Genomic DNA, 72,089 nt, shown 5'->3' on the forward strand with positions numbered 1-72,089 from the left:
GTGTGTGTGTGTGTGTGTGTGTGTGTGTGTGTGTGTGCGCGTGCGTGCGTGCGTGCGTGCGTGCGTGCGCGCGTGCGTGCGTGCGTGCGTGTGTGTGTTGGAGACACACATACTGTAGATACCAAGAAAGATGAGGGAGAGTAGATACCAAGAAAGATGAGGGAGAAAGTCATGTAATGTTTTTTAATGGAAAATCCTTGCATACTGTGTATTAAGGCTGGGCATTGTGGGCAATATATAAAAAATGTACCTTCATCGAGGTATCAACATGCGAGGTATACATACCGACGAAGACGGCTTGAAATTAGGTATTGGTGTATGTGTCAAATGAATTAACAGACACAATATGCATGCACGTAGCACATGCAAAAAAGCAGTCCATCTGTAACCAGGTGTGGTTATTTCAACAAAACCATTGTTGGAAAATGGAAATAAGGCATTTAATTTCTTTATTCTATGTGTACTGTGCAGTGTGCATGCATGGATAATATGCTATTCATTATCTGGGTTAGGCAGGCAGTGGACCTAAAGCAGAAAAACATAAAAAACGATATAATGCAATTGTTTTTACTAATATCGATATTGAGGTATTCAACAACGTTATCGGATATCGAAGGTTTTCCTAATATCGCCCAGCCTTACTGTGTATACCCCACTAGAACATGAACTACTTGGCTGTCTTTTGCCCTCATTAATTAGTCTTTTATGAAACTCCATTAGCTGATCTTCACTGGAGATCAGCTAAGCTCTGAACATTGTTTAGGTTTGATCGCAAGAATTACACAACTACTGTAAGGTATCAGAATAGCTGTCACAGCCAAAAATGTAATAAAATAAGAAAATCACCACCAGGAATTAAGATTTCTTTTTTTAACCCCCCCGCCCCCCTTCCCCCAGCTCCAGTTCCAAGCCAGTTATATTTGCTGCTCATCGGGTCTGAGGAACTGACAGGCCAGTGAGCTGACTTAAATCAATTCAAAGAATTCAGCAGTGGGGATTTACACTTTAAATCCGTTCTTTGAATGTAAAAAGAGTATAATGGAGAGTGTGTGTACGTGCCTATGTGGGAAGCACTGGGGTTAGAGGAGGCAATCCTATTACTGACCTCTGAAGCCTCCGCTTGATCCTATGGCACTATTAGCTGCATGGCACTACCGTCCATTGGTACGATTAGCAATGTGTGCAACCGCATGATCTTTCCTTGTGTGTTTGTACTAGGGGTGCCACAATACTGAACCGAACCGCTATACCGAACTGAATGGCCCTATACCGAACCGAACAGCCCATACCGAATGAACCGAATTTCTTTCTTTATTTGGGTGTGGCCACATAAAAACATAATTTTAACTCTTTTTGTACACTTTTTTGGAGAAAATCTTCCTCCTAGTATAATCATAATAACTGATTATCATGTTTTAGGGGGGGAACACATTATTGCACCTCATCTTTAAAATGAACGGAACATTTTGGATTCTTTATTTTTTCATTTTCAATTTTTTCTGTACCGAAACCGTACCGAAACCATGAGCCAAAAACCGAGATACGAACCGAACTGTGGGCTGACCGAACCGTGGCACCCCTAGTTTGTACCTGTGCAAAATGTGTGTTCTTGATTGGACTGTTTACTGGAAAGTCATTTGGCAACATGACCTTTGGCCCTGAGCGATCTTAGACCAAAGTGAATAAATGCCCTGGCCCCTAAAAACAACTTTATTGTTACATCTTATGTACACAGGCACATTAGAGTCAAACTTATTTTGGTTTGGCTTCCTTCAGATATAATATATATATCCAATATATTGCAAACGGCGACAGGAATAGTCCAATTGTCTGTTGTTTCTATTGGGCGATGTTATGGTCTGCCTCCTCGAGAATTCTTCTTAAAATATAGCCAAATTAATTGTAAAGCGCAATACAAAGTGTGCACAAAATGTGAATCAATTTGGGATATGATAACGGTAATAATGCACAATCAGTGAAACCCTTGTTGCACTGATTCTAACAAAACACAGTCCCTGTTAATGAATGGAGCGGAGGAGAGTGGAGGAGAAAGGGAATAGCTTTTGTCTTTCCTGTAATGTACTCTTGACAACAAAGACAAAACAGTAGCTGGTGTCTACATTAGAATGCAAAGCCTCGCTGCGAATTGCAAGCTGATGACGTAGGAACGATTGTTTCTCCTGTCTCATAATCCGATCCTGCACTTAATTCTTGCTGTCATTCAAAAGTTTCAAGTCTGGACTCTGGATATTAAAACAGACTTGAAGTCAGTAAGTCAGTCAGTCAGTCAGTCAGTCAGTCAGTCAGTCAGTCAAAGTGTGTGATGTAAGTTTGCTACAAGCGCATGTTGAGAGTCCTTTTAGTTACAGGAGAGAGAGAGAGAGATATTACCCTGCAGTGGCAGGATTTATTATTTTGTTCATCATATTAAAAAGGCTATGTAAAAACAAAACTTGGATGGGTGTGTTTTGCCACAACATACTGTAGTTGCTGTCAATGGTGCAGACTGATGGCTGCTCTTCTACGCTGCTTGTTCTTCAGCCTTCACATCATCTCTCATCATTGCTGTGATCTTAGCTACCCCAGAAAATAATATCTGGAAGTGATGTTTTACAATTCTTCCTTGTATGTATAACCAAGTTTTGGTCAGTGAGAGAGAGAGAGTATGCCACAAAAAGACATCTCAACTGTTTTTCTCCACCATGTTTTTAATGTTTAAAGGGCATGATCTCCCACCGCGTTGCGAGCTTGTAGATCGGCTATTTTCACAACTTAGATATTATCATTTATGGAATTTCTTAGATTTGTCTGTCTGTCTTAAAAGGTATAAATTCATATTTTTGTAATATAACATTTGAAAATATTAATATTTTTTTAAATGTAGGAAACAAAAAATGGATTTTTACTCAAGCCATGAAAATTGGTCCGTGACCCACAAATGGGTCCCGAGCAGTGGTGTGATATGGATTTTTGAAGTGGTGGCCCTCTAAATTCATGACGTCACGTGCACGTCACGCGCGCACGTGCATGTGTGCACTTATGCCTGCCGCTCTGTGCTAATACTGTATAACACAACATTTTTAATCTAATTATATTTCTTATTATTTTGTTACATTGTTAATTTGTTGTTTTTATTTTAGTTTCAATTAATGTATTTTCCTTTAGGTTTTATATAAAATAACTTTACATAGACTTTATAGACTCACCCACACACAGTAAAGTCTGCTAGCTCCTTTCGGAACCTCTCCCGAGTCCCTTCGCTATGCAGCTCTGACAAAATGAGTGATTTAAACTCATGACATGAAGAGTGAGGAGCTGCATAGCGGAGGGAGAGGTTCCGAAAGGAGCTAAAAGTCTGCAAAGAATGCTAGGCGAACGTATATGTTGGCCGCATATAAGTGTAAATGAGCCTGCCTATACCAGAGTATTGTTATGCAAAGCAGACAGGTAGGGGATTGAAGTAGCCTACAACTGCAGGTGACAACTGCAGGAGTTAAAGGAGTAGTTCAGAAACCGAGCCGTCGAGCCGTCACACAACTTGACGACGTGCGTGTATGTCGGGCGCGCGTGTGTACAGCTTGATAAGTGTGGGCTCGCCGAGCCCAACCAAGCCCACGGCATCTCACCCCTGGTCCCGAGTCCGACCCACTGTTTAAGAAACAGGGTTTAGCATGTATGATGTAGATGTTAACCACTTAAGCCCCCCCGACAACCTATCGAGAAATAGCTGATCTACAAGCTCACAACGCATCACACCGTAATGTGTTGTGAGCTTGTAGATCTTCTATTTTTGCTTATTTTTATGATTGTTTTATGCACATTTTGAAAAAGTGTTCAAAACATTTCACCTGACATTTATAAAATAGGTATTCCAGGGTTAAAGGACAACTTTAGTTTTTTACAACAAGGGTTCATATTTTAGATTGTAATTAAAGAATATAAAAGATGAGTGTTAAAATTATTTCATTTACTTCTTTCTATTGTTTTAGAGATTCTTATTTCAGTGGTTTGGGGCATGCGTACAAGTGGCTAAATATGTCATTTTACACAGAATAATCCCATTCCCAAGATACAACGCAACCTTTCATGGTTGGATGTGACTTATGGGGTCTAGAAGTGTTACTGTAAATAGCAATAAAGAAACTGCTGGCTTATTGTGTCTAAAAATACATATTTAGCCACTTGTACGCATGCCCCCATGCGTACGCATGCCCCACATTTTAGCACGGTAAACGCGATAAAACAATAGGACGAAGCAAATGAAAACATTTTAACACTCACTTTTTCTTTTCTCTAATTACAATCTAAAACATGAACCCTTGTTGTAAAAAACCAAAGTTGTCCTTTAATGTGGTTAAAGGGTTTTGATAGCAGTGCCTATCACAGCTGTTTCTCCCGTGAGTCCTACACTTTATCCTTGCACACAACTCTTCACTGAGACAGCACAATAACAAAAAGATGCAATATAAGGGCATTATATTGACTTCATGTTTCCAAAGCACCTAAGTCTGCATTTTGTTCCCTGTTGGCTTACTAAATAGCCCAACGTTTATTTTATTCTGCTGAATCTCTTGCTTACTTACAGATCAGGTTACCCATCATAGAAAATCTTTAACTGTTGTTTTAGATTAAGTGACCCTTAGCAGAAACAAAGTATGTCAATTCACCCTTTGTCAGCCTTCTGATTGGTCCCTGACTGACCAACCAGCAGGATTTTTCTGCCTTGTCCCGCCCTGGTTCCGCCTTTTTTGTTGAATTAGCAAAAACATAATCTTTGGAGAAATACAAATATATTATAACATGCTCAGCTCAGTCACTATACTGCACCCGAGAGGCTCCTTTTTACTGAAACCAAGTTTAAAATGAGAATTGAATACACAAAATAACAATAAGAAGCAACTGAATTTCAATGGTAGTGGATGGAGAGAAAGGGCTTTTGTCCCACCAAGACACAGCAACCAATGGGTGCGAAGAGGGGCGGGACAACGGGCGGGACTTGACAAAGGGTGAATTTACAAGGGATCCAGTGAGGATTTGTAGCAACTGATAATGTAATAACTTCAATAACAATCTATTTTTTTCTCCTTCAATTGTAATGATAGTCAATCTAGTAACTGATCAACATTTCTGAATCAATAACATGACCTTGTTTTGCATAACGTAACATGTTACCACCTCACCTAACACACTTCACTTTTCAAATGGTGAAGGAGTAGAAAAGGCAGGGCAGGAGATAAGTCCCAGCATCAAGAACTTTAGCCATTATATAACTTAAAGTTATACTATGTAACTTTTTTTATAAAACATATCTTAAAATTGTCCTAACTGTTAAATCGCTAAAGTTTTAGAACCCCCACTCCGTTAATTTCAGCCCCAAAAGCCTTTTCTTTATATGTTTTCTACTTAGCCGTGACAGGGGCGGGATTTCGCGGCAAAATGACGTCATCTGCATCATCCGTATACGTTGTGTATACGTTGGCCAATCACATTGCAGATCATACACACATGATACACTACCGGCCAATCACGTCTCTTCAGGAAATAGCTTGCTTCAACAACTTTGTTTAATCTGGTCTAGAAGTCTAGCCTGTAACTCCCCAACGCCGGTCCGCAGAGGGACAAGAGACACCTCCACGGATGCGTGGCGAGGCGGGCGAGCCGGCGAGGCGGACGCGGTGGTCTGAAGGCCCGGTCCGCGGCAAAAAACGGCCGAAAAAAGCAGACGCGACCGCGGTTTGCTATAACGCTACTGACCACTAGTTGAGCAACTTACACAGCATAACTTTAAGAATGGAGTTAAAAAACTATTGTTATAGGCAGTTACTTGTTACATTATTGGCAGTTATTAGATTATTGGCTACTTTTTACCCAGCCAATAATATAATAACCAGCCAGTAATGTAATAACTTACCACTGAGACTCCCTAATCGGGAGATAAGCGACCGCCACGTCGCATACACAAACGTAGGCAATCAGGAGGGAATATGGGAAATGGGACAGATCCATGTTGATGAGATGACTAACATCGGCCTGATGGTGGTGCTAGAAGAGGGCCATGTGAGAAATCAGGGGCGGAGGTTGTGATTTGCCATTCAAGGAGTGTGTGTGCCAACGGTGGCAGAGATAAGAGTAGGGCCAAAAGTGTGAGGTGACGTGAGGTGACGTGAGGTGACGTGAGGTGACGTGAGGTGACGTGACGTGACGTGACGTGACAGACAGACAGGTGGCCTGACTGATGGACAGACTGACTGACCGACTGATAGCCGGTGGCGGTTTAAGTTATGTTATTGATTCAAACATTTCAGTTACTCAGTTATTTATTAGATTATTGACTATTAGTACATCAAGAATTCTCTTTCTCTGGAGAAGGTTTTGAACAGCTGGCCATGAGCGAAAACTGAGGCAGGTAGTGATGGGAATGGGAATTATCGTTCAAGGTTCAAGGTTGTACTTTATGCATAATTTTCATTCAAATGATTCCTTCACCAGTTCGTTCAGTGCTTGGCTGGATTTCTGCCTGCATTGTGTTCAGTCAGTTTGGATCAGTCAGTGTACAAAACGTTTACCGAAGCTTCCTCTCGGGGTATGGGATCTAAACTCCTGCAGGCACCCATATGGCAGACACTCGCATGGCACATTGCATGTATGAAAATGTGCATCATAGTTCAATAATGTATTGTGTACATATACAGTATGTATTTGATTTATGAATGGGCCAAACTTCACAGTTTACTGAGAGGACCACTCCCCCCCACGTCTGATGACCATGTCAGCGGCCTGATATAATAGTTTATAAATTGTAATTAATATATATTAATAATTATTATAAGATTAAAATAAATGAAATTTCCCATATATGTCAGAAAGAAAAAAACAGTGTTCAATGCAGCCGAATAAGTTAATTCAACAACTGTATTAGAAGCCAAGTTGTACTGTAAGTGTCACTGCTTACACAAACATGTTGTTTTGTTGGTATGCCTATACAGTAGATGCAGTTATTGAAAGGCAGACTTGCTCTGGGATTAGATTAGCCTACCTACATTCAGTGAACTAATAGTCAGCACATGTGCAGTGGGTGGGCAGGCACCCTAGTGGCCAAAATCTGGAGCAAAAAGGACTACTGTTTATCGAAAATGTACACACTTTCCACAAATGTAAAGTCAAAACAAAAGTAGACAGTTCAAAACTCTGAGCGATAAAACTGAGCGATATTTGTCTCAAGTTTGGAGGCAACTGGACAACTGATCTGCTGGGGGAAGGAGCACACAAACACACATTTGCACGCACGCACACACACACACACACACACACACACACACACACACACACACACACACACACACACACAATGTGTGACATTGTAATTACTAGCAAATAATAAGGCTATAGAACAAATATTGCATAATGTCATGACATTAAGCAAACGTCATGCTTCTGCCATTGAACCTCAATCTGTCCACTCGGATACAAATGCAAAGTGTCCCTTGCAATCTTTCAACTGTCACCACCTCTCTTTGTGCAGGTGTCCTTCTGTCTATCCATAGCCTAACTGTCTCTTAGCAACACTAGTGCCACTAGCAGCCAGCAGGCAAATTGATTGGGTTGGTAAATAGCGGGTAGAGCGGAGAGAAGTCTGTGCTGGGGGAATTATAATAGGGAAGGGAAGGATTTAGAGAAGGAAATAAATGAAGACCAGTCAGTGGAACGAAGTGAGACACAGAGTAAGGAGAGAAAACACGAACTGGAGACATGGAAAGAGTGGAATTGGGAGTAACGAATGGTATAGGAGAAAGCAGGAGAGGATAAAAAAAGAAAGAGAGAATGGGGGGCATATAGCTATCAAAAATGGGCAGATGGTGCCGCGGACCCCCATTCGAAATGATGAGCCAGGGGCCCCATAAGAGAATATTTTTACCGCTCTAGCAGTGATTCTGAACCATTACCCCCAGTTTGACATGCATTATAGGCTACGTACCCCCATTTAAAGGAGTAGTTCACCCCCAAAATGACTTTTCTTCAATTGATTACTCACGCCATGGAGACTTGAGTTCAATAAGATTTTTTGTTTTTTGTCGCATTCTCAAGACAAAAAATCATTTTAGTAAATGTACCCCCATTGATTCCGGTTGGGGACCCGAATCGATTTGGGTCCCCATCCGGAACAAGTGGGGGTTCCATTATTTCTTTTCACATTTTTGTCTTAGGAATGCGACAAAAAACTACAAATATTATTGAACTCAAGTCTCCATGGCGTGAGTAATCAATAGGGAAAAAAAGTCATTTTGGGGGTGAACTACTCCTTTAATGGCATTTCTATCTCTGAGACCCCAATTTATAATGTAAAATCAGTGTTAATTTAACTCTGAGTGTAAAAATTGATCCATTTGGTTCCATTTGTAGCCTACACTCCCTGTGTTACAGACCCATAAGGGTCCATTTGGTTCATAACTATCATTTAGCTGGGGACCCCCTGGAACTCCCTGAAGGACCCCTGGGGAGGGTCCCCGGACCCCACTTTGAGAACCAATTAAATAAAGGACCGAGTAAAGGCCAGGGTGAATGAGTGGGTGAGAAGAAATTAAAGGGGTGGAAGAAAGAGAGAAAGCATGGTGAAAGAAAGCAGACTAATAATAGGGAATATTAGAGAGAACGTGTAAAGTGTAGCGAGTTGAGCCCATAGGTTGAGCCATGCAAACAGCCAAACCCCAGAAAAGAACACTCCACAAAACAAGAGATGGGGTTATTTCATCCTGTAATTCCTGTTTTAACTGTGAACAACTCTTGCATCAATAAAATCCTGCACATAGCCTACAACTCGTTTCGTTTCACTCACCTAGTTGAATCGGTATCTTGCCATCCTCGATGTGTGTGTGTGAGGTCCCGACTCACAACACTGCTGCTTGTTTCCACCAGATCCTGGTGTCCGTTTTGTACCCTTTACGTCTCTAGAGGTTCACGCCACCCTCCGGTTTGTACCGTAATCTATGATACATATCACTGATTGGTAAGATGGACCCACACAAGCGATGCGATGGTCAAGGAATAATATAACACACACGCTGTGTTTCGAATCGCTGCAGAGCTATCACATTCCAGATGTTAGAAGGCTAAACAACATGCAACCCGACATAAAATGACTGGCGATGAGGCTGTTTTCAATCGACAAAAAGCCGTATCCTCTCTAGGACGGCCCTAAACGAACCGCAGGTCGGGAGGAGAGGCGGGCGGCGTTGGTTGGTGGTGTCTTCGCAGGGAGGACAATCCTCGTTGGTTGACTGCGTATAGACCCCGACGGCAGCCCCCAGACAAGAGCGACCCCCGTGACAAAGATAATACGTGGTGTAGATCGAGAGAGTCGACTTGAATCAGAAGGCGTTGGGCGATTTGTAGTTCGGATTGAATCGCATGGCTGGTGCTGATGTGGTGCATGTATTTTTCTGCACGATATTTTCTTCATATATCCTATACATATTACATCTGCCTCCACGATGACTGTTCACAATGATATACAATAAATATATTTTGCCACTGAAAATGGGAGGGTGAATATTTTACGTCATATAATAATATTAAACGTTCTACATATTCATCTGACAGTCAGGAATTACAGTCAGAACAGATGGACAGATTAGTGGGTTCTCCCCTAGCCTGGCTCCAGCCAATAGACCCGCCCACTCTCTGAGTGAACTGCATCTCTTGGTCTGGATATGTCATATGACGAGTCTCTTGATTCGGTTCAAAGCCGTATCTTGGCGAACCGACCAATGAATTCAAAGCAAGACGGAAAAAAATCTACAGAAACAGTGGAGGGAGGGGTGGCTGCGTGGCTCGCCAGAGTTCTTAATTGCTCCCTTTGAACTTCAAAAGGACTCCGAACTGCAGGTATTGATTGAGCCATACAAGTGTCGAGTAGCTCGTTAGTGATTCTCTCTAATCAGTGAAACATCAAAGACACTGACCTGTTGGGTGCATGTCATTGAGGGGAGGGGGAGGAGGGATTGTTTTGTGTGCAAAAGTCAAACACAACCCTCCCACCAGATCGCTTGTGATTGGGAATTTCAAATTTTAAATCCCCTCCCCTTTGAAATGTCAACACAATGGCTCAGGCTCAGACTCTTAAGCTCCAGCGCAGAGTCTGAAATCAGGCTAGTTCTCCCCTCCCACCCCTTCAACCATCAGTCGGTCAAAGTCGACAATCTTTACCCTGGCTATCTTGAGTCCCCGCATTCCTGATGAGCTCAAAGAACTTTGGAACTTGTAGTCCAGAATACACCACGCATCGTCATCGGGAATGTCTGTTTTATTCTATTATTATTAGGGTAAACTGCTTATTAAACGATAGAATACAAATAAAAGTTCTAGACGCTGCAATGCAACCTTTACCACTTTGCCCGAAGACAAAATAAGTAGCTTATTTATAGGCTACCTCACTCTTATTGCATGATGCATCTCTTTGACTTTGATAGCCTATTAAAAACACATTGATATATGGACTTGTCCTTAATGGCTCATGGCTCTATAAATAAAATAAATAAAAGAAAGAGCGGGAATTGCTTTAATTAAGTCTGGTAGCCTTGCCATATCCTAATAATAAACATGGTATTAAACTATATTAAATAGGTTTATTATGGAGCAACATTTTAAGTGGCCTATAAGCTCATAATAAAAATTAAGATGAATGAAAAAAGTAACATAAAAAATACAAATATGAAACTTAGGCTACAATTCGTTTTAGTATTAAACTAGACTGCAGTCACTCACTGCACTCTGTCGAGGTGCCAAGTTGCGTCTTGTGCACTCGTGGGCGTGCCCATATATGGCCTACTTGTGCACCAGCAGAGCACGCAAGTAGCCTACTGCAATCTGTGCTGTTCGGTGCTGTGCTGTCTGTCTGTATGTATGTATGTGGGTGCAGTGCCTCAGGTGGCCCTATGCAAGATTATTGCCAGACCCATGAAATGGGTAGGCCTACATAAGCAAATGTCGGTCTGTCCGGGTTTTCTATATAAAGGGTATATATGATGATGACATGATGATGACATGCCTACAAAAGGCATGATGTCATAAATGATGATGACAGACAGGGGGTCTGGCACAACCAGGTTGACCTGGTCTAGTTTTAGGTGGCTTCACCCACTGACGATGCACATTTTCTTTTCTTTTTTTGAGCGGTGGTCACAACGCTCCTATACGTGGCCGTGTGTGTGGGTCTGTCTGTCTGTCTGTCTGTCTGTCTGTCTGTATGCGTGTCTGTCTGTATGTAGCCTGTAGCCTGTATGTAGTACCTTTTGTGACCACACATGTTAAGGGAGGGGCGCTGTTGTTCAGGCCAGGCCAGGCCAGACACCCACCCACCCACACACACACACACACACACACACACACACACACACACACACACACACACAATATATATATATTTGTTTTGCTGTTGCGCAGCCTCCACGACCACCGCTCAGTTCACACGGGTGTGATTTTTTCTTTATATGGGCGGATACACATGTCTTTGAATGACAGGTGTCGCAATGGGGCAACCACACTAGTTGGTTCGATTTTATTCCATCCATCGTTCTCTTCCTAGACAAACTTTATGTTGTCGCGCTACTCCTCCCACAGTTTTGGTGGCACGCCTAATCGACCGGCTTCATATTGGGAATCGATTCTTTGCATTTTGCTAAGAGATACGTTACATAGTTTAATTTATATACATTTATTTGTGAATTAATTTTCTCTGTTGACTTTAATTAAAAAACAATATATATAGGGTCTATATATATATATATATATATATATACCTATATATATATATATATATATGGAGATGACTGACATCATATATGTCTGACAATATGTCCATATATGGGCATTCTCTGATATGGGCTTAATATTGATGACATCAGTGATTCGGGTCATGGCAACCACACTTGCAATTTCCAATTAGGCTACATCAGATCGCACTTGGTAGTGACATCACTGACGGTGCTCCCTCATTGGCTAAAGCCCTGCCTTTGTACTGTTTGATGGAAACAGACAGCTCCAAACACAGACAGTAGCCTACTTTGCGTGCTCTGCTGGCGCAAGTAATAAAACAATAATAGGCTATAGCCTAAATACAAATGAGAATAAAATGAACAATAAAAAAAGAAGACTAAAACTCAGTAAAACCTCACAATTATGCAATCCTTTGCAAATGGAGATTAATTATTCAGCAAGATTGAGCAATAATTTGTGCAAACAGCCTTGGTCATTTGAATTGTATCGTGGATAATGCTAAAGAATAAAGATTGTTTGCGATCTGGTCTGGTTAAAACGTGTTTGTCTCCATCTACCGTACAATATGTGCTATCACAACACTTCGATTTTTGTCAGGCACTTCCTAGACTACCCCCAAGACTGAAGACTACAATGCGACGCTTTGTCGCCGGACGCAGGACCCGCAAACGGCGGCTCATCGTTCACTTACAAAGTAGTTTGAAAACTGGAAAATTCTTCATCTTCATCCAATCTTAATCCACTTGATATCGGAATCATCGTGTTTCCAAAAGTGGTAAAACGTTTTTTATTAGCACCTACACATCTCAGTGAACCACTGGGCCGTTATATGCACGCATCGATCTTTACCCGACAGTCGATAATATCGCTTGAAACTGCAGGATGTATCAATGAGAAGTGGCACTTCTTTGAATGAATGGAAACCTGCTGGCTAATAATGTTTTGACATAATTTAAACACTTCTTTGTGCGAAATTAGGTACAACATCAAGCCTAGAACTATAGCTATCTGCCTGCCCTCCCCTTATATGTCATATTTGGAATGGCTATTGACTATTATGTTGGTATGTTATGTAGCATTGCATGCTAGCTAAATTGACGAGGGCTAAGCTAACTGTTATTGTAGCCTGCTTACCAACACAGCTTGCTGGGAAGTTATACATTATAATAGGACATGTTAGTAAGTAAGAAACTAGAAAATAAACAATGCTAAATGTGTACATGTTGGCAGTCAAGAAGCCTTGAAACAGAATCCACTGGCCAGCCACTTGTTAATGCCTTTTAGTGCTAATGTTTACATTCATAAGTAGGTACTGTTGTGTCCACAAAGCAATTATTTTACATAGCAAATCATTCTCCCTCTACTCTGGCTATTTTATATCCATATCAAACATGAACTGTAGACTGGAGGCATTTTGTCACATTCATTATAGTATGTATATATTTCCCCCCCTTGTTTAGCTTTAGTTTGTGGGCTGAGGGCTCTCTAAACGGCACCTGAGGAACCTGTCGACAGGCAGCCATGTTTCTTTACAACCTCACCCTGCAGAGGGCCACTGGCATCACCCATGCCATCCATGGCAACTTCTCAGGTGAGATCACAGCTTGAGAGAATGTGTTTTCTTAATTTAGGCCATGTCTATGTTCATCGTTATTGTCAATTCTGTCTGCTCTGTGACACTGTTTATTAGTGTATCGTTTTGGTTAGTTCTACACTTCCACTGGCAATTTTTATGTGTCTAATTAGCTGTCTTATTGGGTATGCAATTAAAAGCTGTCAGTTGCTAAATTTCCGTTGTCAGCTGATGGTTTGCAGAAGACTGGGATCAGTTTGATTTGCTGTGTGTGTGAGAGAATTATTGCATACAGTAACTTCCCCTAGACGAAACCAAGCTTTAAAGCCTTGTGAGTGATAGAAAGCCAAGTGATATTAAATAGAAAACAAGCTTTAAAGCCTTGTGAGTGATACAAAGTTAGGTTTGCTGTAGTCTCGCTAGCCAGACTGTTGCCTCCCACAATCTTCAAATGCTTCCATATTAATACAGACCGTATGACGGAAGCTCTGAAAATGATCCGGGGATAAATTCGGATGTGACGTCTCTTCCCCGCTGATGAACAGATGACAGCATCCATTCTCAGCTTTCGAGATGTGTAATTCCAGACCCTATATTATATAGCATTCAGAGACATTGCAGTTATATGTCTGCTTCTTTTACATTGGTGTAAAGAGTCTTATAAAAAAGGTTGTCTTCATGACCCAATTTTCACCCTTACTTACACCTGACATAAACATGCATTTTTCCATATCCAGATAATATTTCAATGATGTGTGTGTGTGTGTGTCAATGGGATCTTCTCATTCTTAACATAGTCATTGTCCTGAACTGATGTTATCCAGATAATGAGAGCAATCTGAATACCGTACACACAGTTTGGTCTAACAAATTCTCCCATATCCAGAAAACGTATCCAAATACAGTTTGCGTGTTAGTACCGGTTCTACTGTAAATGGGGTACTTTTCGGTCTTCTTTTTATTCTTTTTTGCAACTTGCCTGCCTCATATTCTGTTTATAATTCTATTTGATCTACATTTTTCATTAAATGCATCCACAACCCTATGCGAATGGCACTGTTGTGTAAGGTAGGTATTGGTTGGCATCTGTTCTATGCTAATGCTTGTGTCTCTTGGTAGGAACCAAGATGCAGGAGATTGTCGTTTCCCGGGGGAAGATCTTGGAGCTGCTGCGTCCAGATGCCAACACTGGCAAGGTTCACACTCTGCTCACCATGGAGGTGTTTGGCATCATAAGGTCCCTGATGGCATTTAGACTCACTGGAGGAACCAAAGGTGTGTGGGAGCACATACTTGTGCATATTTTTGCTCATAAGTTTGTTCTTTCTATTATTGTTTTTGTAATCATAAAACAAGTGACATCCTGTGACCCAATTCAACAACAATTTAATGTAATCGTTGTTGAAAAAATATGTTTTATTTTGGTATATGGACTATGTTCCTAAATGATGAAGGACAGGGGTAATGTGCACCATGATAAGATCAGGTGCACTGGATACAGTTCATTGACATCAACTGACCTCTATAAGGTCCATGAATCTTCCCCACATGCATCTCCAAAAGATGAAACTGCAGTACACAAGTACAGCTGATTTTGAAAGGCAAGAGGCTTATCTTGAGAAAATGAGTCCTAAAATGTACTGTAATATGCTGGTGCTTTTCCTACAAAGGAATTACACATGGGAGAAGACGGCTGCAAAGGATTTCTGTCAGAAAGCCTCATTTGATTTCTCTTGCCCCTGACTGATAGATGGAAGGTCTGCTAAGAGGCCCAAGAAAGTCTCTATGGCTGGTTTCCATACATTGACACATTTAATGACAGACACATATACAATACTATGCAAATCAGAAAAGTTAACGCCACCCTTGTTTCTGACACAAAGTATCATGTTCCTTGTGCCTACCTATCGGAGGAAAAATGAAATCTTCAGCTTATTTTAAATAAACCGGAATTTAAGTATTTCTGTCAGAGTCCCAGATTTATTTCTGACTTACAATACCTCACAGTTTACAGTAAATACTAGTGTTATAATTGTATTTTGTTAAACCATTTTGATCAACAGCAAAGGTCTTTATCTCATACACTCTCTCTCACTCTGCTCTGCGCTATACACAGACTACATTGTGGTGGGCAGTGACAGTGGTCGAATTGTCATCCTGGAGTACCATTCCTCCAAGAACATGTTTGAGAAGATCCACCAGGAAACATTTGGGAAGAGTGGCTGCCGGCGCATTGTCCCTGGGCAGTTCCTCGCCGTTGATCCAAAAGGCAGAGCTGTCATGATAGGTACAACACTTTACCTACCTTTTTTATTTTATTAAGCCATTTAGGCCTAAACGCAAATCTTTAGATTTGAACCACTTTAACCATTATTTTATGTTTAACTATTTAAAAAATAACAGTTGGTGCCGCGCTGTGAGCTTGTAGATCTGCTATTTTTTTTAAATCGATAAATGTGTGCAAGTCTTTGAATATATTTACCCGATTCTATAAGTGTCTTCTAAATCCTTCTTTTTTTTTTTTTGAAAAACCTATGTTTCTATGTCAGTGGTGCCCAAACATTTTCATGTCAAGGACCTCCAAAATGATATGTATTTGGCCACAGACCCCCATCTCAAAATATTTTGTTCCAGGGACCACCCCAGAAGCAAAATCTGAGTTACAAATGTCCACTGTCCAAAATACACACATGTATATTCAAAGATTTGCACACAATTTTCGTGACTTTTCAAAAATAGCAGATCTACAAGCTCGCTGTGAGCTTGTATGTCTGCTATTTTTCAATAGTTAAAGCATTAAGCGATGAGAGGTTGAAAACAATTGGAAAGTGGATTGAAACATTCATGTTGTCTTTCTCCTTTCCCTCCATCACTCTGTCTTTCTGTCCAGGCGCCACGGAGAAACAGAAGTTGGTGTACATTCTGAACAGAGACGCAGCAGCCAGACTGACCATCTCGTCCCCACTGGAGGCCCATAAAGCAAACACACTGGTCTACCATGTGGTAGGAGTGGATGTAGGCTTTGAGAACCCCATGTTTGCCTGCCTGGAAATGGATTATGAGGTACGGTGTGTGTACACGAAATAATAGCAATGCGTAATCACCCTAAATGTAATTCGCAATTGATATTTGTCGCATCAAAATTTGTAAGGCTTTTGAAAGCCACCACAGTGGTGATTGCTGAGACCTCGACCTCCTATGTGACCTCTTCAGGAAGCAGACAATGATCCCACAGGAGAGGCAGCAGCCAACACTCAGCAGACGCTGACCTTTTACGAGCTGGACCTGGGATTGAACCACGTGGTCCGAAAGTACAGCGAGGCTCTGGAGGAGCATGGAAACTTCCTCATCACTGGTAAGCAGCTGGGCAGTGGCCATGAATGCATATTAAGTTGGTTTTCACCAAATGTGGGTTGCAGTTGCAGTCAATATGGAAGTGAAATCTTTCTATAATTTGCAATATACATATATAATATGGATGTATATAATATTGTCACTGTCAGGCAAAAATCTTGTATGTATTGTAAAACTAGAGAAAATGGCTGATCCACAAGGTCACAAATCCTCATGATGTGACAGAGATTTAACTAACTAAAATGATCAAAAGTCAGATTGACTTCAGCAAATGACATTTCGTTTTTTCCACATCTGTTAGGTTAAGAATATGTAAATATTTATTTGTTTTATGTGGGAGGCTCTCTCCATTCCGACATGTCGCCACTCCGAAATTGACTTCTTATTGTCGGAGTGGCGACACTCCCATAGCGGTTAGGGTTAGGGTTAGAGATGGGGTTAGTGTCGGAATGGAGACATGTCGGAAAGGAGACATGTCGGAGTGGAGAGATGCACCTGTTTTATGTAAATGATATGGAGGCCATCAGGGCTTTTGTTGCCAAAGCGGTCTGATCCGCATATCCCTTTCAACTACAGAAAGATGAAATTAGCTTGGAAACATAGGTCATATGAACCCTCTTTCTTCTCCACTCTAGTCCCTGGTGGTTCTGATGGGCCCAGTGGAGTTCTGATCTGCTCTGAAAACTACATCACCTACAAGAACTTTGGAGACCAGCCTGACATCCGTTGTCCCATCCCACGTCGTAGGGTGAGGCTGGACTACAAACCCATAACACCTTCACTGAATGACCGATAAAATACATGGCACAATGTAGCTTTGTGTGCCCCCAAATGTGCAGAAAAAAATAAGACTAAATGCCATTTGTGGCTGGTTTTCCATGATTAGCCTGTTCAATTCCTGTTCACATTTTTTCTGGGTAGACTGACTCTGCCTTTTCCCCCCCCTCCTTTACTTTTCTGCTCCACAGAATGATCTGGATGACCCAGAGCGTGGGATGATATTTGTCTGCTCGGCCACCCACAAGACCAAGACCATGTTCTTTTTCTTGGCTCAGACTGAGCAAGGAGACATCTTTAAGGTTACCCTGGAAACGGACGAAGAGATGGTGAGGGAGGGAGGGGGGGATAAATGATACAGACCAGTGTTGGCACATTAGATAATCAGTGCTCCCATCGTCATGTCAAACTGACATTGTGAACTGTCTATATTTGTGGAACTGAATGGACGGCGTAATTCTAAATTGTACTGCATTTATCTAAACCATTATGTGGTGTTGTTTCGTAGGTAACAGAAATCAGGATGAAGTACTTTGACACAATTCCTGTGGCAACAGCCATGTGTGTTTTGAAGACTGGCTTCCTGTTTGTGTCATCTGAGTTTGGTAACCAGTAAGTGTCTGTTTGTTTTTGATTCCTACTCCATTGCTTTCGGACACATTATGTATGTTTACATGCATGCAATTCCCTCGTTTCTGTGATTAGGTGGTTCTAGTAATTTGAGCAAGTTTGGTCTATTCAGAAAGAGATTTTAACATTTCTGTTCTTGCGCTCCATCCCAAAATAACTTTCCTACACGCTCTTCACTATGTATCTTTTGCTCTCCATCTCACACGTTATCACTGCCCTTCCTTTTTTTGTTTCTATAGTTACCTATACCAGATCGCCCACCTGGGTGACGACGATGAGGAACCAGAGTTCTCGTCTGCAATGCCACTGGAGGAGGGAGACACCTTCTTTTTCCAGCCCCGTCCCCTGAAGAACTTGGTACTGGTGGACGAACAGGAGAACCTGTCTCCCATCATGTCCTGTCAGGTGCGTCTCACTTGTTCATTTTGCTCTCCACAGTACCAGGATTTTGACCACTCTCGTCTTTGTTTTGCTACGATCTCTTCTGTCTGTCTGTTTGTCAAAAGTCGTGCAACCCATTTAGGCCTGAACGCAAATCTGTGTCACTTAAAATTTGAACCACTTTAACCATTATTTTATGCTTTAACTATTAAAAAATAGCAGGTATACAAGCTCACAGCGCGGCTGCGAGCTTGTAGATATGCTTGAAAAATCGTGAACATTTGTGCAAGTCTTTGAATATTTTTGACCCGATTCTATAAATGTCTTCTAAATCCTTCTTCTAAATCAGTGGTTCTCAAACTTTTTCATGTCAAGGACCCACAAAATTGCATGTTTTTGGCCGCGGACCCCCATCTCAAAAGATGTTGTTCCAGTGACCCCCGAGAAGCAAATATTTGAGTTACAAATGTTCGCTTTTAAAAAGATATATTCAAAGACTTATAGCAGATCTACAAGCTTGCAGCGCAGCACTTAGTGCCCCGCTGTGAGCTTGTATATCTGCTATTTTTCTGTAGTTTAAGCATTAAATAATTCTAAGCCTAAATGGATTAATACAGACTGTATAAGGTGCCTGAATACTAACACATATAAGTACTGTATGGACCTTTTATTAGAGTGGTGTTCATTCACTTAGATTTCCCTCTATTCCTCCCATTGTGTTTGACAGATAGCTGATCTGGCCAATGAGGACACCCCTCAGCTGTACGTGGCTTGCGGAAGAGGACCCAAGTCTACTCTCAGGGTTCTTAGGCACGGTCTAGAGGTACAGTTCAACTTCAAGTTCTCTTTAGGGCTGTCACGATTATGACATTTTACATGACAATTAATTGTCACTCAAATAATTGCGATTAACGATTTAATTGTGTTTTTGTCATTGACAATTATATTTCTGTTTGGCTTTTAGGCTTTGAAGTTGCACATGGTAGATATGACACATGACCTAAATATACAAAGAAATTACTGACATATTTGACAAGTTTATACTTAGTGGAAATAGCCGATCTACAAGCTTACAACGCGTTGCGATGCGAACGCGTTGTGAGCTTGTAGAGCTGCTATTTCCACTATTTTTGACTTTTTTTTAAATATATGAAAAGTTTTCAACATGGAACCGATTATGACGATAATGAAAAATAATCGCGATTATGTCAAATAATTGCGATTAGAGGATTATGTAATAATTGTGACAGCCCTAGTTCTCTTTTCAAGTTCATTCTTTTTATTCTTGAATCCATGTTCATTCTGCGGAATTTTTATCACAACTGTTCCGGATTGAGTTCTGGAGTAAATGTATTATTCTGATCACTGCTGTGCAGATTAGAAACAGGCGAGTGACCACTGAAATGAAGTTCAATTTCATGGCATGCAGAAATATGAGTTAACGTAATTGTATGTACGGTATACGGTATATCTAATCATTTATTTTCAGTATTAAGATCAGGCATTCATAAAGGTTGTGTGCTGGGAACAGTAGGCTGCAGTTAACTTTTGAGCCTCCTGGGGGTGTCATGAGCCTGTTCTGCTATGGTTTATAGCAGGGGTCTTCAACGTTTTTCAGCCAAGGACCCCTAAGCTGACAGAGAGATAAAGCAGGGACCCCCACTATATATTGTATAAAATATACATAGATTTCATAGATAGTTTCATAGACTTGTTTGACAGCACTATCATGTTGTATTCACGTTAATATGTATTTTCAGACATTTAACCACTTAAACCATCAATACTTAGTAAACTTGACCTTTCACTCTTTACATAGTCTGCTCTTTTTTCCCCCCTACACCAAACCTCTTTGCTGAAAATAGCCGATCTACAAGATAGATTTTTGGCTAAACTTCTCCTCCGAATAGGGATGCTAAGGTTAAAAAGAAAGAAAAAAGGTTCCAAATTAATCACAAAGACTTGGCAGCCCCCCTGTAGTAACTCTGAGGACCCCCGGTTGAAGACCCCTGGTTTATAGCAATTACAATGACATGACCATGCCAAACAACACCACCACACATTCCATAGATCAGTAAAGGAACATGAACTGTGGTCAGTTAATAATGACCATTAACTCACTCCAAAATGTCCTGCTGTTTTGTCCACTACAGGTGTCAGAGATGGCTGTGTCGGAGTTGCCCGGTAGTCCCAATGCTGTGTGGACTGTCCGCAGACACGTTGAAGGTAAAACCATATTTGGCCTTTCAAATCTATTAAGTCTGTTTATTTGTGACCGTAGGTCGCAGTTTACTATCAGAACGTCACAGCTTGTCCGTATTTGTCCATACGGGTAACACCTGACACTGTGGTTCCCCTTAGACATCACTGTGACATCACATGCGACATCACAGTGATGTCAGATACGAGCAGGAATCTCCATATATGGGCATAAAAGGGATTATGTTAGGGATCTCCATATATGGGCATAAAAGGGATTGTATCCCGGATTATGCCCTGTGAGGAGAACCACACTAACAGAATCCATATATGGCCAAGACAGATGAGGTCGCTTTTTCCCCTTAGGCGTCTTACTGGTAGTGTGTTATTTCACTTTGCTAAATCATAATGTTATACACAATTAAATTGTTCTGTGTGGTTTGGGGATACGATATCAAACAAATGAATATGATTTCGTTTTTATATTTGTTGAAGCTCGCTTTCTTTGCAGACACACACATTCCATCCATACTATGAATATTATCAGTATATACAATAATTCTATACTTGTATTTTTAATATTTTTCATAGGCTCATAGGACTAAAGCAAACATCACTTGAATTTAAGAAGTACCCTCCCTCCGTGCTCATTTGAATAGTTTCTAGTGTATTTACCAGGCAATAACATTCAAATGTCTGTAATATATCTGTACAAATGATTGCACTGTGGACAAGTTCCTGCTTGAATCAAAGCAGGATCATTTCCTATTACTATTTGATACATAGGGAAGCAAAACTATGCTGAGTATGTACTTTGGATGTTTGTGTCCAAGTACAAAAGTTAATGTTTATTAAAAAAGGGGGAAAAAAGCTTGACATTGTATTTTATGTTACGTGGTTCACTGATATTTGACTAGCTGGCAGAGACCTGCACTCAGGGCAGTGTGTGTGACAGAGAGAAAGCAATAGTACTATTTATATCCATATTTGTGATTTGAGTCAGATCTCCGTTTAAGATAAACATGTGCAGACGCTTCATTACTAATATGAACTCAAAATTACAGTAAATACTAATTTAAAACAGGATAGAGAAAGAGAGATGGGGAGTTTTCTTCTGTTTCTTTTTGTCCTTAGGTTTCGTTCTGACTGCACTGGCACAGTCCTGATAAAACCTAAAGTATGTGGACTGGAACAAAAGCAAACTCTTGGCTGTCCTAACGGTTTCCCCAGTTTCTCTGGAATGGGGAGTGACTAAAACACACGCTTGGTTTTGATATCATGAAGTTACTTAATCTGCACCAAACAATAACATTCAAATGTCTGTGTAATATATCTGTAAAAATACCTGTTCTGTTACTTATTGTGTATTATAGAACGTGTCAGATACGTAAGTTAATTTAGCTCTTTTGCAAACAAATACTTGAAATCATATACAGTATGAATAATGTTTTAAGTTGCCTTTCTGTCTGTTTTGCTTTTGTGCAAGTCCACACCACAGATCAGATTGGGCTGAAACTTTGCGTAGCTGCAAACTCTGCCATCCACTTGTCCTTAACTCTACATTTTTATAGTGCTCAGTGCGATGATAGTGATGATAATCTGTACATCGCCACCTTGTTATTAAGACTATTAATACTGCTTTTGTTGACATTGTTTGTCTCCTTTCCTCTCTCTGCCATCAGATGAGTTTGATGCCTACATCATAGTGTCTTTCGTCAACGCCACCCTGGTTCTGTCCATCGGGGAGACCGTGGAGGAAGTGACGGACTCTGGTTTCCTGGGCACCACACCCACTCTGTCCTGCTCCTTGCTCGGTGAAGACGCTCTGGTTCAGGTTAGACCACACCCACTCTGTCCTGCTCCTTGCTCGGTGAAGACGCTCTGGTTCAGGTTAGACCACACCCACTCTGTCCTGCTCCTTGCTCGGTGAAGACGCTCTGGTTCAGGTTAGAGAAAAGACCCTTCAAGGTCCAGGGCTGTCTGATGTAAAGTCTCACACAATAGATCAGGGGTTTTCAAAGTGGGTGACCAGTCCAGGGGTGCCGCGAGATAATTTGATAATATTTGGAATTCATCAATATCACTACATCAATATCACTTCACTATGTTAGTAAAACAGACCTGATTTGCTCTGTACTTGATGAGTTCTTTTTCTATCTACGACAACACTCTTCACCAAAAATAGCAGATCTACAAGCTCACAACGCGTCACGTTGTGACGCGTTGTGAGCTTGTAGATCGGCTATTTTTGGTGAACCTTCCCCCCCAGAATAGGCATGCTGGGAGTCAAGTCAAGTATAACGTTATTTTCAGTCAGTTCTGATGGAAACGGATCTGATGGAAATATGATGTAAGATTCTAAAAATGAACAGTGTAATTCAGGGGTGCCGTGGATGAAAAGGTTATTTACAGGGGTGCCCTGAGTCAAAAAAGTTTGAAAACCCCTGCAATAGATACATATTAATGATAATTAAATATATCAGAGTAGAGAATCCATGCAACACTGTAATTCAAACACCATTGATTTATTAGTTGAGCTTTCATTCTAAGACCTTCAGATTGTGAAATGACACAACATAGAATCATTGAAATGATAATTTGGAACCACTGTTCATGCCTTAGTCTTGCTGAATTGGGCCTCTAGACAAATACATTTTGGTTGGGTTAATGCATGTCCAACCATTATCTGGATTGGGTGTTGATGCCATCTCTTTATTGTCTCTTATTAGTTTAAAACATATTGTTTTCATAGCACATTAGCTTTGTTTACCCTATACCAGTATATTGCCAGCTATAAAATTAACAAATTGCCAGCACAGGCAGGGAAGAGCAAGGGAAGAGTTGTTCACACATCGCCCACATCGAACACGATGTATTATCATTCCCCTTAATAATCACATGCTTGTTCTTTTTGGAGCTGTGTGAAGCACAGGCTCCCTATACGTGGCCGTGTGGGTCTGTGTGTGTGTCTGTATGTAGCCTGAACTTCCTAAACTTCGGCACGCTACTAGTCCCACAGTTTTGCCACCACACACTCGCGCCATATGTCAAATCGACCGGCTTACTCGGGAATCGTGGGCTAGTAACTTGCTAAGAGAAAGGTTCAATAGTTTAATTGATATTAATTTATTAGTGAATTAATTTTCCCCATTGACTTATAATGGGAATCGCAAAAACTCACATTCAATTATTTGTCTCTCGCAAACCATAGGGGCTAGAGTTTCAAGACTTGGAGAGGAGGTTCATAATGATTTCAAGGATTAAATAAAAAATAATTGTGTCATTTGGCCGCATGGTGGCGCCATAACACTCCCACTTTACGTTTTGGCCTGTAACTCTTGAACCGTAGGTCGGAAAATTAAAAATATTTTTTCCCTGGATTCCTTGGGTCATGACGCATCTCCCCATATAGGCCACGCCCATTTGCGCCATGATAGATTTTCCGCCATCTTGAATTTTCTCCAAAACACACTTTTTGCTCCTTTTCCTACATATTTTCTTCAAATGTCACAAAAATCGGTACACATGATCCACACACACACACACACACACACACACACACACACACACACACACACACACACACACACACACACACACACACACAGCTCCACTTCACACGGGTGTGATTTTTGGAGCTGTGTGAAGCACAGGCTCCCTATACGTGGCCGTGTGGGTCTGTCTGTTTGTGTGTCTGTCTGTGTGTCTGTCTGTGTGTCTGTATGTAGCCTGAACTTCCTAAACTTCGGCACGCTACTAGTCCCACAGTTTTGCCACCACACACTCGCGCCATATGTCAAATCGACCGGCTTACTCGGGAATCGTGGGCTAGTAACTTGCTAAGAGAAAGGTTCAATAGTTTAATTGATATTAATTTATTAGTGAATTAATTTTCCCCATTGACTTATAATGGGAATCGCAAAAACTCACATTCAATTATTTGTCTCTCGCAAACCATAGGGGCTAGAGTTTCAAGACTTGGAGAGGAGGTTCATAATGACTTCAAGGATTAAATAAAAAAGAATTGTGTCATTTGGCCGCATGGTGGCGCCATAACACCCCACTTTACGTTTTGGCCTGTAACTCTTGAACCGTAGGTCGGAAAATTAAAAATATTTTTTCCCTGGATTCCTTGGGTCATGACGCATCTCCCCATATAGGCCACGCCCATTTGCGCCATGATAGATTTTCCGCCATCTTGAATTTTCTCCAAAACACACTTTTTGCTCCTTTTCCTACATATTTTCTTCAAATGTCACAAAAATCGGTACACATGATCCACACACACACACACACACACACACACACACACACACACACACACACACACACAGCTCCACTTCACACAGGTGTGATTTTTTTTTTAGGTTTACCCAGATGGCATCCGTCATATCAGAGCCGACAAACGTGTGAACGAATGGAAGACGCCTGGGAAAAAGACCATTGTCCGCTGTGCTGTGAACCAGCGACAGGTGGTCATCGCTCTCACCGGTGGAGAGCTTGTCTACTTTGAGATGGACCCGGTAAGAAACGTACTCCAGCAGGCACACAACGTTAGGTAGTTCCATTGTCTGTGGTGTACTGCAGTGTTTCTCAACCTTTTCAGGCCATCACCCCCAAAATAACTATTTTAACTGGGGACCCCCCCCTCCCTGACGAGCACTAAGAGTTGAGGCATTACATTTTGTATAACACGTTTCTATTGTGAAAATAGCAGATCTACATGCTCACAACGCCTCGCAATACGAGGCGTTGTGAGCATGTAGATCAGCTATTTTCACAATTTCTGCCTCTAATGTTTGACAATTTGGCCAATGTTTAATTTGTCATTTTAGAGGAATTAAAAAGTCCTTAAATTGTCACTTTAGAAATGTGCAGATACCGTCGATACACTTAAACTTTAGGTCGGTTTGTTTACTGTTGAGTGACAAAACAATGTTGCACAATAAGGTAATCATCTGGGGACCCCCCCAAAATAATTTGGAGACCCCCCCTGGGGGTCCCGCGACCCACAGGTTGAGAACCACCGATGTACTGTACAAGGGGGAACATGTCAAGATCCCCAGTGGAATGTTTCTTCTCTATAGATTTCTTCTCCTTAACTTGACTGGCTCACATTAAGAATTTCCTTTCTGCCTCCCTCTCACCACTGTCTCAAGTGTACTATTTAGTTGTACGATGCTCTTCCTCCCATCCTTCTTTCCCTCCTCTTTACTGCTGCAGCTGTCTCTGTCCCGTCAGGTCTTTTTTAATGGATTAAACCCATTTAGGGCCTAGAATTATTGAATGCTTTAACCAGTGAAAAATAGCAGATATACAAGCTCACAGCGCGGCACTGAGTGCCGCGCTGCGAGCTTGTAGATCTGCTATTTTTGGAAAAAGTCGTGAAAATGTGTGCAAATCTTTGAATATATGTATTTTCAAAGCGAACGTTTGTAACTCAAGTTTTGCTTCTGGGTGGTCCCTGGAACTAAATGTTTTGAGATGGGGGTCCGTGGCCAAACACATATCATTTTGGGGGTCCTTCACATGAAAAGGTTTGAGAACCACTGACATAGTAGTCTCTCAAGAACAGAATAACTGAGCTCCATTTAAGTGAAAAGGACCTTTTCTTTGACGATGGCTGGCCAGCAGATTGCTGACATAGAAACATAGGTTTTTCAAAAAACCTTAGAAAGGATTCAAAAAACACTTATAGAATCGGGTCAAAATTCTAATTGTCACGATTTTTCAAAAATAGCAGATCTACAAGCTCGCAGCGCGGCACTCGGTGCCGCGCTGCGAGCTTGTATATCTGCTATTTTTCAACAGTTAAAGCATAAAATAGTGATACACAATAATTGTGTACCCGTTCTGAATGGGTTAAAATGGGTGACTGAAAAGAAACATTTATGAAACATTGCGTCCTGCCCTTCTCCCTATTCACAGTCAGGTCAGCTGAATGAATACACGGAGAGGAAAGAGATGTCTGCAGACGTGGTGTGCATGAGCCTCGCCAACGTTCCTCCCGGAGAGCAACGCTCGCGCTTCCTGGCCGTGGGACTGGTTGACAATACCGTCCGCATCATCTCCCTGGACCCCTCGGTATGAGCATGCAAACACCAAGACACAATACTGACCAGTTTCTAACTTATGTGATTGGAAGATGATGCAAGCTACAGGGCAATGCAAATATATATATTTCTTCTAACCAAAGAGTTTTCAGATTTAACACATTAAAAGCCCCTGACTTTAACGGATTATAAAGTCCACGATGCCACCCTCAGGCTGCATTCACTCCCGTTATCTTATTTTGAAGGCCAGAAGTCCACAGCGTAAACACTTCCGGTCTGACGTCATCGCGTCCTGCGCCGGAATCGATCGTTGTTTACGTGGTGTCATGGCGGATCGGGCCGTTGCTTTTCACCATGTGTTGTATAAGCGAGCATCTGCCTCCATCTTCGCTTCTAAAGTGTAGTTTTGAGATAATGGACATTAAAGATGAGATCCCCCGTCCACCTCAATGTTATGGGATGACTATTTTGTGCTCGTGGAGCCGTGATGATGAGAAATCAGCGACGGATTTCGGCTCCGGACCTTCCGCCATTGTATCCGGTAATATAACCGCCGTTACAGTAATATATTACTTTTCACGAGTATACTCGGGATTGGCACTCCGGGTACTCGAGTACTTTTCACAAGTATTCTCGGGATTGGCACTAAATCGGTTAAAAATGGTCCGCACAGGCCCAGAGCTTGTCCAAGCATGTCATTGACTCATTTTAGAATAATGTATAACAGTTTGATATGTAGAAATGTATGCCTGGCAAAAGGGAAATGTCTACACATCTCTCAGTGCTAATACTTGATGTGAGTAAGCCTGTGTTTTTGGGGTGTGTGTTTGTGTGTTCTACTTCTAACTAGTTTTATTTTCTCCCCCCCCCCATATGCAGGACTGTTTGCAGCCCTTGAGTATGCAGGCCCTGCCTGCTCAGCCAGAGTCTCTGTGCATCGTGGAAATGGGAGGAGTAGAGAAACAGGACGAGCTGGGAGAGAAGGGAACCATTGGCTTCCTCTACCTCAACATTGGATTGCAGGTAGGCATTTAACCATTTATTGTAAATCGATTTAAACATGTGACGATTTAAATCGATTTAATACAAAATTTAAATCGACAAAACAATCTGTGGATCTGGAAAGATGAGGTAAAATCTGTAAAAAACGCTGGCATAGGTAGTGGTTATTAACCCATTCAGGCCGGGAACACATTTTGCTGTTTGGGAGGGGCTTACAGTACATGTACAGTATGTAGCAACATATTTACATGCATTTTGTAGGCTAATTTCAGATTTAGCCCTATTCTATAGGTTAGGCCTAAATGGGTTAATTAATTAATACCAGCAATGAATGTATTATTAAGCACATTTCCTACGTTATTAAAAAACATATTAAAATCGGCATACATGACACCGAGACTCAGTTTTTTACAATAGTATTTGGCTAATATCCGCCTGTGCTTGTAGAAGTCCAGGGAGATGAAAACATTTCAGCAATGTAATGATCTAATACATTTGTTTGTCATTATCCCTTTCCAGAACGGTGTTCTTCTGAGGACCGTTCTGGATCCAGTTACTGGTGACCTGTCTGACACCAGAACACGCTACCTGGGGTCACGCCCAGTCAAGCTCTTCAGAGTGAGAATGCAAGGACAGGAAGCTGTAAGTCTCTGAACTCATCTACTTTGCATACATGCATGCATATGGATATTTCGGGGTGTTTGTTTTTCATCCACAAGATTGCAACACGCCAAAGCACGCTGAATGGCAGGAGACCATTTTTTTCGTGTATGTGTAAAAAGAATATATAATAATAATAACAAAGAAAAACCAGTGTGGTTATATTGTGCTTTATTAGATCACTCCAAGTTCAAAAGAAGATCAAGCTCATTTGTCAGATATCTTTTAACTATCTTACTGCCACATTAAGGATTTAAGGATGTCTTCAACTGCCATCAAAGTAGCTTAAAAGTAGCTTACCTTTGCGTTTTTTTTATATTACATTATTTCCAACCGCAATCTTTTGTAAAAGACAGGCGTATCTGTCATTGAGTCGTGAAAAAAATAACAAGCGGCTGGGCGCAGCCATTTGCAATGAACGAGGCTGAAGTTTGTCCCTCGCTCGCACCAGTTGTTTGGAGCATAGAAGTGGAGAAACTAGATCCAGGTATAGAAAATGACCAGAAAAATGATCCCGCCGCCATTATGGTTTATGTGTGGTCAAGATTTGAGACTAGCGTTACTTGAGCTGCCGCGGCTGCAGAGACCCTCGACCACCCCTCATCTGCTCAGACGGGGAAAAGAACGAACAAGCGCTCGTTCTTGGCCGTGCGCTACGTGAATAAATGGACGAGAGCACTCGTTCAAAGCAGTAAAAGAGTTGATTATCTTGCATTTCTTTCTCTTGGGTATAATGAACCTTATCTCATATACCTAAAGTTTTCCTGTGGATCTGCGTTCCTCCTATCTAGCTCATAGCCGTTGCCCCAGTGGACATCGTGCAACAAGTGTGTGAATAGTTATGAGGCTGGTCTTGCCACTGTTCTAGCAGTCTCCTGCTGAGCAATGCCCTCCCCCAAGCTCTTCCCACCATTCAACTAAGCTTAGCACGAAGATGAAATGTAGAAAGAGTGCTGAAACCTAATCTGTGACTGATGTAATTCATTTCCAGTCAAGTGACACCTTAGCAGCAGTTCAGCAGTTGTTTGTCTTTGGTTTTAAAAGGTCAGGGGTTGGGAGTGTGCACTGCAGCGATTGACGTTCTGTCTTTGATGCACCTTAATGAGCAGTTGGCAGGACAAACTTAACTCATTGAATGCCATTTCAAGATGGCCCCCAAGTACCAGACTGCCACTATCCTAGATTTCTAGTGCACGGATCAATTTTTAGTGCACAGATCGTGCACGCCCATGCACCATATATGCATAATATGTGTAGTACTTTTTAACAGCTTTCAAACAAAAAAATCCGCTTGGAAATCCGTTCAGGCATTCATGAGTTACAAGCCTTCAAAGTCAGACAAAACAGCCATTTTTGACATTTTGAAAGATGTGTTTGTTTGTTATGGGGCTACACATGCAATTTCACAATTGCGATCATGCCTAATACATTTGAGGCATTTTTATAAATTTTTTTATAATTTTTTTTTTTGAAAAAACAAAAACAATTTTTTTTTTTTTTTTTTCAAAATGGCTTCCAACTCGGGAAACTCGGGCTCTGGCAGCCTGGGACTACTGTAATAACTCGGGAAACTCGGGCCTTGGCAGTCAATGAGTTAAAAACTTAACATAGCAGAAGTCATCAGGGAGGTTTTGAACTCTTTCTCTCCTCTTCCTCCGACCCAATAGGAATCTGTGCCAGCCTTCACCGGTTCCCATTTACTTTGTGAAAGTTTCTATCATGTATTTCATAGTTTATTTTTTGTCTTTCTGCTTTTCTCTCTCTCTGTGTTAGGTTTTGGCTATGTCTAGTCGTTCCTGGCTTAGCTACTCCTACCAGAGTCGTTTCCATCTGACCCCTCTGTCGTATGAAACTCTGGAGTATGCGTCCGGCTTCGCCTCTGAACAGTGCCCAGAAGGCATCGTGGCCATCTCTACAAACACGCTGAGGTATGCAGGGGTTGACCCTAAGGTCTCATAGGCACCGTCTGGCAAGTACAGGTCATGTTCTACTTGCCCTCAGGTCATGGCCACGTGCTCTCAAAATCGTAAAATAGTAAAACTTATTTTTTACCTTCTACTTGCAGTGATGTTGCAAGGTTTTCAATGTAATGGGTCGCGGGACCCATCTGTGGTCATTCAAATGGGTCCCAGAAAATCAGTATGGTTCCCCAATAAAATGTTTTTGAGCGCTGTGAGCTTGTAGATCGGCTATATTCAAAATGTTGCCTCTTTCTTATATTATTTTGGCTAATGTTTGTTTTTATAGTATAGTTTGTTGATTACTTTTGATGAGGTAATGGTCTTTTTCTTTTCTTTCTTGAGGTATTAAAAAGGTCTCAACAAGTCCTTAAATTATGACTTCACGGTCATCTGGGGACCCAGAAATGGGAAATCATTTGGGGACCTCTGTGGGGGTCTACTTGGGGGAGAGAGAGGGAGACAGACTCTAGTCCTGTTCAAGTATCTAAAGACGGATATCTCATTATGTTACTCAAAATGGGCACCCGAGAACATTTTATTCATTGGAAAACCTGTGAAACAGGACATTCTGCATAATGAATACTTTCTACTATTGGTACTTTGTACTTGTAAGTACAATTTGATAGCAATACTTTTGTACTTTTACTCAAGTATATTAACATTCCAAACTTCTACCTGTGTGCAGAGTATTTCCACATTGATTGCAGTATTGATATTTTCTACTTAAAGGCCGGATGACAGCCAAAGAAGTTTAACATTATGATACAGTAGGTCACGTGGTCTTTCTCCAAACAGTCTGAAAAGGAGGCGGGGCCGTATCAGTTAGTAGTGAGTGTATACTTCGTCCGTTGTGCGGTGCCGCGCACAACGTGATGCGTTGTTGTTAGCTTGTGGTGCGGCTAGTACCGCACGGCTATTTTGTGTGTGTACACACACACACACACACACACACACACACACACACACCCGCGCGCGAAAGCACACATACACACAGGCTACACACACAGAGTGTATGAGCCACGGACCTCCTCTGCGGAGGAGGAGATCGCTGGACCCTCGTTCTAGGTCAGGTGCTCCAGTCAGGTTTAGGGGAAGAGACAGCAGGGTATGGCCGACAAAACCGTCTCAGGGACGGGGAGAAGCGTGTTGGACCCTCGTAACTAATCTCTGACACCTTTTTTGAAGAAGACTTGTATTTTTTTACCGGTATAACCACTGATTTTATAGCGAATGCTGTATAATTTTTACCCCTAGAACTGATAGTTTTAAAGTTGGTTTTGAAAGTCGGAAACACACCTCGGACAGCTTTTGTTGAGGCAGTTTCAAAAGATAATGATATGGATGTTGTTAGCTTGTGGTGCGGCTAGTACCGCACGGCTATTTTGTGTGTGTACACACACACATACACACACACACACACACACCCGCGCGCGAAAGCACACATACACACAGGCTACACACACAGAGTGTATGAGCCACGGACCTCCTCTGCGGAGGAGGAGATCGCTGGACCCTCGTTCTAGGTCAGGTGCTCCAGTCAGGTTTAGGGGAAGAGACAGCAGGGTATGGCCGACAAAACCGTCTCAGGGACGGGGAGAAGCGTGTTGGACCCTCGTAACTAATCTCTGACACCTTTTTTGAAGAAGACTTGTATTTTTTTACCGGTATAACCACTGATTTTATAGCGAATGCTGTATAATTTTTACCCCTAGAACTGATAGTTTTAAAGTTGGTTTTGAAAGTCGGAAACACACCTCGGACAGCTTTTGTTGAGGCAGTTTCAAAAGATAATGATATGGATGCTCGACTCCGCCCCTCCCCCCCATATTAGCCCAATCAAATTAAGGTATTGCCGTTACTGTACAGAAAGTACTACTTTCAGTACAGTAACTACAATAAATTAATTTGATTGGGTAATTTAACATGGGGGTACATGACATCATTAAAAAAAATGGCTAATTTGATAGCCATAATTAGCTGTTTTGGCCATGTCACCTGACCTTTAAGTAAAGAAATTGAGTACTTTTCCCACCACTGTTCATTAGAAAGGAACGGCTCCATACTGCGAACCGGATCCAATCGTTCATTTCAAAGAGCCGTTCAAAAGACTCGATTTGTTTTCGAACGTCCCATACATATGAGTGACAAGCTTGATTTGCGCTTCGCCGCATCACCGTATTAAGGGGTTGTTGCGTGTCAAAAATAGCAGACATACACACATACACGCCGCGCATTGTGATTTGCTGTGAGCTTGCTGATATTTCAACCCAGAAACACCACCACAACATGGCAGATATCCAGCAGAGGCAGCAGCAGCATGTCATGTGGGGAGACGGACTTTATGTCCCCAGCCAGCAGCAGCCGTCGGGGAATTAAACCAGTGACATTAAAAGTCAGATCATGATACAAACTTTAAATGGTAGGTTCTAATGGATGTTTATGAAAATAATATTAATAACTAGTGACGGGAGTGAGTGGGGACGGAGGGAGAGGGAAAGACGAGAGAGGGAAGGAAGGGGGGACTTCACAGATTTGCTCGGAGCAATATCTTCACTACCCGTTTCCACACCCGATCACAGCTGGGTCTCTACCCTGCTGTGCGCAGATTTTCAAACATGTCTGATATTTTCTACTGTCGGGTGGGTTGTAAAAAGGGTCGTAAAAAAGTGAATTAACATATCGGCAGGCGCTTCCACACGACTGTTCCTCGTCAAGGTCATAAATTCCTCAAATACCACAACATTGCGCAGGAGTTCGGCCCGTGTGAGGAGGCTTTAACCCAAGTTTGAATCAGACGTCCATTGTGTCTCACCTTCGCGACCACGGTTTTCCCGGTGACCCTGAGCACAACGGTGGGGGCTGATGGGCGAGGAGGGTCGCGAGCTTATGAGAAACAACTAAAACAAGACCTTAAAACCTGGCGAAAACACAGTTGCGTGCATTAGTGCAAGATTAGATGAGGATAAAGGAAATCAAAAATGGAAAACAAAACGTTCTGAAAAGGCTTCTAAGCCTACTAGTAAAACTATTGGAACCACGATCTTGCCACACATGAATAATTGTGGTTGTAAACAATAACACAGACAATATAAATCATTATTAGTCTAGTAGTGGGAAGAAGGGGTTATCTCATGGCCCCAAATAACTTTTAAATATCTTGCAATTGGCGACAAGTCTCTTACGAAATCGGCAAGAGTGCCTCTCAATACATGATGCTAACCTCTCCATCGGCAATAGTCAGTGGTGTGTTACTGTGTTCTAGAATTCCCCACACTCCCGCGCCCCCACCGTTGCGCTCAGGGTCACCGGGAATACCGCGGTCGCCTCCCCTTCAGCTCTGAGGTCCCTGTCTCTGCACTCTCCTATCTAAATAAAGCACAAATTGCCAAAAGCCATATTTTAATTAATCCCCCTGCAGAATTTTGGCATTGGAGAAGCTGGGTGCAGTCTTCAACCAGGTGGCCTTCCCATTGCAGTACACTCCCAGGAAGTTTGTCATCCACCCCGAGACCAACAACCTCATCGTGATAGAGACTGACCACAACGCCTACACAGAGGCCACTAAAGCACAGAGAAAGCAGCAAATGGCTGAGGTATGCATTGAAACCAATAGCATGTTGCTAGGTAAATTGTGTTCTTGGCCATGTATGCACACATCTTTGTAAAAGTGGGTGAGAACAGAAGGTACGTATGTATGAGAATTAGGGAGAGGAGGTCGTCATAATAACATGATGATGTATGATTGATGACCATGTATTCCAGACTTGCATCGTTCCCAACATTCATGGCCCGGTGCCCTTTGCGGCACCGTTACCCACTGGGAACTATAAATAAAATAGATAAAATAAAATGTATGGTTAATGTGTTAAGAACCAAGCATTGAGAAAAGCTACATCTGTCTTTGCTCTGGTTTCATTTTTACCCCTGTAGGAGATGGTCGAGGCTGCAGGAGAGGATGAGAGGGAGCTGGCTGCTGAGATGGCTGCTGCTTTTCTCAATGAGAACCTGCCTGAAGCCATCTTCGGTGCACCCAAGGCCGGAGCAGGGCAGTGGGCTTCGCTGGTCCGACTGGTCAACCCCATCCAAGGCACCACCCTGGACCTGGTGCAGCTGGAACAGAATGAAGCTGCTTTCAGGTAATGGACGGATAGGAAGAACAAGAATTGACACAGTCAATATAAAATCTGTGTGCTCGTTTTAGTGTTAAAAAAAGTTTGAAAAAAAATGTGTTTGAAAAAAAAAAAAGTTTGAAAAAAAAATTTAGAAAAAAAAAAGTTTAGGTCCAAAAATGTGTTAAAAAATCGACCTGATGGTGGCGCTATATGGGACAGATCCATGTCGATGAGATAAGTGTAGACATACTGTGTAGCGATTTGTGTGATTTTAGGGCAAAAACTGCAGGAGCAGTATTCAAAAATGTGTTTTAAAAAATTTGGCGGGGGTCCCTGGAGCTGCGGGGGTCCCTGGAAGGGTGGAGGTTGTGGATTGGCAGACAAGGATTGTGTGTGGAAAATTTCACATGGATAGGGGCAAAAAAGTGTGATGTGACGTGACAGACAGACTGACGGACAGACAGGCGGTGGAGGTTTGCATAGTAACTGCGACCTGACGGTCGCAATTATAATCATTAGTATTGTTTATTTTAATTATTATTATTAAGGAACTCTAGAAATCTCAGTTGGAACTGTTACCCCAGTGACCCGATGCTGGATAAGCGGTTGAAGATGGATGGATGGATGGATGGATTATTTTAGAGTAAGCTACTTTATTTACCATTATTGTGTACTCCGCCACATGGGGAGCAATCTTCAATTCAATCTTCAATTCAAAGAAGCTTTATTGGCATGAGAACACAAACGTTTACACAGTGGTGGAAAAAGTACCTACATTTTTATAATTAAGTAAAAGTATCAATTCTGCAATGTAGAATCACTCTGTTACAAGTAAAAGTCCAGAATTACAAATGTACTTGAGTAAAAGTACAAAAGTATTGGTATCCAAATGTACTTAAAGTACCAAAAGTAAAAGTACAAAATGTTTGAAAATAGCAGATCTACAAGCTCACAACGCGTCGCACCGCAATGCGTTGTGAGCTTGTAGATCGGCTATTTTCAAATAGCCTTGGTATAATTTGGGTCCCCATTTTATTTATTTTTTGCATTGTGAGCTTTTAGATCGGCTATTTATAAAATGTTTGCCTCTATCTTATATTATTTTACAATTAGGCTAATGTTTGGACATTTTTGATAGTATAGTTTTAGCTTGTTGATTACTTTGGTGCAATAATGGTATTTTTTTTCTTTTCTTGGGGTAATAAAAAGGTAATTTTCTCAAGTACTGTACTTATAAGTACAATTTAAGGTACTTTTACTTTACTGGAGTATTTCCAATTTTCATTACTTTTACTTCTACTCCACTACATCTCAGAGGCAAATATTGTACTTATTCCACTACAATTATTTGAAAACTTTACTAGTTACTTTGAAAAGTATAGCCTACATAACCACTTCAGCCATGGCTATTTTCAAAGGATATTATTTGGTAACATGTGATACAGAATAATTGTGCATAATGAGTACTTTTACTTTTAGTCCTAAGTGTAGCCTATACTTTTACTCAAGTACATTTTGAATTCCGGACTTTTACAGCATGTAGCTAAACGTAGCAGCTGCAGTGTCACGTTTGTGCGCCTGTGGGGGAACACGTTCTGTGGGGGAACCCTTTTTGGTGTATCACCTGACACGCTGTGCCACTATGGTCAGAGAGCGGCCCGGTGCTACGCTAAAACTCAGGCACCCATTGAATTCTGTGACCATGTGCGGTCGCACAAAATGGATTCAAAACACACACTGTTAGTTCTATCGTCTGTTTTAAGACTTTCTACGCGGATTTCATTTGTGTTAACGCAGGGTAAAGTAGCATGCCTTCACCCATGAACAATGGTGGCGTCTGTGGACTTTTTGAAATATATATTTTTTCGCGACGTAACGTGGACTCCAGGACAATGATGTGAATGCGTCTCTAGGCAACGTGAACGCGTCTAAGACGTGGGATGCGCACGTAATGACGTCACTGACCATGTGACACCGAGACAGCCAATGGGCAAAAAGTCGCGTAAAGGTAGTCCACTCACACACAGGAAAGTAAGTAATCTGTTTCACAGATTTAAAAAACCCAAGTTTGAAGTGAGCGGTGGTGCATGTGCGTGTGCGCGTGTGTGTGTACGCACGCACGCACATTCTTCTCCTCTCTCCAAAACAAAACATGTGTGTGCGTGTGTGTGCGTGTGTGCGTGCGTGTATGTGTGTGTGTGTGTGTTTTCACCCAGGTGTGTGTGTGTGTGTGAGAGAGAGAGAGAGAGAGAGAGCCATATTTGCTCACTCAGGCCACCACTGGCATTGCAGTTGATGCTCAGGGCAGGCTAGACTCAACAGCACCTCTCTGGTCAAACAGAGGTAGGGTCAGGCTACATACACCTCAGGCTACATACAGACAGACAGACAGACAGACAGACACACACACACGGATACACACACGGCCACGCTAAGGAGACGGTGTGACCACCGCTCAAAAACAGGGTTGAAATGCCCGGCCACATCTAACACATTCACTGCCATTGATGACTTAAGTTGTCATTCAAAATCCATCAATCCAATGAATATAATGCTTAATGCTAAAGTGGCAAAAGGAGCCCAAGCCACTCTGAAGGGAAACGCACACCGGTCGCAGAGGCGGCGTGTCAAAACTGGATCATTGCCGCGCTCTGTGCCGCGCTGCAAGCTTGTAGATCTGCTATGTCTTTGAATATTATCTTTTTGAAAGTGAACATTTGTAATTCAAATATTTGCTTCTGGGGGGTCCCTGATACAATATTTTGAGATGGGGGGGTCCCTGGAAAACATATTTTGAGATGGGCGTCCGTGGCCAAATACATGTAGTTTTGGGGGTCCTTGGCATGAAACATTTTGAGAACCACTGACAGAAACATAGTTAAAAAAAAAAAAAATCAAACCTCGGTTCGAAGTGGAGCGGTGAATCTGAGCGTGCGTGCGTGCGTGCGTGCGTGCGTGCGTGCGTGTGTGTGTGTGTGTGAGTGAGTGGTGAGTGTGCCTGGCCTGCACAAAACAGCGCCCCTCCTTTAACTAGTGTGTTGTGTGTGGCCACTCAAGGTATTGCCAGGCTACGGACACGGCCAGCCAGCCACCCAGCCACCCACCCACCCACGGACATACCCACGGACATACCTGTCTATTGGGAGCGCTTTCACCGCTCCAAAAACCTTAGAAGGATTTAGAAGACACTTCAACTGTAATCACACTTTGCTTTGTGTCGATGTTATTTTATTTTGCCCTCTGACCTCCCTGTGTCCCTCTCTCCTCTCCCCACAGTGTGGCAGTGTGTCATTTTGCCAGCGCTGGAGACGATTGGTTTGTTCTCGTAGGGGTGGCCAGAGACATGATCCTCAACCCCAGATCAGTGGGTGGCGGCTTCATTTACACCTATCGGCTTGCAGGTGGAGGAGAGAAGCTGGAGTTCATGCATAAGGTGGGTTTCATCAGATTTACATACCCCTACACGGAATACATGATATATCACTGTGTGCAATGAAAGAAACCAAAAGATAGATATGAATTTCCAGAGCGGAGGGGAGCGGAGGGGAGCGGGGTTCAATGAGTTCATTTTAGATTGGAGGGGGTGTTGCTGTGGTCTTTAAAGGGATATTTCACTTTCAAAAAAACTTTTGGTAATTTTATCATCTAACCAGGCTTTTATGAACACCCTGAACAGTTTTTAATTAGCTTGATTGAATATTTAGATATTTGATGTAAATGTTATCAGGCCCTCCAGGCCCAGGGCCTCTCCCCACAGCCCACACACACCCATTGTAACTTCAAACTTAATTTTAACCATGACAGATTCATTAAAAACACACATTATTTTTAGGGCTGGGATGCGATTAAAAGTTTTAATCTAATTAATTACAGGCTCTGTGATTAATTAATCGCAATTAATCACATTTTAATCGCACATCGATATTTGACCTGAGAAGCATTGTTTTCAAGTAAAACACTTTTTGTTGTATGAGTGAATCAACGAGTGAGTTTTTTTAATCTAAATTTTGCATCCACTGGGCCAAGCAAAGCGCTCTGATCGGCTACTTCTCCCTTTGCGTTTGTTGTCTCTTCTTGGTTGGTGCATCGCTATGATCGGTATGCCCGAAAATGAAGGTTCTTTGGTGCAAAAACTATGTGCGATTAAAATGAGTTAATTTTTTTAATCGCGTTAATTTTCTGTAATTAATTAATCGCAATTAATCAGTTAAAGTCCCAGCCTTAATTATTTTTTCTGGTGACTCATACTACCCTCCTAATATGTGAGCAGGCCGTGTTTTTTTCGATAACTTTTTACATTTATTTTTAATAATTATGTTTTTGTATTTAATTTTTTCCATTTTCCCAAATAATTATTACAAATAAATGAAAATAGTTATCGAAAAAACACGGCCTGCTCACGTATTAGGAGGGTATTATGAGTCACCAGAAAAAATAATGGGTGTTTTTAATGAATCTATCATGGTTAAAATGGAGTTTGAAGTTACAATGGGTGTGTGTGTGGAGAGAAGCCCTTCCACTGCTCCCTGTTGAAAGTGGAATATCCCTTTAAACTCTCCCTGGGAGCAAAAGCGTGATCCAATGGCAGACAATAAGAAGAGACTATAGAGAATACAACTATAGAGAAATAACATCTATTTTGTGCTTTTGAGTCATAGCCCTTACCCGTTCAAAGATATGAGCTCCGAAATGATGTGCAGTGTGTGGATTATGGGATGTGCACACAGTATATGAGGGATGGAAAGTAACTTTAACTGGTGCTTGCATGCTAATATGTAGGAGCATCAATGTAAGAAATACCCGTTCCATTTAACGGCTACAGAGATACTGTGTACCGATCTGCATGATTTTGGACAACATCTGTAACAGGGCCAGAACCCCCCCCCCCCCCCCGCCCGCCCGCCCGCCTGCCCGCCTGCACACACCACACTCCCCCCCCCCCCCCCCCCCCCGGTGTGTGTGTGTGTGTGGGTTTGTGTGTGATTGTGCATGGCCTGAACAACAGCGCCCCTCCCTTAACATGTGTGGTCACAAAAGGTACTGTAGGCTAAATAGATATAGATACACCATAAAAATGCTATTATACAGCATACGATTTGTGAAAGTGACAAACGGGCTTCACAGTTATGTCAGGTGTGTTCATATGCTGATGGTGATGCGATTTCAGATCAATTGCTCCAGCCACCGAGGAGAAACGCTGAGACAGACAGACAGACAGACACTCACTCAGACATTCGCAAAATTATAGTATAGATAGTGAGGGACATAGGAAATGATCCAGTAACTTTGGTACTACACACACACACACACACACACACACACACACACACACACACACACACACACACACACACACACACACACACACACACACACACACACACACACACACACACACACACACACACACACACACACACACACACACAGGTGAAGCTTTCAATCTGAGATATAAAACCAAGCCCGCTCCACAACCAGTGGTCCAGGTCAGCCGCCACTCAATCATGAGACACACTACTACCCACTACTCGTATCCCAGTGGTTCTCAAAGTGAGGTCCGGGGACCCATGGGGTTCCTTGAGGGGGGTTCCAAATGGACCCTTGTGAGGTCTGTAACTCTTTGAGAGTGTACAGATGTAACCAAATCCGTGGTCCATTTGTGCACTCATATGGGGTTCTTTGAAGTTTTGAAGTTATTTTATAGTAAGGTATATGATGTCACGTGAAGCTTGACCAATCATGGAGACACCAACCTTTGCCCCTCTGTGATTGGCCACGGGCATAAACTGCACCTCTCTGATTGGCTACCGGCATAAACACAGACAGACACACAGAGATTTTTGGCTAATTTATAGCTAGATTATTGCTGTTGGGCAGAAATCTTGTATCTCCATATTTCAACATACAAGAGTGTCACACAAAAGTGGTGAAAAAACAAAAATGTTTCTGAGAACATACAGGAACATACTATTATAATTCTTTTCTCCACACTTTGTTCATGGTACTTGCCAGAGCCCAAATTCAGAGCAACTGCAAAGCCTCCCCCTGGGGTTGGAAAGCTCTGGTGCAGTTCAAACCCACCCCTTCGCTGTGATTGGCTGAAAGACACGCACAGCTCCCCTTTCACAAGGAAATACTGTATGTTACAAATTACAGAAATGAAATACTCTAGAAATACAATTTAATTTCCTCTTTAATGAAATGCATTGTAAATGCTCATGGCATAGTAGAGAGAGGATGGAGGGCGGCTCAGATGAAGGGACGATACGAATAGCAACGTGCTACAACGCACCTCAAACGAACGTCTATTCCATACAGACATTAGTCTGGCGTCAATAGCTGCTGGCCAGTTGTCCAGACGGCTAGACCCCCTGCTGGAGCTGAGGGGGGGAACTTTATGTACTGTAACTTGAGCTACTAGAAGTCATTTCTGCCACAATTCATGTGTATAAAAAAAAAAGAAAAAACGTATTCTATGATTAAAGAAGAAAGGAAAATCAGTTTAGTGAGCTGAAGAAGTGGCTCATTAGCATCCTTATGGCCAGTGAACAAAGTTTAATGGTTACTTATGGAATGGAATATAGGCCAAATGTATCTATAACAAGGATATCTATTACAAGGTAATGTATATGTGTTTGTAAATGAACATGGGAAATGAGTCATGTCCTGAATGAACATGGGGAAATGAGTCATGATGACAACTGTAGCGGAGGCAGACAGCGCTCATTTACATCAGAGGAAATTCCCTACCACTTTGGGAAGGAATTTGTCATTTTAGATGATTCTGTCAGTTCTTTATGGTTTACAGTACACACATGTGCAAGCGCACACGGACGCATGCACTGCATCTGCGATGTATACACACACACGCAACCTGATATGCACTGGTGCACAATCTGCACATGCACTCGCACACTTAAAAAAAGGTTCAGTGACAGACAGTTGCAAGTGGACAGGTTCATGCCTCATTTTTATCACACGCGCATGCATGCATACGCTCATAACCACAGTCCACATCCCCAAGGAATAGCGGTTCATTGTCTAGCGGTCGTGGTCAGATGATTTTTCCACTTGTCCAAGTAGTTTGTTTTATATCCAGCCACAGACTGTCTGACCATGGCCAAGTGCTGACTCCCACCTCCTCTTTCATCAAAAATTCTAGGTGGCACTTCTAAGGACAGCCGCATGAATTTAGGCTCCACGATAAAAATGTTTTATTGCTCTATATACAGGGCTCGAAATTGCCACTGTTTTGGTTGCATATTCTCCTGACATGTAATCTGTACGACGTCTAAATATAATTGAGAGGATTTGTGCAAGCGCAAATCATTGTTGTCGGGCAGAAACCTATTAGCTCCATATTATTTCTCAGTGTTATTTCGCTGTCGTGTTTTTGTATTCCACAATCCAACCTGGTTGATAAAGCTGCCCTGCCATACTCAATTCACCCTTTGTTAGCCTCCTGGTTGGTCCCTGACTGACCAACCAGCAGGCTCTATCTGCCTTGTCCCGCCCTGGTTCCGCCTTTTTTATGTTGAATTAGCTAAAACATAATTTTTGGAGAAATAGAAACATTTAAAAACATGCTGATTCACTATGCTGCCACTGAGAAGCTGCAATTGACTGAAACACAGTTTGAAATTAGAATTGAGCACACAGAATAACAATATGAAGCAACTGAATTAACATGGCAGTGGATGGAATGTCCCACTGAATGTCCCACCAAGACACAGCAACCAATGGGTGTGGAGAGGGGCAGGACAATGGGCGGGACTTGACAAAGGGTGAATTGCTAACAAAGACAAGCCCTGGATAATTGTACAAATTACAAATCTGATAACATTAACTACTTTGAAAGGAACCAAGAGTGCCAAGCAGCAAGGTTGCAGAGCTGTGTTGCTCCAACTCAAAACATTGGTTCAAGTCTTAAAGCACTATCTTCTTCTTTCGCGTATCATCAACCTGAAGCACTTATGGGAATGGAGAATGATGGGCCAGCTGTGGTGGCATGAGTGTGACACGCTGGCCAAGCATGTTGTGTCTGTATGGGACCAAGCGGACCATGACACTTTTACAACTGAGGAAGATGTTACTCACAAGGGGGGCAAATGCTGGTCCTGAGAATCGGGCATGTACAAGCTAAATCCCACAAAGTTAATATGCGGAAGGCAACTGAACTAGTGATGGGACGATAAGCGATATTATATTATCGATATTATCGTGGATCAATTCACCTTTTATTTGCAGAGCTGCGTTTCCTCTACCACTTAAACCCTCTATAATTGGTAAAAGGTACTTTTAATATACGTACATGATACAGTCTTTTTTCAAAATGACTTTGCCAAAAAATTGCCGATCTACGAGCTCACAATGTGTTGTGTTGCGACGCGTTGTGAGCTTGTAGATCGGCTATTTTTTGGCAAATGTTCGCCCCAGGATAATGGATTTTGATTATTGCGATATCGTAAATCGCGATTTCTTTTGTCACAATAATCGTGATATGAAATTTTCATATTGTCCCATCCCTAAACTGAACCTTGTGTTCTGAAGTCTTGCTATCTGTGTTATGTGTTGTTTTTAATTCATTAAGCTTGGGCCTTGGGCGGAATAAATGTTTAACTGTATATCAGGGTATTTAGAATCTCCGATGGTATGATCTTCGATATCGTCGCTCCTCTCGCTATTAAAGAAAATGATGTGGTGATTCTGTACTGACTGAGCCAATGTATTGTTAACGTATTGCACAGTATGTGTTACCAGAGGGCAGTTTGAGAGCTGAGCTGAGAAAGAGGGCAACTGCAAGTGGTGGGAAATGCAGGACTAATAATGAAGACAAATGACTGATTTAGAGTTTATGCCTGATTTATTGAGACCGAAGGTCACAGTTTACTATGAGAAACGTCACAGCTTGTCCGCGTCCGTCCGTCCGTCCGTCCGTCCGTCCGTCCGTCTGTGTAGACGTACGTGTACACATTTTTACAGTCTTTGGGTTTGCTGCTCTGACATCATGCTCTGATGCCACTGTGATGTCAGGGGAGCCACTCTACCAGAATGGGTTTGCCGCTCTGACATCAAGCTCTGGCTTCACTGTGATGTCACACTAACAGAATCCCTTTTATGCCCATATATGGAGTTCCCTGATGTCATCAATATTAATGATGCCCTGTTAGAGAGATCCCTGTGATGCCAGGGGAACAAATCCCTTTTATGCCCATATATTATGGAGATCCCTGATGTCCACATCACTGTGGCGCGACCTCGCCCTTAGGCGTCTTACTAGTACATGTATGATGGCGTCGCTCTCCTTGCAACTGAGGGGCCCGATCACCCACCAGATACCACGTTGCTGAATCTCGCCACCTGGTGGGCCAGCTTTCTGACAGTATGCAAGACAAAAGGGAACGGCAAAGTTTGGAGTATACCGAAGTAGCTCCCCACAGAGGGCTCACTCCATTCCCCCGAGTGCCAGCTGGCACTGCTAACTACACACACGCATTTCATCAAAGTAGTCAGACTCAGAATGCAGTGCAGACAGCTTTGGATACGTTAGGAGTTGAATGGAATTTTATCCAAAGACACTGTCCACTGAAGATAAATTAGGCTACAGCTGGAATAACGCCTTCGTGTTGGGGGATCAAACATAAAATAGAGCCTATCTCAAAGCTAAAGTTAAAAGCAGTTATACATACCATGGGAAAGGGATCTTGAGGTAAATATCTCAGATGTAGACTCGGTTAAAATTCTCAAGAATTGTAGGAAAATGTCAAGAGAGCTACGCACGAGACTGATCTATACATGAGAAAATTAGAGGAATAACAGGTGTGACTACTACCCATTTAACCCTGAGCTGAATGGGGACACTACCACCTACACGTGTCGGGACTGTGAGGCGTTCCCCGCTCTTGAGCGAAACATGCCCACTGATAATCGTGTTCTGTTACTTATCGGTTTAACTGATGTGCTTCACATTACCCCTGTGCGTTTGAACCCCTCTTTTATGTTTTTTGTTGGTTTGTTGTTTTGAGTTTAGTTCTTGTTGTGTTTTGTATTTGTTTGTGTTGTTATGTGTATAAAAAAGAAAATGTGAATAAAGTACTAATCATAAAAAAAGCAGTTATACGTTCAAGATATGAGTATTTGAATTGGCCAGACTAGCATAGAATACAACAGAACTTCACAAGATAATTCAGGGAAACGTCTTTTTTTTGTTTTGTTTTTAACCCCTGGAGGCTGCATTTTGAATGAATTAACATCACCTCTCCATGTCCGGCTGGGATCTTTTGATTGTGGCTAATTGATTATTTGTGTTTTGATTTGCAGACACCAGTGGAGGATGTTCCTTTGGCTATTGCTCCATTCCAGGGACGTATCTTGGTGGGTGTGGGTAAACTGCTAAGGATCTATGACCTAGGCAAGAAGAAACTGCTGCGCAAGTGTGAGAACAAGGTAAAAAGAATGACACAAATACGCACATTCACCCACTGCTAAAATAGTATATTCTGAAAGATAGTAGATAAAGACGTAAATGTTAAATCATTGCATAATCATTGCATAAATATGTTTAAACAAACTAGCCTCATAATATATAATAAACTATTTATATAGGAAAACACAACAACAATATTAGGGAGAATAGATGCACCAATTTCTGCTGTTAGGGGGTTAAAAAGACATTTAATTTAGATTAAAAAATGCTAACAAGCCTGTGGTCTAATGGGAGGCTGTTCCAGAGTTTAGCACAGATAGGAGGCGGTTGATGTGGGATTTGTCTTTCTTACCAGTTTCGAGTTGCAGGCTTGCAGCCATCTCTGTCATTTTTCAGAGCGGTTTTAAAGGAGGGTAGGGGTTTTACACTCCTTTAAGGCCGTCGGTAAGGCATTCCACATTTTTGCGGAGAACAAATTTAACCTTTTGAGACAAATTGAGTGGGTGTGTGGGGCTGCCTCTCGTGTTGTGTATGTGGACCTCCTTGACGTTTTGGAATTAGTTTGAAAGGTACATGGGTATCTTAGTGGTTTAGTTTATCTTGTACACCAGGCCCATTGCAAGATGCTGTACTCTGTCAGGGACCCTGATGGCAAAGGCCCAGTCACCCTTGCACCCGGTGCACCAACTTCAGGGCAGGCAGTGTATGGATCCCTTGCTGAGAGTCGAGTACAGGGCGTTGGAGTAGGCCAAGGCGAGATGAAATAATTGCATTAACAACTTAATGTAGATTTGGCTAAACTATAATGCATATATCGTCGTTGTCGGGTGGAAACCTTGTGTGTCCAAAACCGTTCGTTTTGCATTATCATTTAAAAAATGTAAACTAGTGAAAACAGCCGATCTACAAGCACACAACACCTCGCACCGCGAGGCGTTGTGTGCTTGTAGATCTGCTGTTTTCACTACTTTTGTGCGACGGCCTTGTATGATGAAGCAGGGCTTTACTTTGCGAAAGAACGTACAAATTTGAAACTTGGAGATACGAGGATTCTGCTCGACAGTGACGATATGTAGTAATATAAGTGTTACATTTCTTAACATTCTGAGATATTCACTGTTGATATAATGCAAATTACCACATGGATAGACTCGTGGTGTAATGCACCATCTTACAGAGGACGTGAGTTTGAATCTGGAGGTGGTTTATTCTTTAAATATCTGTCAAATGACCTGCGTTCACTGCATGTGGCAGCTCTGAAACAGGATGCTTGTCACATAATATGGTTTTGGTCGCACGGTGAGTCTCTATATGAGGTAGTGCCTCAGGAACCGAAGGATGGAATTATTTTGGTACCTGTTCAGCCCACGTGGAAGTGTTAGCTCGATTGTGGCAATGCACGTAATCCAGAAACCAACAGAATTCATGGTGTTAACGATGGTGTGACCACGCAGTGTCAGGAGTTTATTTTCCCCGTCCTTGTCATGTAGTCGTGCTGTGCTTCCGTGAGATTTTATTTTTGTCATCTGTTAATTTTAGCATGTAAGCTAGCAGGCAACATCATACATCGTACATGTGTGATGAGGCCATGTAAGGTTTTGCAATGACTGCTATCAGCTTACAGAGAAGATAAATATTGCACCAGGAGTCCAGGACAGGATAATTAACTAAGAATATATGTTAAAACAGTGTAGTAGGGGTGTAAATCATATGCTTAATTACAATTCAATGTACACACAAATGTGAATGTGAATTTATTTATTATACATTTCTATCTCTTTTAGAAGTGCTTCCGTCCAATTATATTTTTGTCATCTGTTTATTTAAGCATGTAAGCCAGCATGCTTTTTTCCATCTTCTCATTCTCCACTGTACACTACAGTGCAACCTTTTTGTCTCTGTGCATATGACAATATAGGAGAGGAAGCTTGGTATGGTACCATTATCGACCACAACACAAAGACGACAAATTGATTTGATACAGGAGCCAATAACCGATAAGAGGTTATTTTGTGCCTGCCTGCCTAACACAACCATATTAGATTTAGAATAACTTACAAACAAGCAACCAAAATACAGTATAATAATTATTGTATTCTTTTTCTATCACTTCATTTTATTACTGTAACTGTATTCATTATAATTTAATAGATGTTTGTCAATTTAATAGTAAAAAGACCTTTGCTTATGTTTTGGGAAACATTCTGAGTTTTGTGACATATTCTTTTTTTTTTCCCAGAATAAAAGTGTTCCTCGATAAAATACCTGTCTGAATTGATATTTTCGCTCTGCATCAATTAGATTTGGATCATTTGAGATTGATAAGATTGTTAACACCATAATATTGTACATTATGATGTATTATTTCATTTGATTCTGGCTAGATCAAAGCGGTCCTGTCTGTTTTGAGTTATGTGCACAAAGGCAGAAAATAAACCTGACTTCTTCTCCCTGTCACTTCAGTGTTTTTCTGCCTGAAACCATATCCAGGGACTCGTGTGCAGACCGCGGGTGTATTAAGTGTGTAGCAGGATATTTTTAGGCCAGCTGTCCATAGCATGATTTGTCTGTACCTCTGTCTGTATCTCTATCCCCACAAACGTTGACCAATCACAGGGCAGCTCACACTGCGACAGGGCAACTGTAGCTGAGTTGAGTTGAGAGGAAGGTCGTGGGTTCAACCCTCGGTTCGCACCACAGTAGACATGTCCAAGTATCCCCGAGCAAGACATTTAACCCATTCAGAACGGGTACACAATTTGTGTTTCATTATTTTATGCTTTAATTATTGAAAAATAGCAGATATACAAGCTCACAGCGCGGCACCGAGTGCCGCGCTGCGAGCTTGTAGATCTGCTATTTTTGAAAAATTGTGAAAATTTGAATTTTGACCCAATTCTATAAGTGTCTTTTGAATCCTTCTAAGGTTTTTTGAAAAACCAATGTTTCTATGTCAGCAATCTGGCCAGCCATCGTCAAAGAAAAGGTCCTTTTCACTTAACTGGAGCTCAGTTAGTCTGTTCTTGAGAGACTACTATGTCAGTGGTTCTCAAACCTTTTCATGTGAAGGACCCCCAAACTGATATTTATTTGGCCACGGACCCCCATCTCAAAATATTTAGTTCCAGGGACCCCCCAGAAGCAAAATTTGAGTTACAAACGTTCGCTTTGAAAATACATATAGTCAAAGATTTGCACACATTTTCACGACTTTTTCAAAAATAGCAGATCTACAAGCTCGCGGCACTCGGTGCCGCGCTGTGAGCTTGTATATCTGCTATTTTTCACTGGTTAAAGCATTCAATAATTTCTAGGTCTAAATGGGTTAACCTAGCGACTTCAAAGGTGCGCTCAACTTGAGCCATCTGAGCAGCCATCTGCTGAGTAGTAAATGCAGAAATGTAATTTTTTCCCTCCACCGGGAATTAGTAGATACTCCCTTTCCCATACCCCAATCACAGCTCACCTCACAACTACATGCATACAGCGATATATTCGTATATAAATATGTTTATTTGACGGGGACACTACAAAATAGAGATGGGACGATAAGCGATATTCTCGTTTATCTTGATAAAAAACACTCACGATAATCGTGATCGTGGGGATTTAATTTATCGTGATATCGTCCTCCGTCATGCACTGGGATCAATTCACCTTTTATTTGCCGAGCTGCATATCCGGTACCACTTAAACCCTCTATGATTGGCAAAAGGTACTTATAATATACGTACTTGATACAGTCATTTTTTTCCTCACTCTCTATCAAATGTCTTTGCCAAAAAATAGCTGATCTACAAGCTCACAACGCGTCGCCTTGCAGCACGTTGTGAGCTTGTAGATCGGCTATTTTTTGGCAAATGTTCTGCACCAGGATAATGGATTATGATTATCGCGAAAATATCGCAAATCGCGATTTCTCTTGTCACAATAATCGTGATATGAAATGTTCATATCGTCCCATCCCTACTACAAAAAACAATATATCATAAAAACAAACAAAAATATTATTATATTCCTCCTGTTATTGTAAAAACAGGACACCAGCGGAAGAGGGACAGCAGACAAGCGCTGCTCGGTTTCCAAAAAATATATATATTTTGTTTGTTTTTATAACTTGATATTTACACTTAACCCATTTAGGCCTAGAATTATTGACTGCTTTAACCAGTGAAAAATAGCAGATATACAAGCTCACAGCGCGGCACCGAGTGCCGCGCTGCGAGCTTGTAGATCTGCTATTTTTGAAAAAGTCGTGAAAATGTGTGCAAATCTTTGAAAAAATGTATTTTCAAAGCGAACTAGATATTTTGAAATGGGGGTCCGTGGACAAATAAATATCATTTTGGGGGTCCTTCACATGAAAAGGTTTGAGCACCACTGACATAGTAGTCTCTCAAGAACAGACTAACTGAGCTCCAGTTAAGTGAAAAGGACCTTTTCTTTGACGATGGCTGGCCAGATTGCTGACATAGAAACATAGGTTTTTTCCAAAGATCTTAGAAGGATTCAAAAGACAATTATAGAATCGGGTCAAAATTCAAATTTTCATGATTTAAAAAAAATAGCAGATCTACAAGCTCGCAGCGCGGCACTCGGTGCCGCGCTGTGAGCTTGTATATCTGCTATTTTTTTATATTTAAAGCATAAAATATTGCGTCATAATGTGTTGAGGCCTAAATGGGTTAATATTTAATATTTGGGCCAATTTTATGACCAATATTTGAATTTAATTTCGGAGGAATGTCAACAGCCCTAGCACACACACGTGCCTGTAGATGACCTCTGACCAGCTCTCCTTTCCTCTCCTCTTTCCTAGCATGTTCCCAACCTGATCACTGGCATTCATACCATCGGCCAGCGTGTGGTTGTGTCTGACGTCCAGGAGAGCCTGTTCTGGGTCCGTTACCGGCGTAACGAGAACCAGCTGATCATCTTTGCCGATGACACGCATCCCCGCTGGGTGACCACTGCTTGCCTGCTCGACTATGACACTATGGCCTCGGCAGACAAGTTCGGCAACATCAGTATAGTAAGTAGGCGCGCGTGTGTGTGTGTCTATCTACTGCAGGGTTCCCCAATAGGCGGCCCACGGGCCATTTGCGGCCCGCGGGGGGGCTACTGTCTGGCCCACACCAACCCCAGTAATAATGGTGGTATAAGAGCAGCAACAACACTAGTATATCGTCGTTGTCGGGTGGAAACCTTGTATGTCCAAAACCTTTCGTTTTGTATTTATCATCTAAAAAATGTACTAAACTGGTGAAAACAGCCGATCTACAAGCACACAACGCCTCGCATCGCGAGGCGTTGTGTGCTTGTAGATCGGCTGTTTTCACTAGTTTTGTGCGACGATCTTATATGATGAAGCAGGGCTTTGCTTTACCAAAAAACGTACACATTTGAAACTTGGAGATACGAGGTTTCCGCCCCGAGAGTGACGATATCTGAACTGACGCTGGAGTAGTGGAAACGCCACCGTCGCCCCCTGCAATGTTGTGGCCCTCGGCTTGGTAACCTAGACATAATTCGGACCTTGGGGAAAAAACTATTTGGGGAACCCTGGTCTACTGTATGTGTGTGATCATGTGCGTGCACATGTGTTCACAAAGCTGGCATACTATGGCCTCTGCAGAGTGACAATGGGTTTGTTTTTTGCCTTTATTACAGCGTGCAAATGAGTGGCATATCATTAATTTCATAACTGTCTCCTCAGGTCCGTCTTCCCCCCAACACCAGCGATGACGTGGATGAGGACCCCACAGGGAACAAAGCCTTATGGGACAGAGGCCTGCTCAACGGAGCCTCGCAGAAGGTAACGCCCTTGTTTTCCCCAAGGAATCTTTAGAAGGAAGAGACGCCAACGCCATTTTCGCTATCTCGCAATTCCAAACGACAGATTTGTCGCACCATGGCTGCAGCCGGAAGTTCGGTAGAATGCACTGGAGTCAGTGGAAGCCTGTGGAGCAGCCTGGGAGCAGCTCATGAATAAACACTATTTCTGAACAATTGAGACCTTTATAACATACTCAGCTCAGGAAAATAAAAGAAGGCATGTCCCAAAATCTTTTTTCTGCCGTGTTGATTTTCGACGTGTGCACTGTCATTTTATAGCAGCATCTAAAGAGCGCAAAGTTTCCTGTCTGGGAACCAAATCTCACGATGCTTCCGAGACAGAGACGATTATTATTTACTGTTATTATTAGGGCTGTCACAATTATTACATAATCGTCTAATCGTGATTATTTGACATTATCGCAATTATTTTGTCATAATCGTCATAATCGTGAATGTTGGAAAATGTCCGAAATAGTGGAAATAGCAGATCTACAAGCTCACAACGCGTCACATCACGACGCGTTGTGAGCTTGTAGATCGGCTATTTCCACTATCAAAGTTATTTTTTAAGTATTAAGTTGTCAAATATGTCAGTAATTTCTTTGTATATTTAGGTTATGTGTCATATCCCATGTACAACTTCAAAGCCTAAAAGCCAAACAGAAATGTAATTATCAACGACAAAAACACAATTAAATCGTTAATCGCCAATTATTTGAGTGACAATTAATCGTCATGTAAAATGTCATATCGTGACAGCCCTAGTTATTATTATTATTTCATTATGTACTGTGCTCATCGAAAAGCAAATGATTGTAAAAATACCTGTGATATGTCTTCTTTTATACCGTATTCCTGAACAGATCATATGACAGATTATATGACAAAGGTCTCAGTCGTTTATAAATGGTGTTTGTTCATGAGCTGGTCTAGCTCCGCTCCATTCACTGTCCTGTATTTCTTCACACTTCCGGTGCGAGTATTGGAACCCATGGTGAGCGTCATGGCCGGTCCCGGCGGTCACGTGTTTCCCTTCCTTCTAAAAGAACTTCCTTGGTTTTTCCAAGGAAGATAAGGAAGGAAGGGATATCCACGGATATCCTTACCACCTACCCTACAGTATTTCTTAGCTCCTACATCCTTACAGCCTCCTCCCTCCTCTTTTCCCCCCTCTTCTTTATCTGCTCTTATGACTCTTACTCTTCATCTCTTTTGCTCGTCGCCTCTTCCTCTTGAGAGGTATGCTGATCTGTCTCCCTTCTGCCCCAGCTGTCAGCACACGCAATGCACTGCATGAATAATTGTGAAAGTGTGCATGCAAACACACACACACACACACACACACACACACACACACACACACACACACACACACACACACACACACACACTATATTTAACTGCTGGTTGAAGACTGTTTAGGTAACATTTGGACCTGGAAAGTCCCTCCAATTTAGACATTATCCCATGTCTCAAAATTTTCCATTGTCAAAGATTGTGTCAGCTATTTTCACGTGTATGTGTTTACGTCAGTGATTTGTGCCATTGTGTGAACATTGTGTAGATAAATTGAACGTTTTTGTGGGGGGTGACTTGGAATTCAAACGATGTCCGTTTTTAGATGTGGATGTTTTGGTGGCCTGGATTTAGCCTCATGCCCAAACATCTCTATTCTGTGTGTGTTTTGTGTGGGGAGTGTGAGATTTCTTTGTCAAATGCAACCCTTTAGGTTTGTGTGGTGTGGTCAGGAATTAACAGACGGTTCTCTCCCAAAGAGAGTGCTGGCACTCATGCACGCCTTCGCATAGTGCAACCATCTCACTCACACAATACACACACAGTTTTGACTATGTTGTTAAAAAAGTACCATTAAAAAATGTGGCGTTTACATTCCCCTAGTACAGGGGTCTTCAACAGGGGGTCCGGGACCCCTCGGGGGTCCTCAGAATTACTACAGGGGGTCCTTTGTGTGATAGAAGCTTTTTTTCTCCTTTAACCACTTGAACCGTAGCGTCCATATTCTGAGAACTTTGGCCAAAAATATCAGATCTACAAGCTCACAACGCCTCGCAGCGCGAGGCGTTGTGAGCTTGTAGATTTGCATGTAGATCGGCTATTTTCTGCAAATATGTTTGGTGTTGAGGGGGAAAAGTACAGAAAGTTCAAGTACAGAGTGAAAGGTCAAGTTTATTAAGTATTGACAGTTTAAGTGTTTAACTATCTGAAAATACAAATTGACATGAATCCAAAATACACTGATGATTGTGCTGTCAAACGATGAAACTATATGGTATGGTTGTGTGGGTCCCTGCTTCATCTCCCTGTCCACTAAGGGGTCCTTGGCCTGAAAACGTTGAAGACCCCTGTTTTTTTTTTTTTGGTGTGTGTTTGTTGGGGCAGGGGGCTTGCCTGATGTTAAACACATTATACACTAACTGGGATATTTAAGGACCTAGACCTTTTTTGACTGGTGTTGGATATCCATGTGTTCTGCAGCAGAGCTACAGCTCTGCACCGCATGCATGCACTTGCAACGAAAAGAAAAGAAAAGAAAAAGGCTTCTCAATTTAGTCTGTATGCCAATTCCCTCCATGTGTATAGTCCCTGTCACCGCTAAAGCCTACTGTTCAGTCTGTGGAGGGTGCACCGTAGACAACCACGTGTCTTCCTCACATAAACATGAAAGCACCAGCCACAGCACGCTATCCCTCCCGGTACAGCCATGTACAACTTTCACTAGATTTTCGGTGTTTTTCTCTATAAAGAGACACACGCACACACTACCACCTTTTTATTTGTCTTGCTGTCACGCTTTCTCGCATGCACTATGATGTTCTGCACATACACCAGTGTTGATTCCGTCGACTAAAACTATGACGAAAAATGTTTGTCGACTGTTTTTTCACTGACGAAAACTAAATAAAAACTACGCTATGATGACTAGAACTAAGACTAAATATATTGACAATTTCGTCAACAAAATAAAAGCTAGACTAAAACATTAGGGAGGGACTAGTGGAGAAGAAAGTGATTTTATGTTTGGTTGCTCTCAGGTGTTGCGTGCTGAAAATAGCCAATCTACAAGCTTACAATGTGTCGCAGCGTGACGCGTTGTAAGCTAGTAGATCTGCTATTTTCAGCATGCAAACCAAGTGTAAAATCAGTCATTACGATGCCATCAAGGCTTGCCAAAATACATTTTAGTTGACTAAATCAACTGTAGATTTGGTCGCCTAAAATCTTATGATATTTAGTCGACTAAAATTTGACTAAAACTAAAGCTTTTCAGGTGACTAAATTATGACTAAAGCTAAATGACATTTTATTCAAAAGACTAAAACTAAATCAAAATTTGCTGTCAAAAACAACACTGCTGCACATACACCCCACTGTTTAACGAAACATCTCTCTTTGTCTCTCTGCAATGTGACAATCACATATGGAGCTCATTATTCTGTCTATCTCTGTCTCTCTGCGTCTGTTTGTCCAGGCCGAGGTCATAGTGAACTACCACATAGGGGAGACGATTTTATCCCTCCAGAAAACCACGCTGATCCCTGGAGGCTCAGAGTCACTGGTCTACACCACACTGTCGGGAGGCATCGGCATACTGGTCCCATTCACGTCGCATGAGGTAATGGCATACACAACTTGGACGAAGATAACACAAAGCAGCATAGAGACTAACGGGAACGACTGCTGGAAATAGACAGCCTAGAGTCCTATATGTCCAGAAGGTAATACTGTAGGACGAAATTAGGATGTGTGCGCTTTCTCTCTAGTAATCTAAAGACTGATACACACCAAGCCGACGTCAGGCCGTCGATAAGCGTCTGGCCAAAAATCGGTTTGTACTGTGTGTCTGAGGTGTGTATACTGCTGGCAATGGTAGTGAGACATCTGCTACGTTATGTCCCCTGTATTGTTTGTTTAAAGGTGATACGCCATGCATTTAAAAAGTATTTATGTCATATTGTTTATGTCCCAAAAACGTTTTTCAAAAGGTTTGAGGCTAAATTACCACTCCTGAATAGAGAGCCTCTCTCATTTTTGAATGGCTCTGAGCATTTCAGCTGCAGTACCACCTTGGCCTGAACTGCGCCCCCCCAAAATCTTTTTGAAAACATTTTTTTTTTTTGGGGGGGAAAAAGTTTTTTTTTTTTTTAAACGTTATTTTTTTTTTATTTTTTTTTTATGATGACGTCACAATCGGCAGATGACGTCACAATTGGATAGCCTGTTTTGAGAACCCGTGGGATACTTTTAACCTTCGCCTTCTCAAAACCAGAGAAAGACACAACGGTCAGAAATGGGACTTTGTAAGGAGCTAGTGGGACCCCAAAAAAAGGTTCTAAAATAGGAAAAGTGAAATTTCATGGTGTATCACCTTTAATCTTGTTGATGATGCACGTCAATGCACCCACACCTGACTCTCTCTTCACTTTGTCATCTTTCCCATCCTGTCTTCTGTCTCTAGGACCATGATTTCTTGCAGCACTTGGAGATGCACATGCGATCAGAGTTCCCTCCGTTGTGTGGCAGAGACCATCTCAGCTTCAGATCTTATTACTTCCCTGTCAAGGTTTGTACTTTGCATGCGTTCGTGGGCAGGTGTAACGGGGAAATATGCATCAAGTTAGAAGTTACCTCTGCCTTGAGAGATTGCAGATTTCCAGTAGCATTGGGTTTTGGAAATAAGCTCTGTGGCTTATGCTATTCACGTTTTGTTCAACAAACGTATATGATCAGTTCCCATGCGAACTATGGTGCAAGTAGAATTTTGTCTAATCTTTTTTTTTTTTTTTTTACAAGTATAGAATCAAAAGGACATTGGACAAACGTATAACAGACAATTAACAAAAAAATAAAAATAAACAACATATAGAGCTGCCAATCATCATATATAATGGTAGAAACGGGTCCAAGTGTTCTTCACTGTTCTGTTGTAGAAGCATATGTGAGATATAGTATATATAGAACATTTCTTACAGAGATGAGCAAGATAAAAAAAAAGAAAAAAGCAGTACTATCAAAATAAAATAAAATATTGTTTTTTTTTCCTCTTCCATTTTTTTTTACATTGACCATAAAAATAGAGGACAAATACAAAAATAAAAACAATGGTATGTAGGTACATTGCAAAAAAAAATTAATACAGTCAAATAACTAAAACAAAACAGAGTTATCTAATCTTTTTTTATCATCTTTTCTTGGCTCGTTCCTCTTCTGCCTTCTTTCCTTCTGTCCTCTTCTCTCCCTCTGCAGAATGTGATTGATGGAGATCTGTGTGAACAGTTCAATAGCATGGACCCTCACAAGCAGAAAAGTGTCGCAGAGGAGCTGGATAAAACGCCACCCGAGGTCTCCAAGAAGCTGGAGGACATCCGCACACGCTACGCCTTTTAAAACATGCATGTTTCCTTGCACCCTCCACCCACCCCACCCACCCACCCCACCCCACCCCCACCCACCCACCCCACCCCACCCACCCACCATGGAGGTATGCGTTCATTCAAGACAGACAGGAAGGACATACCTTTATTAACCCATTTAGGCCTAGGATTATTGACTGCTTTAACTATTGAAAAATAGCAGATATACAAGCTCACAGCGCGGCACCGAGTGCCGCGCTGTGAGCTTGTAGATCTGCTATTTTTGAAAAATCATGATTTTTTTTTTTTGCAAGTCTTTGAATATATCAACTTAAAAGCGAACATTTGTAACTCAAATGTTTACTTCTGGGTGGTCCCTGGAACAACATATTTTGAGATGGGGGTCCGTAGCCAAATACCTGTAATTTTGGGGGTCCTTTGACATGAAAAGGTTTGAGAACAGCATGATTTAGGGTCAAAGATCGGGTCAAAGATATTCAAAGACTTGCACTCATTTTCACAATTTTTCAAAAAATAGCAGATCTACAAGCTCGCAGCGCGCGCTGTGAGCTTGTATATCTGCTATTTTTCTAAAGTTAAAGCATAAAATAATGGTTAAAGTGGTTAAAATCTAACGCGACTGTGGCGCGTTCCAGGTATTTGAGAGTTAACACAATTATACGAACACAGGAGTGCAACACGTTTATACTGAGATATTTTTCTTCGGCTTGAATACAATCATAAAGCTGAATCTAGTGTCTCATTAGAAGAATGTAGACAACATTGCCATATTGCATTTGCTGCAAACACCTCAACCGCTAAAGTCAGATATGGCTGTGTCATTCTAGCCTCCCCAGACTAAGTCAACATCCCCATGCACTGAATGACCCTGTGCTATTTAACAGACAACTCTGTGAGAAATGTCCATACTGTTACCAGTGAATTATTACGAATCTCAACAGCCAGTACGTAGTCTTGTAAACATAATTTCATCTCTTTTTTTTTTTTTTATCTGCTGAAGCAAACGGTGGTTTTGGTTCACAGAAAGACGTCACGCTTTAACTAGGCTTGGAACCCCTCTCATGTGCATCTTTGATTTGAGTTTGGAGCCATAGGCTTTGGTTTCAATATGCAGTGCAGCTTAAGAACACAGCTGTTGTACTGTTGAGTCACTGTACACAGCTCTAGTGTTGAGCGGTCACAAAGTCAGTGGAGGGGGGAGTGTTTTGGATAAGTGTTTGTTTTGACAGCTCCATGGCAGCCATGTGATTGAGACGCTCTGTGCTTTCTTAAATATCTGTGTCAAAAAATCGTTTTCATACAATCCTTTGATGAATTCCTCAGCCATAAGGGATAACTTTGTGAAAAAAGAAAGGGGGGGGAAAAAAAAGATACTGGCTTCTTCCTTGGACAAGTGACCTACTGAAAATAATAAAAATGTGTAATTAATTCATTAATAATTATAATAATAATTAAGAGGAAGAAAAGAATTGTATAAATGATATTGTAACTACGGACAAGCAAGCGAGTTACATTCCAAACAGATAACATAATCTGTCTCTATTTGATATAATGGCTGGCCAATTTTAATGAACCCCACCAAAATCTGTTTGTTTTTTTATTGTCATTTTCTTTTCTTTTTTTATCGTACCAGGTTTGATGAATAGACGAGCGCTAGTCTGTTCCATTTTCTCAGCCAAATATAGGCCATGGCTACACGGAGCTGGATATTTCATATATCCCGGTTTTTCAGATATCCACATAGAAAAATATCTAGGTCCACATGGAGCTGGATATTTCATATATCCCTGTTTTTCAGATATCCACATAGAAAAATATCTAGGTCCACACGACAAAGATATCTAGCTCTAACAAGCACACACACAGTAAAGTCTTCAGAGATATCCGGGTTCCCTGTCTACACGGATCCAGTGAATCGGATATTTTTCAATCTCTCCACTTATTTATCCGGTTTAAAAAATATCCAGTTTTTACAGCCGAAATATGCAGCTTTGTGTGGCTGCAAGCACCAACAGCACAAAAAAATGTCTAGCTTCAGAAATATCCAGCTCTGTGTAGCCGGCACCTTAATCTGCCTGCCATTCTATTCATTAAGGACCCAGGCTTATTATGGTGTATCACATTTCCCATCAGGTGAACCAGCAGAAACAAACCCATAACTCATCCTTAGTAATGAGCCACAGATTAAGCAACACTGCCACATGGCCCTCAGGACGCTGGTGACAAGTGGGGAAACGGGACACTGAGGATTTTGCGTTTGCTGGGTGTTGTTCTTCTCAGCCCTGTAAATTCCCAACCTCAGCCACAAATCTGCTGATACTCCTTTCCATCCACCCGACCAACCCACACACACACCCCACGCTGGTGTAGACATAGCATTCTGCAGTAGTCATTGAGTTGAGGGTTTGTGGGAGAGGGGGCAGTGGACCGTTTTGTAAATAAAGTTGTTGGTTGTTTTTTCTTTTTTACATTGTAACTTGTGTTGTTGTCATTCTTTTTGTGTGAGTGGACATTCCTCAGATATACCTATTACATGTATGAGTAATATGCACATGAATCAAGCAGGATTATGTGTCCGTTATTTGCACAGTTCACTGGTTCGTTCTGGTGGAATTTACCATTAAGACTTATTTGTTCAAAGGCAGGGCAACAGATACGTTTTATAAATGGTGCTAAAAGGTGTTTGAACAGCTGAATCTGCCCCAACATTCAGTTGAGCAGTTTTGTGATGTCTGAGAGTGGAGGAAGTCCAATCTGGTAAACTCCACTAAACTCCCAATAAACAAAAGAATATACCATATCAATATACATTAATTTTACCTTTTTACAGTAGATGTTTCCAGAGCATTTATATCTATTTTGAATGCTAGACATTTACAACGTTTATTATTATACTATTATACTTTTAAGTACTGCCAAGTAGCACCTCCTGTCGTGATTGTCATCACTCTGCAGTTCCATTCTGCTATCTGTAAGTACGGTACTAGGGTCACCTTTAAAAATATATGAGAAAAATAAACTGATGTTCAGATATGGACTTGTATGTAAATTATATATCAGAAGCCGTCCCATATCTGCTGTCCAATGTTAATATAGTATTGTAGCAGCATGTTTTGCTCTGTTAAACGGGTTTAGGAGAGTGAAGTGAGGACACCTCGCTTCGGGGCTTAGGAAGTGATAAGGGTTCAGTTTGTAAGATGAATCTAGGCTTTTACAGGAAAAAACCTAAACATGTAGACAATTAGTTGTATGTTTGGTGTGACTGACAACTACGGTATGCTGGTTTATTAATCCTTTCTAACAGTTATTTCTCGCACTGAAGGAAGACATCAAACATATAATTGTCCATGTCTTAGTGTCTGTCTGAGTGTCTTGTCACAGCGTTTCTCCTCAGTGGCTGGAGCAATTGATCTGAAATCGCATCACCATTAGCATATGAACACACCTGACATAACTGTGAAGCCCGTTTGTCACTTTCACAAATCATATGCTGTATATTAGCATTTTTATGGTGTATCTACTATCTATTCTGCACCTAGCATGAGGCCGTGTGTGTGTCGGTCGGTCGGTCGTGCCTGTTACAGATGTTGTCCAAAAATCATGCAGATCGGTACACAGTATCTCTGTAGCCATTAAACGAAACGGGTATTTTTTTACATTGATGCTCCTACATATTATCATGCAAGCACCAGTTAAAGTTACTTTCCATCCCTCATATAGGGTGCACAGTGCACAACCCATAACCCACACACTGCACATCATTTCGGAGCTCATATCTTTGAACGGGTAAGGGCTAGTTCTATATAATTGGAGTTTTGTTGTTGGTCAGCTTTAACTTAAAATAACTAAGTCAGCTTTATAAATAAAGTGTATGTAACATTCACTTGCCTATCTTTGCAATGCAGTACAGCCAAAGGCTCCGAAAACAAAAGGCAAGGGCTCTACCCTTATTTTTTCTTACCACAAAAATCACAAAATGTGGTTGTACAGGCTGTATAGACGGAACATAAGAACATTGCGTGCGCTGTCTATCCTCTATTGCTCCAGTCGTTTGTACTCAGGAGGGCATTGTGAGAATTGGGGCAGAGGGGAAGGTATTTTTACATGTATATCATGTTGTTTATCCCTTGTTTGAACTTGATTGTGTTTCCTTCAGTTCAACTTGTCATGGCCTGTGCCGGAAGGATACACATTGTACCCCTTAAAAGAGAAGGAAAAAAAAAACACGCACAATACTTCGCAGGGGCATGGTCTTGTTGAAAGGTTTTATGTGGCCTGCCTGGCCATGTTATCTTTCTGGCATGCCAACTGTCTGGGACTTTGAATTATAATCCAAATACTTTACACAACAGATGCTTTGTAGATTGAGATCTGGTGAGATAGGCGGCGGTTGAATTTACTTGTTTTTCCCTTGGGGATGCAGAGTACATGGTGCTGTCATATCTTAACCAGTAATAATGTTCATAATATATACTTGAATAACAATCTGTAACTTTTTATGGAGCCTAAGGACCTGGGGCCAACAACTAATTGCACTAACTTGCATACAGAATACATTTTACAAGTTTACTCATTGTGTGTGAAATTGAAGTAATCCCTCTATAACTGCTTTAGGGACACAGCCTGAGGCAAAAGTAACACATGCTTGGAATGCGAAAACAACAAATAGGCATGCTTATGATGGCATAATGTCTTTGAAACACACTGTCAAAACATCACTCACAATCATACATAGCTTACTGACAGCTTTGAATCAATCCAGTGTCTGTTGCCATATAATTACATTCTTGGTAAGTTTGGTAACTCATCGGTCAGTCATCAAACTACCTGTGTGCCATCAATTATTTGTTGCGTTCCACTGCAACGTCAGACGAAAAGTTCTACGTGCATGATGTGTGTTCAAGACATCGTAAATGTGTTGCAAAAAAATCACACCTGTGTGAACTGAGCGGTGGTCGTGGAGGCTGCGCAACAGCAAAACAAATATATATATGGGTAATAATAATAATAATAATAAAAAAAGATTAAAAAAATATTTTTAAAAAATATATAAAAATAATAATAAAAAAAATATATGGGGGGGGGGGGGGGGGTGCTTGCTTGCGTGCGAGAGAGAGCGCCATCCATCCATGCATGTCACTCAGGCCACCACTGCAGGCCGCCACTGCTATTGCAGTTGATGCTCAGGGCAGACTAGACTCAACAGCACCTCTCTGGTCACCCAGGGTACTCAGGCTACATACACCAGAGGCTACATACAGACAGACACACACACACACACACACGGATACACACACGGCCACGCTATGGAGACGGTGTGACCACCGCTCAAAAAGGGAAGGTCAGATTCTTCCACATAAACCTGTGTATGCCTTAGTGGCTCCCCAACATTCTTTGGTAACAATAGTGGTTTGTGGTCATTTTGGTTTTGTTTGTACTCCTGTCACTTTTTTGGTTCTTGTGCAGGTTGCAGCACCAGAGCTGTTGTTGATTGTGTAATGACAAAAGTATCTCTAATTTTTCAGACTGTGCTGGTTTGTGTTTTGCGGGCAGGGCTCCAGGGTGCGAGCTATTAGGTCGCATATGCGACTTAATTTCATAAAGTGCGAGTTAAAATTTAACCAGGTCGCGCTGGTGCGACCTGAAAAAAAGGGAGGAAAAAAAGAAATCCTCAATCGAGGATCGCCTGACGCCTCTCTCTCGCTCCGTCTCTCTCTCTCCCTGGCTGCCTGCCTGCAGAGCCTATGCTCTGCCCCTCCCCTTCTCTCTCTTTCACTCACATACACACACACACACAGTACTACACAGTACACACACACTCTAGCGTCGACACACACGCAGACAGACAGACAGACACTCTCTCTCTCTCTCTCTCTCTCTCTCTCTCTCTCTCTCTCTCTCTCTCTCTCTCTCTCTCTCTCTCGCTCACATTGGATAGATATCACATATATACTAACCTTTCTTTGTATAACCGTGCTTTTTTCTGTCATCTCGAACTGGATAATAATCTATAATCCATAGGTTGTTTGTTTGCTATTAGATTAGCTATTATCAGCAATCGCTCGTGGATGTTTCCACCGTTACGTTAAAACAGCTGTGGCTCGTTAAGTTCCTCAGTGCCCAAAATGCGCTTCTCACTTCATAGCCAATTAGCTCAAATGAACGGCAGCTGTAAACTGTTCTGTCTTTGGTGTCTCGTGTATTCTGTGTGTGTGTGTGTGTTGTGTGTGTGTGTGTGTGTGTGTGTGTGTGTGTGTGTGTGTGTGTGTGTGTGTGTGTGTGTGTGTGTGTGTGTGTGTGAGAGAGAGTGTCCAAGTGAACGTTTTCTGTTGATATCAAGCAGCTTACTTCCCAGTATCTCACTCTAAAACCATAAGGGTTAGGTTTCATTTTTCCATCCTGCATGAAAGCAGGCCTATTGCATTTAGTCTACGTTAGTTCTATATTGCCTTTGTTAGCCGAGATATTCGTAAATCTTTCTTGAATTAATGTCTTTAGTTTGCAAATATTAACTTGAAGCAAAAATACATAAAAACTAGCCTACAGCTTATTTTTTTTACTTATCATGAGACATAGGCCTATTTGTTATCGGGGTATTCAACAACATTATATTGAATATCAAAGGCTTTCCTAATATCACACAGCCTTAGTGCTGACCTATTTTTACTGCTGCTCATGAAGAGAAACCTAAAGTTCAGATTAAAATATTTAGCAAATATCAAGTTTGGGTCATTGTCAATCTTTACATCAAGGCAAATTGAAATGGCTTATGGTATGGAAATGAACACAACTGTCATCAGTATAATAAGGCTATGTATTAATACCACGCTAATACGCTATACAAAGAAAAATATGGTGCTACCTAATTTCTGATGGTGCTACCTAATTAAAACGTAGGTGGCACCAGTGCTACCTGTGAAAAAGTTAGTCTGGAGCCCTGTTTGCGGGTATCTAAAACTAAATTATAATCTCTTGATTTTAGTTTTAGTTTCTGTGGTGGACCACAATTGCTCAATTAACAGTCATGTTAATGCATAAAATCCATTTTTGTAGCAACCACTTATGACACTATTTTTTCCCACACTCCTTGTCCTGACATAAGTACAATGGCAGATCTATTAAGAATGTCACTGTAAACTATTTTCAAATATAACTAAACATTTGTATACTGTAGCTTTGGTAAGGCACTTCATTTTGGAAAGGATAGGCTGAACATTAAAAGCCAATGGCATGCTTGTTTAGAAATATTAAATGACCACACCAGTGGTCTCTCATGTTTATCCAATTGATGACGACTCACAATTGAATTAAGCCCCTTTCCCACAGTGAATCCATAACATTGCGGGATAAAAACTAGGTGACAAATGCAGTATATAGATTCAAACATACAGGCCTTCTATATGGAGAAGTTCCATATTGTCGTTTTCCACATCTACTGTAGGCTACTGTGTCTAATTGTTGCTTGAGAGCTGTCTAAAGCACTCAAGAATTGGCATTTAGGGATGATAAAATACGTATGTTTTTGAGGCGAACAGAACTCCACCCCGGGAGGACACTTGGAAATGTCAAATGAGCTGAAATGTTGCATTGTGTGTAAAACAAAAGCTGAGAACGTTGTATTGTAGTTGATGATCTTTGTAAAGAAATAATGTTTTCAGCTAATCTCTTGCTGAACATTATTTAGATCGCTATGTACATGTAGAGACAAATCTAACTACTGTATTACTGTAAACTGGCCACACACATATCAATACGTTGCACTGAGATCTGGGCTCTACAAGGAAACAAAAGTGAAAATCTTTTAAAAGGATCCCTGGCTAATACGACAAATATGCCTTAATACATTATAATTGTCCTCTATAATTACAATGTAAAATATAAAACACCTTAAATATTTTATTTCTTCTAGAAATAGCTAATCTTTCACTCAATAGGGGAAATGCCTGTCGCAAGTTGATGTCATAAATGTAAATTGTGTTCTATCCCTATGGAATGTATGGCATGCATGTGCAAATAAAAACAAATGTAATACTTCCAATGGTTAATATGAGCATCAAATCAATATTTCAAATGTTTTTGTGTAATTTTCTTTTGCACATGTCATGCATGCCATGAAAATGACACATGACATTTATGACATCATCAACTTGCGACAGACATTTCCCCTATAGACAGGTTTCTGGTCCACGTCACCTTTGATTCGGTACCAAAATTAGCCCATGAAACCAGGCTTAACCAGCGCTCCCCAAAACAACAGGTTTGGGGATTGGACGGACTGATTACATGATACAGTCACCTGTGCATTTAGTCTCAATGTTTGTAAACAAGAAACCCGTCTATTGAGTGAAAGATTAGCTATTTCTAGAAGAACTAAAATATTTAAGGTGTTTTTAATTTTACATTGCAGTTATAGTGGACAATTATAATTTGTCGTACTAGCCAGGGATCCTTTTCAGAAAATGTGAAACTTACTAAGGCTGGTGTTGATGATTTATGCAAATAAAAAATATCTTAGAATGGTGTTCTTATGAAGTAGCTTTGTTCGTATAGCAAAATGTCATTAGAGCAATCTGAGCTTTCATTCCCACTTCAGTTGCAGGTGAAGATGTATGTAAATGATACAAGGCTATTTAGACATCCATAGGTTTTGGAATAATAACCAGAGGTTGCTAGTTTTCAGTGAGATTGTGATGCTGTTGGATTTGGTATAAAATGGCTACAAACATGCTAGTGATGTGTTAATATTCTGATCTTCCAGTAGACCAGGCATTCATTCTTGGGTCATATTAAAGTCTATAACTGCAGGTACAATATTTTCCTATCAAAAATGCCCAAAGAGTTACCTTGGGTCTGTCTGTTTTTTTTATCATTTGAAATGGCCAGCTTTCAGGAGTGACCTTGGCCAACCTTCTGGTTTTGTAACTTTCAGCAGATGGGGCCACTTTACCACTCCTTAAAGGAGTAGTTCACCCCCAAAATGACTTTTTGTCTATTGATTAGTCACACCATGGATAATAATATTGTTGCGACCGTCAGGTCGCATTTACTACCAAAACCTCCACCGGCTGTCAGTCAGTCAGTCAGTCTGTCCGTCATGTCACACTTTTCCCCAACTCATATCTCCGCCACCGTTACCCCAATCCATGCCAAACTTTGCACACACACTCCTTGCCTGCCAATCCACAACCTCCACCCCACCAGGGACCCCCGGAGCTCCAGGGACCCCCTTCCACCGCCGCCAAAAAGTGCAAAAATGACCAAATGACCACCCAAACGGGGCTGTTCACAGGGAATTCCTGGGGACCACCGACTCCTGGTGCTCCAGAATGGATGCCCCTAGTGGAGGACCCCCGCCACTGCAGCACACATAAAATGCCGTAACTCGGGCTAGGAGCGACCGGGAGAGCCATTTTTTCAAACACATTTTTGGACACTGCTCCTACAGATTTTGCCCTAAAATCACGCAAATTGGTACACAGTATGTCATCAACATGGATCTGTCCCATATAGCGCCACCATCTGGCCGATTTTTTCAAACACATTTTTGGACACTGCTCCTACACATTTTGCCCTAAAATCACGCTGCGACCTGACGGTCGCTTATCTCCCGATTAGGGAGTCTTACTGGTTTGTATTCGTCGCATTCCTAAGACAAACGAAAAATGATTATATGGATGGGGACCCAAATAAGGGACTGGATGGGGACCCAAATGCATTTGGGTCACAGATTTAGGGTCAAGGGTCAAGTAAATTTACCCCAATTGATTCTCACACAAATGCATTTGGGTCACGATCCAGGGCCTTGTATTTGGGTCCACATCCAGGCCCATGCATTTGGGTCCCCATTCAGAATCAATGGGGGTAAATTTACTATAATACATTTTCTGTCGCGACCGAAGGTCACATTATACCCTGAAAAACCTCGTAGCTTGTCTGTCTGTCTGTCTTCTGTACAGGAAGTGATGTCAGTGTGATGTCAGTGAGTCACAGTGATGTGATACAGAATTACTCATATATGGGCATAAAAAGGATGTCACGTGACATCACTTTCTGTACTGACAGTCAGACAAGCTACGAGATTTCTCAGGGTATAAAAGTCCATATATGGTCATTCCCAGAAAAAGAAAAACAACTTTTATGTCCATACATGTATATTTCTGATGTCATAAATTCCAGGTCAGAAATGAGAATGTTAGGGTACCATATATGGCGATCCACAGGCATCAAACCAAGGCCCTAACTCACCAAGGGTTGGGGTTAGGTTATGGGCATAACATATATTGTATGTATATGAATGAATACATATTATTAATAAAGGATAAAATAAAAAGACCATATATGGTCATTCCCAGAAAAAAGATAAATCCCAGGCCGAAAATGAGAATGTTAGGGTACCCCCTTATGCCCATATATGGAGATCCACAGGCATCAAATCAAGGCCCTAACTCACCAAGGCCCACGTACGTTTTATGCCCATATATGGAGATTCCTATATTGTCAATATTAAGGACATTTATTATGGACAATATTAAGGACATATATGGGCGGCGTGTTCCTCCCTCCGCATCATCAGCGCCCACACCCTAGGTGGGGTTGGCGATAGGGCCTTTCTGTGTGGAGTTTGCATGTTTTTCCTGTAAGAGCGAGAACATTTAGCGACCTACAACCGGGTCGCAACGTGGTCGGTAGTTTTCAGCGAGTAGGTCGCTAAATCGAGCGACCGGGTCGCTAAATCGAGCGACCGGGTCGCTAAATCACCGACCGCGCCGACCCAGTCGCTAAATCTACCGACCTGCCTGCAGTTTTAGGTCGGTAGATTTAGCGACCCGGTTGGTACATCTAGTGACCCGGTCGGAAGATTTTGCGCCCCAGTCGGTCGATTTAGCGACCCGGTCGCTCGCTTTAGCGGCGCGGTCGATGATTTAGCAACCCGGTCGGGAGGTTGCGTCGGCAGGTTAGCCTACTGAGGTAAGGTTACTGAGGTTAGGTTTAGGGTTAGGGTTAGTAGCCCGGTGGTCGGTGGATAAGCGACCACCGGTCGGTGGATTTACCTACCCGGTCGGTGGATTTAGTGTCCCGGTCGGTGGATTTAGCGTCCCGGTCGGTGGATTTAGCGACCCGGTCGGTGGTTTTAGCGTCCCGGTCGGTGGTTTTAGCGTCCCGGTCGGTCGATTTAGCGACCCGGTCGGTGGTTTTAGCGTCCCGGTCGGTGGTTTTAGCGTCCCGGTCGGTGGTTTTAGCGTCCCAGTCGGTCGATTTAGCGACCCGGTCGCTGAAAACTACCGACCACGTTGCGACCCGGTTGTAGGTCGCTAAATGATCTCGCCCTCTCTCTGTTTTTCCCCGTGTCTCCTAGGGTTTATACCCTCACAAAAACATGAACAAACTCCCCCCAGAATGACAACAACTAGAATCGTCAGAGAAATGCTGTGGTTGGCCAGATGGCCAAGAATTGGCGCGACCTCGCCCTTATGTCGCCCTGAGGTCGCAAGTCACCCTGAGGTGTCTTACTAGTAGTCATCACGACCGTAGGTCACATTTAGTATGAAAGCTTGCAGATCATGTCTGTCCGTCCGTCCGTCCGCTACGCCTCATGTCACACTCCATATATGGCCAAGTCCCCTAATGTCACACTCCATATACTGTATGGCCAAGATCCTTGATATCATCAATATTAAGCATTCGTCACCATCAACAAGTGTGACCTGATATAAATAACAGGGCGTGCTGTGCTGGCGCACAAGTAGACCATGCATGGCCACGAGTGCACAAGAGGCAAGTTGGCACCTCAACAGGTGCAGTCTAGTTTTTTTGGTCAAAATTGATTCAATGCCAATTCATGATTGGCGAATTCTGAACATTGCTGGCCCACAATAACCTACCTGACCTGGCGGAGATGTGTTATTATGGATTCCACCAACGTTCTAGGGTAGATCTGCCTTACCAGTGTCTGATAGGCTTCCTGGCAGTCATAGTTTTACTGAGGTTAGGGTTAAGGTTTAGGTATAGTTTTACTGAGGTTAGGGTTAAGGTTTAGGTATAGTTTTACTGAGGTTAGGGTTAAGGTTTAGGTTTAGGTTTAGGTATAGTTTTACTGAGGTTAGGGTTAAGGTTTAGGTTTAGGTATAGTTTTACTGAGGTTAAGGTTAGCTTTAGGCATAGGTTTACTGAGGTTTAGGGTTACGGTTAAGGTTAGATTTAGGCATAGTTACAAAATCGCTAATGTCAATCACAGCGACTGCTGCTCAATCACAGCAGGTCTCCCTAGCGGTGCTAACCACTCCTACGTCTGGCTTTGTGTGTATGAGTGTATGTATGAGTGTCCGTATGAGCGCGGAACTCCATGTATGGAGATAACTAATTTCACGGACAGAACGGCCCATACAAGGAGATATGCACGTGTGTTGTGTTTGATACCATGCGAAGTGGGCATTCAGGTGAGATTTTTCTAAATCTTCTTTTGTGTATCATTGTCCTTGATGATCGATTGGTTGACAACATTTTATTTCACAAGATTTCTTCTTACTTAGGGGAGGCCATGGGACTGGCTGTCGTCTTCTCCCCCTTGTTGACGTCTATTTTCTTTGAGCGTTTTGTGACATTGGGTAAGAACTGTGCATAGATGCATGTGTGCGTACTGTATGTGCATGACCGTTTCCTCAGAAATGTTGTTACCAGGAACCATGATACTTAATGAGGGGGTGGTGTGCAGTACATCACTGACCACAGAAGAGAAGCGTGATGGTGTAAGTGGTAAAGTGGGAGGGGAAATATTAAAAAGCCTACATGAATAGTCTCCCAACAAGGCACCCATGGCCATGAGAGCAAGTGGTGAGGTGATTTTGTTTTTCTTTTGTAATTGTAACATTAATTGTTGATGTATTGATTAAGCTACTATGTTATTTTTGACAAAATATCCTACCATGATACGTTATTCACCTGAAAGGTGGCAGACCATGCCAGCATAGTCTTAGGAAAGAGATGTAGATTGACCTAGTAGCTTACAGTAGAAATATGACTTCCGGTTTAAATGGACATTTTTAATTATGAAACTTTCAGAAATGGATTCAGTATTTGGATTCAATTCCTGTATTGTCGAAAGTGGCCAAGCAGTTGCAAATAAAGTATAATGCCGATGCAAATTGGGAATGCATTGCCCCACCTGGTTGCCCCAACTGGTACAATGGGCAATACCCTACCCATTGTACCTGTCATCAGAGTACCCGTTGTACCCGTCTGTCTTTGTCCCTTTTGTGCACTTATGGAGATATATGTGTCCCATGTGGAGATCCCTGATGTCATCAGTATTATGCCCATACTGCTCTCCTGGTGAAACTGCTCACTGTCAGGTGAAAAGAAGCTGCTGGCAAAATGATCCTTGTTTATTGGAGGAAGGAATACACTAACACTATATACTGTACAGACAAACAGTGGGGGTTGGCAGCCAAAGGGAATATGCAATGGTTAATTTAGGCCTGTTAAACCTATACATTGTTAATCCGGGGCAGCATCTGTATTTAGAAGCCATTTTTAATCTGCCTCAGGTCTAAATGGAAGGAAGAAATGTGGAAGTAATATGAATAGCAATGATTCAACTAAAGTTTTTTTGTAAAGCTCTTACACCACATAGAGCCATCTGTCACCTTCGCTTTCCATGGCACTCTTCCCGGCCTAAAAGGACCTCTTTTAACATCACACAGCATCAAATTACTAAGGAGTGGTGACATGTCATCGAACTTGATGTGATTCGCATATTTTGGCCCTGTCAAAGATAATGTATTACCTGAGTGTAAGACCAGACAGCTTATCCTTTGATGGGGCCCACAACTATAGGGCCCGTGGGGTATAAGCTGGAGCCTGGACTGGACGGCAGTGTGTTGTGACTGAGAAAACGTTATAGTAACAATAGCCATTTCACTGGTGGGACACGTTTGTGTTGAGTTAAGTTAACCCCAGCTCACTTTGATAGGCTGGGATGGCTTATGGTGGAGGACCTAGTACAGCAACTTGCTAAGGGCCTGGTCTTTGAGATACTCAAAGGAAAATTGCCCATGTACTTGTCTGACTACGTGACTGGAGTGAGAGATGCCCATGGGCATAATATAACCTCAGGCAGTGAGGCAGGGAACTCCTCTGAGTAAGCCCCTCCCATACACTAAAATGTGTTCCCGGCCTGAAGGAGAAAAATACATTCTACTATGCTGCCACCAAAATGTGGAATGCACTACCAACAGTCATTAAAGATCTTGATTCCTTAATCCTTATCCACACTTAAAACTGATAACAAAACATGGCTGCCCTCAAAGTACAAATTCTATTCCCTATCAGCTTGCCCCCAGAGAGTCAAACACTCCCTAAGTGAGCTCATGGAGGTGTCCTCGGTCCCACTCGTCTTTTATCTTTAAACTAGCCCTTACCCGTTCAAAGATATGAGCTCCAAAATGATGTGCAGTGTGTGGGTTATGGGATGTGCAGATTGTGCACTGTGCACACAGTATATGAGGGATGGAAAGTAACTTTAACTGGTGCTTGCATGATGTAGGAGCATCAATGTAAGAAACCCGTTTCGTTTAATGGCTACAGAGATACTGTCCCCCCCCCAGCCCGCCCGCCCACCCGCCTGCACACACACCCGCCTGCCTGCACACACACACACACACACACACACACACACACACACACACACACACACACACACACACACACACACACACACACACACAGAGCTGGTTAAACATTTTGCCTCATGCTAGATGCAGAATAGATGTGCCTCATGCTAGATGCAGAATAGATAGTAGATACACCATAAAAATGCTAATATACAGCATATGATTTGTGAAAGTGACAAACGGGCTTCACAGTTATGTCAGGTGTGTTCATATGCTAATGGTGATGCGATTTCAGATCAATTGCTCCAGCCACTGAGGAGAAACGCTGTTTCAGACAGACACTCACTCACTCAGACATTCGCAAAATTATAGTATAGATATATACATTTAGCTGCTATTGGCGTTACTGTAGTAGGCTATTGTATTATTCTTGATTAATTGAATACATTACATACTTAATGTGTCCGCTAAAAGCTGGCAGCTACTGTACGTGTACGTTCGTGTGGTAGACTGACAGACTTGAGTACGTATGGTCTCAAGGCTAGGGTTTTTATGGATATCATTTTCTCCACCAGGCCGAAGGTGTGGCCAAGACTATGTGACACATCACATTCCAATTCTGCCCGAAACCCCATTCCAGTAACTGCCTTGGTGGCATACGTGCCTCGCTAATCATTAGACATTCAACCCATCCTCCTGGGGTTTAATTCCTGCTGCTGCCACTATTTTTCCGGCAACCCAAGGCTACTTTTTTGGCCGATAGAGTAGCCTATAGTTTGTGCCTGCAAAGGAGGAGCGCCGTCTGAAGCAGACTTGAGCCACGAGAGGCCGAGCGAGCTCAGTCGAGCGAGTTGCCGTGCCGAACTGAATTCCGGCCCATTATATTATGTTTGTTTGGTTATTTGAAGTTCTCGTGTGTAAAGATCAAATAATAACTCCATGACAGATCACATGCTGTTGGAAATTCTTAAGGATTGATTTGTATTTATTAATTTGTTTATTTGCTGTTCTTCATCAAAGTAAATATAAAAGATATGATATGGTCGTTCATTGTCCGATACTGTAGCAGACCATACTGTTGCAGAGCCATGCTGGTATAGGTGCATCAGGATTTATGACCAATGTGAATTCTTAGGCCCTGTGTAGCCATGCATGTGGTCTAAGAACACATTATTCACAGCCCTGGTCTCTGGGGATCAACTGTGCAGGAAGCACATTCACACCAGGAAACAGTCCTCTGCTGCAGTTGGGGTTTATAAGTACAACAGTTCCTTGGGGGTGGGTAACCTACCCTGCAACTATATTGCATACATGCTACATGTGATATAATTTCTTATATTAAGTATAAA

General features: G+C 41.9%; 1 protein-coding gene across 1 annotated transcript; it reads left to right on the top strand.

The window, feature by feature from the left end:
* The first annotated feature begins 12,483 nt into the window (after window positions 1-12,483).
* On the top strand, window positions 12,484-56,172 carry sf3b3 (splicing factor 3b, subunit 3). The gene is made up of 27 exons (XM_080736727.1): window positions 12,484-12,547; window positions 13,233-13,363; window positions 14,465-14,620; window positions 15,462-15,632; window positions 16,236-16,408; window positions 16,559-16,700; window positions 17,335-17,447; window positions 17,668-17,805; window positions 17,985-18,088; window positions 18,346-18,511; window positions 19,215-19,310; window positions 20,641-20,713; window positions 22,369-22,520; window positions 25,054-25,209; window positions 26,615-26,770; window positions 27,619-27,762; window positions 28,261-28,383; window positions 30,175-30,329; window positions 33,781-33,955; window positions 34,293-34,498; window positions 37,751-37,907; window positions 44,795-44,920; window positions 49,720-49,932; window positions 50,617-50,715; window positions 54,229-54,372; window positions 55,216-55,320; window positions 56,004-56,172. The coding sequence occupies exons 2-27, from the start codon at window positions 13,294-13,296 to the stop codon at window positions 56,142-56,144; spliced, it is 3,654 nt and encodes a 1,217-aa protein (XP_080592853.1). The 5' UTR covers window positions 12,484-12,547; window positions 13,233-13,293; the 3' UTR covers window positions 56,145-56,172.
* Window positions 56,173-72,089: the final 15,917 nt, after the last annotated feature.

The sequence above is a fragment of the Nannobrachium achirus genome (genome assembly GCF_963921795.1).
Source record: "Nannobrachium achirus genome assembly, chromosome: 11".
NCBI classification, from domain to species: domain Eukaryota; kingdom Metazoa; phylum Chordata; class Actinopteri; order Myctophiformes; family Myctophidae; genus Nannobrachium; species Nannobrachium achirus.

Coding starts and splice junctions, on each gene's coding strand:
- sf3b3 (XM_080736727.1), top strand. CDS start 13,294: ATGTTTCTTTACAACCTCACCCTGCAGAGGGCCACTGGCATCACCCAT. Junction 27,763..28,260: donor ACCTCAACATTGGATTGCAG/GTAGGCATTTAA, acceptor ATCCCTTTCCAG/AACGGTGTTCTTCTGAGGAC. Junction 50,716..54,228: donor TCAACGGAGCCTCGCAGAAG/GTAACGCCCTTG, acceptor CTGTTTGTCCAG/GCCGAGGTCATAGTGAACTA.